This window comes from Anolis sagrei, chromosome X (genome assembly GCF_037176765.1).
Source record: "Anolis sagrei isolate rAnoSag1 chromosome X, rAnoSag1.mat, whole genome shotgun sequence".
Classification (NCBI taxonomy): Eukaryota; Metazoa; Chordata; class Lepidosauria; order Squamata; family Dactyloidae; genus Anolis; species Anolis sagrei.
Window position 1 is genome coordinate 15,925,954 of NC_090034.1, and position 68,525 is coordinate 15,994,478.

General features: G+C 41.8%; 1 protein-coding gene across 1 annotated transcript; it reads right to left on the bottom strand.

Annotated features, from left to right (window-relative positions):
• Nucleotides 1-1,793: 1,793 nt before the first annotated feature.
• LOC137097962 (otoancorin-like) lies at nucleotides 1,794-58,069 on the bottom strand. Its single transcript, XM_067473457.1, has 25 exons — nucleotides 58,013-58,069; nucleotides 57,782-57,913; nucleotides 55,885-56,120; nucleotides 53,751-53,854; nucleotides 53,415-53,515; nucleotides 51,822-51,961; nucleotides 48,677-48,800; nucleotides 46,948-47,163; nucleotides 41,969-42,136; nucleotides 40,166-40,306; nucleotides 38,680-38,735; nucleotides 37,725-37,842; nucleotides 35,781-35,854; nucleotides 35,236-35,371; nucleotides 34,327-34,514; nucleotides 32,205-32,298; nucleotides 31,647-31,779; nucleotides 25,372-25,559; nucleotides 22,118-22,273; nucleotides 17,621-17,763; nucleotides 16,504-16,640; nucleotides 12,136-12,233; nucleotides 7,106-7,298; nucleotides 2,192-2,278; nucleotides 1,794-1,945 (listed from the first exon to the last, which is right to left on the bottom strand). The coding sequence occupies exons 1-24, from the start codon at nucleotides 58,067-58,069 to the stop codon at nucleotides 2,193-2,195; spliced, it is 3,219 nt and encodes a 1,072-aa protein (XP_067329558.1). The 3' UTR covers nucleotides 1,794-1,945; nucleotide 2,192.
• Nucleotides 58,070-68,525: the final 10,456 nt, after the last annotated feature.

A 68,525-nucleotide genomic window follows, 5' to 3' on the forward strand; every position in this document is an offset into this window, starting at 1 on the left:
GGGCATCCAGCCTCTGTTTCAAAACCTCCAAAGAAGGAGCTTCCACTGTACTCCAAGACAGAGAGATCCACTGCTGAACATCTCTCACAGTTATGAAGTTCATCCTATTTATTTAATTTTAGTTTGTTAAGTTATAATTCGTATTTATATGTTGGGTTGTATAAATTTTGTTAGTATGGATGTATTGTTGTTGTATTGGGGCATTGAATGTTTGCCTTTTATGTTTGGAATCCGCCCCTGAGTCCCTTTGGGGAGATAGAGCGGAATATAAATAAAGTATTATTATTATTATTATTATTATTATTATTATTATTTGAAACACCACAAGATGAGTCCACAGCAGACACTCTGCTGGCTGTTGAATTGGATCACATGTCGGACACTTCCCAAGTGTCTAGGACTGTGTGATGTATCGGCAAATAATGCATGCAGATCCCAGTAAAGTGGCCTTCTGCATCTAGCAGATGGTAATTTTGTCAATGCCGATTGTGTTTAAGTGCAGGCCAAGGTCTTTAGGCACTGCACCCGGTGTGCCAATCACCACTGGGACCACCTTGACTGGTTTGTGCCAGAGTCTTTGCAGTTCGATCTTTAAATCCTCATATCGTGTCAGCTTTTCCAGTTGTTTCTCTGAAATCCTGCTGTCACCTGGGAATGCGACATCGATGATCCATATTTTGTTTATTAACACGATTGTGAGGTCAGGAGTGTTGTGCTCCAGAACTCTGTCTGTCTGAATTAGGAAGTCCTAATGTTCAAGTGGAATCTCCTTTCCTGTAGTTTGAACCCACTGCTGCACTGAGTCCTAGGGCCCGTCCAGACAGTAACTTTATCCCAGGAGATTCCACAGCAAACAGGAAGATGGCCAAATACTATTCCCTGTAAATGAGGAAGCAATTGCTGCAAAAGGCAAAAAACATGAGATTTCCAGGTGCGGGAACATTGTGGTTTTGAGCTGAATATGTGGATTTTCGCATGTCTGTATGTCCCGGCAAATGGAAATCATGGGATTTTTTTTTTATCTGGGTTTGTTCCCGGGTTTTAGATGTTTGTTCCTGATTGGTCGGTTCGTAAAAAGAAGGCAACACTTGAGTAGAAAACAAAAACTTTGTTTGTGTGCCAGAAACTTTATGAAACGGGTGGAGGGCAGTTTCTCTGGCCAGGACAAAGAACAAAACTTTTGCAGTGATTCACTGCAGTGATTTTCCGCATATCCGCACAACCACAGAAGTTACCAATGGAAATCCTGTGACAGCCACGTTGGGAGCCTCTAAATCTCGCAACAAAACATCATGTCTGGACAGCGGAGGCAGAAATCCCAGGACCAAGAGTTCTGTATGTGGACCTCTTCTGAAGCCCCGGGATTTTTTGCCCCTGTTTAAAACCCGTGATTTAGTGCTGTCTGGAAGTGCCCCATAGTCTCCAGGGCAGCAGAAAACAAGCTTGCTCCTTCCTCCTTATGACATCCTTTCACATATTTATACACGTCTATCATGTCTCCTGAACTCAGCAGAAGGTATTTGTGACTAAACAACATGCATAGGCTTGTACTGCACATTTAATCAAGGAATCTGGTTATCACTTATATATATATAGCCAATACTCTTTTTTTTGGGGGGGGGGGGTATATAGTAGCATTTATACAATATTGACAGAATCAAAAATGTTGCCAAACCAGCACTGCTAAAAAAAGAAACCCAAGTTAGCATATGCAGCATAGTGAATCATCAAAGGGCGTCCCTTGAATAAAAGATTTAAAAGCATGTTTAAAAGCACAAAGGCAATATCCGTGATAAGTTGAAAACATGACGTGAAGTGGCAGGTTTAAAGTACAACAGGCAAAAAAACGGTTTTCAAAAGGAACATCTGCAGAATTATCAACCTTCATTGGGCCAGATAGTGTTCTGGTAGAACGCTTCTTCTTCAATTGACCACGGAAGGTCTCCTACAAGAGAATATAGATTTTGTTCAAAATAAGGATGCTTTGGTCATGAAGCACTCCATCCTCCTTTCCCAGTGTTTACTGTTAATATTAATCTTTTCTTTTCTTTTGTTGACGTTTGTTCCCTTGTCATTTGCTGGACTGCTTGCATATGAATGTGATAAACATGCAATGCATTACTACTGCACAGAACCTAACAATTTTTTTTAAAAAAAGGATTAAAAATGTTTTCAAATGTTTTGTGCTTACCCTAAACTGTGACAGTAGGTATGGATGCAGGATACCAGACGAATACAGCAAGTACCCAGAGACTTAAACGACATGAAAACGAAGCACCTAGGAAGGAGAAAGCATCATGAATCAGCCACATTGGCAACTTGCTCATACGTCTGCTTCTGAATTGAGCCAAATGAGAAAGCTATGGCATAGACTCAAAAGATGCCATGACTCTCCCAGCAGCGCAAAGATGTGACTGATGTGTATAGAATATTTTCTTAGGCTTCCATACTTGTTGCAGTATTATATTTTATATTCCAACAGGGCATTTCTGCTATGGTCTATTGCTCTAATTTGTACTTATAAGGCTGCTCTATTTATTTTAGACCAATTATCTATTGATCAGCCCTGACTCCTTAGATACCCATTCACACAACAGAATTACAGTGTTGATATTCTACTTTAACCATAATATTTCCATCCCATAGAGTTATGGGACTTGTAGTTTGCTGGAGCCCTCTGGCTGAGAATTCTCAATGGCCCTCCCTAAATAATCTTGGTCTTATAAAGGGATTCCTGAAATTGAGGCAAAATTCACACTGGCTGTAATGCATGACTGACACGTTGTTTAAGTTATGAATCTTGGTTTTGTTCGTTTCCATAAATGTGAGAAAATTTCAATCTAAATTCACATCAGTTTATGAATATGGTCAAATTCAATTTTTCAAATTCCATATTGAAATGTATTTTTGTAAGGTATTCATTTTATTGGCAGCCCATCACATCTGCTGGGGTTAGGGGTCCAGGATCCCCGTGAAAGTTGAAAAAAACCATGAATAAAACCACATATTCCTTTTTGAAGCACTTCCCTTATTATAGGAACTGTGGTGGCATAATGGGTTAAACCCTTGTGCTGCTGAATTGCTGACCTGAAGGTTGGCTGAGTTCTAATATCCGTAAGTCCATGCAGCATTACTATAGTCCTTTCCAATTTCTGGTCGTCATTATCTTGTCAGTCTGCCAGATTACCCAAAGGCCTGGTCCCATATCCATGTTTTCAGCTTCCTTCTGAAGGAGAGGAGGGATGTTGATGACCTAATTTCTCCGGGGAGTTAATTCCACAGGCGAGGGGCCACCACCGAGAAGGCCCTGTCCCTCGTCCCCACCAGCCTCACTTGTGATAGAGGCGGGGCCGAGAGCAGGGCCTCCCCGAAGATCTTAAACTCCGAGGTGGGACATAGAAGGATATACGTTCGGACAGGTACACTGATACGTTCGGACAGGTACACTATATATATAGGGATAGAGAGAGAGAGAGAGCACATTTCTGAATTGCATACACATTTACCAAAATGTGCAATTTTTCCTTAATTTGTGCACAGTTTTGGCGCTATGAGTCACGCTGCAGAATTCTGAAAATTGTGCTCACATTAATTATTGATCTCTTTATCTAATTTATATGCTGCCCTCCTCCCAACATGGGACCCAAGGTGGCTCAGAACAAGGTTAAAGATAGTTAAAAAACTGAATTCAGGTTGACTTCTCCAGTCCATATTTGTAAATTAACACTAAGAAAAAACAGAGGTGGTTAATTTGCTTTACATCCAAACATCAGCAGTGTTTCCTGGAGAAGACGGTGCACACCAAAAGGAAGCAATGTAGGCTCAGCTGGGAAAGTATGGAAGAGATAATGAAGTTCCCCTGTCAGCTGGCAGCTGTTTTTGCTCAAGAGAAACCCAGAGGGAGAATTCGCTCCCAGGGAGAGAGCATCCCTGCAGAGTAAACGGGCCACTGAGTACTGTACAAGCAAATGTGATTAGCTTCTGTTTGTACCATCCCAGGGAATAGTTACCTGTGGCAATATAACATGTGTCAGATAGAGAGAATGCTACCCTAAATCCTGTTGTTCTTCTGTCAATACAAAATGTCTCCTTTATTTGCATTCAGAGATCTTTTGGCAGCCCACTAGCTCCTGCAAATAGGACTTGCTGTTCCAAGCTGTACCTTTATTTAATAATTGCTTTTAATTGTGTTTTTAATTTAATTCTGTTTGAGGAGTTCATCTTGTGTTGTGTTTTAACTGTATTCTTCTTTTATCTAATATTAATTGCCACCTGACTTGAGTCCCATGTTTGCGAGAAAGGCAAGATATAAATCCAATACATAAAAATACATAGGGACTTGAACAAAAGGGGGAAAATTCTTAATTTGAACATTTCCATTCCAGAGTACCTTGTACCCAACATTTTGCCTTTTGCCACTATCACAATGTATCAGTGCTTAACTGAATCAGTTCTTTTATGTGAGTTACATGGGCAGCTAAAGATTAATTCTGGGCTGGAAATAAGGCAGCAGCAGTCCAGATGTTGTCTGACTGACAGGTCCAGGATTCATTGACATTGGCTCTGCTGAAGAAGGTTGATGGCGGCTGCAACATCTGGAGGATCCATGTGATCCCAATGCCTGGATTAAACTGGAATATATTTAAGTACCAAAGAGCTTTTTAAAAAGTGCAAAAGGGCTAAAAGAATTTCATTGTAACATGATGCTACATGCAATTCAGTTACAGGCTTTTTCTGTTGGAAATAGCAAACTTCTACAAGCTCCTATACTAGTGATTTCTTATGCACACAATTCAGATTGTTTACTGTATTATATATGTGTGTATTGGTATGCAGTTTTCTGAACTCTGTGTTGTGGGAAGGGCTGCAGACCATGTGATTGGATCTGGGACTGTTCAGGACTCAGACTCCATTTGAGAAACTGTATGAGCCCCCGGTGGCGCAACAGGTTAAACTGCTGAGATGCTGAACGAAAGGTCAGCAGTTCAAATACGGGGAGTGAGGTGAGCTCCCACTGTTAGCTCCAGCTTTTGCCAGCCTAACAGTTCAAAAACATGCAAATGTGAGTAGATCAATAGGTACTGCCTCAGACAGGAAGGTAATGGCACTCCATGCAGTCATGTGGGCCACATGTCCTTGGAGGCGTCTACAGATAATACCAACTTTTCAGCTTAGAATTTGAGATGAGCACCACCCCCCAGAGTCGGACACGACTAGACAGAAGTCTGTCGGAACAGTATGCTTTTAGAAGTCAGTAGGAACAGACTCCTTTAGAGACTATTAAACTGTCAGAACAGAGAGATGCTTTAGGCCAGGGGTCCTCAAACTAAGGCCCGGGGGCTGGATACAGCCCTCCAAGGCCATTTACCCGGCCCTCGCTCAGAGTCAACCTAAGTCTGAAAATACTTGAAAGCACACAACAACAACAACAATCCTATTGCATCAGCCAAAAGCAGGCCCACACTTCCCACTGAAATACTAATAAGTTTATATTTGTTAAAAAAATTATTTTAATTATTGTATTTTTTTTTTGCACTACAAATAATATATGTGCAGTGTGCACTGGAATTCATTTTTTTTCCTTTTTTTCAAATTATACTCCGGCCCTCCAACATTTTGAGAGACTGTCACCTGACTCTCTGTTTAAAAAGTTTAGAAGGATGCCTTGTGTTATTTGCACACAGAAACCACTTTAAATCCTATATGTAACTGGACTGGAAGCAAAGTACCTGTATGCCGAATACATGAAGTTTGTGAGTAAACCAACTATGTTATTTTAATGAAGACTACTTTATTTAGTTATTTATCCCTTGAGAGCATGATATAAACCAAGATGTTTTAAGGGAGAGTAGTTTTTTTGGGGGGGGGGGGCACTGAAAGAAACACTTCTGAAACTCTGCTATATATATATTTTGTGCATTGGCATATCTTTGTTCCTAACAGTTCAAAGAGATATCTAGGTATATCAGTTTAACAGCTAAGAAACGTAATTGCCTTGCTTGAATATTAGTGGATATTTACCACTATTTATTTATTTATTTATTTGCTATATTTATAGCCTGCCTTTCTCAGTCATACGGTGACTCAAGGCGGGTTACAGATTGGCATAATTCAATGCCAGGCATTCATAAAAGTGTCATTAAAAACAATCAACATTACAATATAAAACATATATAAAACCCGTTAAAATATATAATCACCGGTGTCATCCTGTTAAAAACGTTATCCAGTAACATTGTCTGACCATTCCATGTTCATCATTCATAGTTCTGTGTTATCTATTCTGCTCCATTCTCAAAAGCTTGCTCAAAGAGCCAGGTCTTTACTTTTTTTCGGAAAGTCAGGAGGGAGGGGGCCGATCTAATATCCCTGGGGAGGGAGTTCCATAGCCGTGGGGCCACCACTGAGAAGGCCCTTTCCTTCGTCTCTGCCAATCGCACTTGCGAGGCAGGCGGGATCAAGAGCAGGGTCTCCCCAGATGATCTTAAGCTCCTAGATGGTTCATAGGAGAAGATACCACTAAGGAGAATGTTGACTCAAGCGGGTTTTTCATTCTTCTCAGGGAGATCATACTTCACAACAATTTTCCACTGCCCTATCTCCCAGTGTTTTTAAAATTTAATTTTTTTATTTTTGAATTGGCCCTGCCCAGTGAAATTCCTTTGTGTTTTAATGTTTGATTTTATATTGCTGTATTTATATTGTCTATTATATTGGTTTTTACATTTTATGTATTTTATTTTCTGGTTTTGTTATGTTTTTGTGTAATATTGTGTTTATTGTACTGATGGGTGTGGCCTCATGTAAGCTGCCCTGAGTCCTCCGGGGGAGATGGAGCGGGGTATAAATAAAGTTTTTTTAATGATTTCTGACAAGGTCATGCTTTTCCAAAAGATTCATGGTTTTCCAAAAAGGTTTTGAATATCCGTTTTCCAAAAGGTTATAGAGATTCCCATTTTCCAAAACTTTCCACCTCTGTGACTGTCCTTTCTAGTTAAAGTTCAATGAAATGTTACACAAGGAGCTTTATAATTTGATAAAACACATGTTTTATTGGTCGAAGACTGCAACCCATTTAAACTTTTGGGGAATCACTTTAACTCACCACTCGGAACGGAGGTATATGTTGGTTTGATTGTACTTTCCCCAAACGGAGACTTGTTGGCGTTTGTTCTGGCTCCGTCCAGTGCCTGCTGAAGACTCTGAAGCTGCAGCTCATTTAGGTGTCGGCGCTGTGATTCTGTCACCATGGCTGCATTTGTGGGGCCAAGACTGGCTAATTGCTCAGGAGACAGCTCCTAGACAAATAAGACAGGGTGCTTTAGTATTCGTTACTATCCAGAGGTAAAGAAAGGAAGAAGCAAGAGATACACATGCTTGCACGTCCGCTTGTTACTCTCCTATAAATGCACTCACTGGTGCTACTTTGTACAGGCTTCCCCAACCTTTTATTGCCTCACTTTCTCACAACTAGTTCTTTCAATGCTTGCAAATTGCAGACAAGATCTATTAACTTGACAAGGGGGGCATTGCTATTTAATCAGTTCTTCTTGCCCACAAAACTTGCTTGGGACTTCTAGTGCACACATTTGCAATCCCGTGTCTCATTTACAGAAATAATAGACCTCTGTTTAAAAAAAAAACCTTAAATGAATGGGAAACCTCTTTAAGTGTTATAATTTATCGAGAAATTGACCCCCTCCTCCTAGTTTGACATGAACAGACAGAGATTAATTAAAATTTTTAATTTATTTTTTATTTTATACCAGTTTTGCAACACCGAAAAACCGCTCCTCTACAACTCTGGAAAATGTATTGTCGAAGGCTTTCATGGCCAGAATCGCTGGGTTGTTATAGGTTTTTTCGGGCTATATGGCCATGTTCTAGAGGCATTTTCTCCTGACGTATCAAGGAACATGAAAGGTACTGCAGACTACTTCAACCAGAGAAGTCAGCCATGGCAGAGCACCTGAAGAACCAACCTGGACACAGAATATTATTTGAGAACACAGAAATGCTGGACCACTCTCACAACCACCATGTCAGACTACACAAAGAAGCCATTGAAATCCACAAGCATGTGGACAATTTCAACAAAAAGGAGGAAACCATGAAAATGAACAAAATCTGGCTACTAGTATTAAAATAACTCTAAAATAAAAACAGCAAAACAGCAGAGGGAAAACAATCAAGGACATCTAATTATTTCTCAACAAAAGATTGCTCCAGGCACTACTAGGCTATCAAATGCCATATCTCCCTTTGTTTATAAAATCCATCTTTATGAAATTGTATAAACTATATCAAATGAAATTAACCTTTAAAGTATTACTAAAAGTCCAGATCTGTATAATCTTATGCCTTGGGACAGGAAATGGGCTAAAGCTGGCTAATGTAGGCAAGCCTGAAGGTGCCCAGGTGAAGCAGAACTCCTTCCCATTGACAAATATCTTCCCCATTGATAAATCCTCTGATGTTTGTTGGGAAACTTCCTGGCTTCCATTCATGAGACTGGAGATATCAGTTGATACAGATCAGCAGACCTGCTGCAGGCAAAACCAGCCCATTATTCCATCAAGTGATCCCAATCACCCTTTGTGTTTTCCAAACTACCCCTTTATGTTTACCTAGGCTGAACAATGAGTCAATCATAAGCACATTTACATTTGACATCAACACTTTCCTGGTTTCACGCCCCTCAAAGGGACAGACCTTTAAACAGACTTGGATTTTAAACCACCCAACTGCAACTTTTCCTTTTTCCTGCCATGGGGGAAAATCCTACAGTCAGGAGGGATTCAGGAGGAATCCCCAGACAATAGGAGAATGGATCCTAGCTGTGCTGGCTTTCTAGCCAATCAGGGTATTTCAAATGACTGTCAAAGTGGATAAATGTCTTGTATTTCCCTGTATGCTTTATGCCAGTTCTTTTGAGAGCACAGACTCTGTACTGACATCCTTTCTGGCCGAAAAGAATAAACTTCTGTTCGTTCGCCTTCATATTTGGTTCGTGACTTCATCTGGCATGCGGAGCATCTGGCATGCTGGAGTACAGATTAGTGTTTTAGCAGTTAGCTGAAATTACTCAACAATCATACATTCAAAAGTATGAATATAATGTGTGTTATTTCATTTTTTTCAGCAGGCAAAATGTATTTGCAAGCTGAAATTACCTGGGTACCATTTTTCAACCTACTCCACTTTCTGACAGTGCTGCAGTCCCTAACTTGTCAGTTAAATGGGAGTTTATATAGAATTATACTTCTCGTGGTCAACCTTAGTATGTATCATCTCTCTCCCCCTTATATGGCTTGGCAACTTGCTGATCCTCAGCAGAATTCAATTGCAGAAAAAAATAAGTAATTCTAGTCCTCATGAAATTAGAAATAAAATTATAAATTCCAATATTTCTCAATTATTAGCAAAACAAAATATGACAACAGAAATCTGGGAGACCCACCAAGAACTCTAGTTTGTTCTGCTCACTCTGTGACATAGCTTTTAGGTTTTTGGTCTTGCAGTTGTCCTTATTTTTTTTAAAAAAAGAAGAAATGAAATGTGGACTCTAAAAAGTGGGTGTGAAAGAGTTATTCAAAGTAATGGTGTTGCCCATCTATATAAATAAAAATGTAATGTTGGTTTGTGCTACCATCAGAACTCAAAAACCACTGGGGGAATTGACACCAAATTTGGACACAAGATACCTAACAACCCAATGTATGTCCTTCACTCAAAAAAATGGATTTTGACTTTTGGGAGTTGTAGTTGCTGAGATTTATAGTTCACCTTCAATCAAATAGCATGATAGAATTGAACCAAACGTGGCACACTGGACTCCCATGACCAACAGAAAACACCAGAAAGGTTTGGTGAGCATTGACCTTGATTTTGGGAGTTGTAGTTCACCTATAGCCAGAGAGCACCATGCACTCAAACAATGATGGATCTGGACCAAACTTGGCATGAATATCCCATATGCCCAAATATGAACACAGATGGAGTTTGGGGGGAATAGACCTTGACATTTGGGAGTTGTAGTTACTGGGATTTATAGTTCACCTATAATCAAAGAGCGTTCTGAACCCCACCAACAACAGAATTGGGGCAAACATCCCATACAGAACTCCCATGACTAATAGAAAATACTTAAGGCCATCCAGTCCAACTCCCTTCACCAGGGCAAGAAAACGTAATCAAAGCCCTCCTGACAAAGAGCCATCCAGCCATAGATATAGATAGATATATATGATTCACACACACAGAGAGATATAATATCATAGATTTGAGAGGGACCCCTAAAGAAGAACAATAATATGTTACATGTCCCAGAGAAGTCAAACCAGACAATCTCCACATCAACACTGACAAAGAAACAAGAAGAAATACTGTTTACCCACAAGCATAAAAAAATTACAAATATTAGAAACCAACGCTTTCTCATTACTTTATTTTCCAGATCATCAGACTGGGCCATAGCAACGCGTGGCTGGGGACAGCTAGTTGCATAAATAAAACTACAAAAGGTACTAGTCCCCAGTGGGTGACAGCCACAGAAGCAGAATGGAGAAGTTTCAATTGCTGTTATTTTTCCTTAGATGTATTAATTAGAAAAGTAATCCAAAGATACAATGGAGTGCTCTGATACCACTTATCTACTAAAGTCCTATCAAGTGCTTGTGGAAGTAATGCAGAAACTAGTTTTTGCAGGGATGAGTAACTATGGCCTGAATTTTCTTGAGTCTAATGCTCCATCGAATCTAACGCGCACTCCAAATTCCAAAACCGTGAAACGAAAAAAAATTGCTGCCAAATGTAATGCACAGTGGCAAAAAGGATACTCTTTATAATTTGGCCCAAAAGGTGTGCATTACAGTTGCTGCCTGCTTAGAATTCCTTCTTTCAAAACAAAAGTGTTAGAATAACAAAGCTTCCAACAGTGGAAAAGAAAATCTATGTTGCAGAATGAATCCACTTTAACTGCCCTGGCATGTAGTTTTACAAGCTTTCTCTGCCAAAGATGCCATACCAAACTACAAATCCCAGGATTGCATAGCATTGAGCCACGGCCATTAAAGTAAAGGTGACATCCCTCAAATAGGAGCTTCAGGTGCTCCGGAAGCAGTTTCCCCTTTTGCTTTGGCTCCGCAATAAGATTATCATATCACGCAAAGCTAATGCACACCCTAATTTTGGCGAGGTAATTTAGCTCCAAAAAGTGAGCGTTAGATTCAAGGAACTATGCGAATTAACAAAGAGAGACTGTATTTTCATCTGTGAAATGTCAGAGGGCTTTAATGGATAGTATATGTGAGTGGCCCCTTGCTCCCCCCTACGACAAAACACACAGAGTGGTGAGGAAAAAACACCTGCAACGTTCAGCCTCCAGTATATGATATTTTCTCCTCTGAGCAGTTTCTGTCCTATCCTTTCACATCAGCAACTCTAGGATCTGTCATCTATTTTTATCCACGCTTGCCAAAAGCCCTTCATAAACAAGGGGATGCCATAGATTGTCTCACTGTCATATCTTTCCTGCAAAAAAATAAATCTGCAGCGTGGAGTGTGGACACATCTTTAAGCCTCCTTTTATAACCAAACACTTATTATAATTGTACAATAATTATCTTTCCATGGAGAACAATAAAGGCAATTTGTCCAGCTGACAGCTACTGCAGTACTTCTGAGTAACTCTGAAAGATAACTAGGATTTTAAATCATCATTTCCCGCATGGAGATAGGCTTTTTCTACCTTTTAAATATAGAACAGGGACTGGCAACACATCATCATCCCTGGATCACTCCTAAAGAAGGAATTTAAGCACATACACACTCTTGGGAGCCTCCAGAAACAGACATTGTTTCCTAAAACAAGGTGTAGGCCCTTCTATACTTTAACAATCAAGGCACTAAGGCTAAAGATCCGTTGAGCTGCTGAACTTGCTGACAGAAAGGTTGGTGGCTGCAGCAGGTTGCTTTGCCTGAATACATTGGAAAGTCAAGATTCTATTCTGACTTCCTTCCTTGTGTCTTTCGTTATATTCAGGGATGGTGCAAACATATCCACAACTGTCATTTATTTAAAACAAAGCAAATGTAATGGGGGGGGGGTTTAAACTGGATCGACCACATACTTACTTTGAACATTTCATCAGGGATACATTTTATTGCTGTCGGGTGGAAATAAGGCATCAATTCTTTATTGACAGCTTTTAATTCTGTGTCATTTAAACCCGCTGGAAAGGAAGAGAGAAAGAGAGAGAGAGATGAGAGATCAGAAGAGCATCGGCACGTTAATTGGGAGACATTTGGGGCTGATGCACATTTCCGAGCCGCCTCCAGCTCCAGCCGATCAATATTTGATTGTAAAATGTTTTCAGTCACCGCTGGGAAATCAGGTCTTTAAGACAACAAGGAGAAGCTCCACAATTAAATGGGTGTTTGATGTGAAGCAACTATGGTAAAAGTGCACTTTATTAATCCAATGCTTGCTTTCCTTTGATCCTGTTTCAAAGCTGTCGTTTCCTTTTGCTATTCCCATCCCTTCAATTTTGGTGGGTAATAATCGGCACCTTGTTTGCACAGGAACATCACCAGTTCTATGCAGAAATAAGTATCTTGATCCATCATGGCATCTCTTACATTGGTTGATGACAAACAATCCAGGACAACATTAAGAAGATGTAACTTTAGGTGCATCTACACTACAGACTTAATGAAGTTTGAGACCACCTGGGAGTTCTAATTTTAAAAACTTCTCTGCCAAAGAGTGCTGTGTCCTCACCAAATTATAACTCCCAGCATTCCATGGTGTGCTGGTACGGTTGTGCCAGGAGATTTGAATTTCCTTTTCTTGCACTGTTAGTTTGCATGAATCTATTTGGGCAATGCATTTTGCAATTGGGTAGCTTTCCCCAGGTTGCAGTCATAGGGCCAACAACCTATCAGTCATCATTAAAGCCTTTAGATCTGTCCCTTTCCCCAGGTTTGGAGGGGAAAGGGGACTTTTAGTTCAGTCTCACAGTTTGGAGCCTTACAGCAGGATGTGTGGGCTTTCTCTGTCCCACCTGCAAAAAGCTTCACTTCTTACAGCTTTGCTGGGGTTAAAGATCTAGCTCTACAGCCAGCTTTTGCTGGGAAAAAGGGAAAACCTCTACAGTTTTGCTGGTGAGTAAAGTTACAGTTCCACAGCTTTAGCTGGGGGAATACAGCCAGCTTTTGCTGGAAAATAAAGGAATGGTTCCACAGCCTTCGTGGGGCAAATCTACAGGACACCAGCTTGACAGATCTACAGCAACCATTGCCTGGTAAGGGACCACTCGGGCTATCCATAACGCAGCTTGGAGCCAGGAGTTGGGGCCTCATGCCAGCAGGGTAAAGAAAGATTGCCCAAGGAGGGGTCGGAAGGTTTCCCTAAAGAAGATAGGAACAGTTTATCAAGCAGTTGCCTGTCCCTTGTTGGCAGATCGAGAAAGCTACTAGTTTTTCAAGATTATAAAGCATTTAATTCATTTGTTCGAAGATTTAAGCCTTAATAAAGAACTTTGTTGAACCTAGTTTGAGCCTCTACAGAACTTTGTGTTGGGAAACCTATGGGACCCCTTAGCTGAGGCACCCCGGCGTCCCGTTGGGCATAAAGAAAGCACGTCCTGTAAACAGACATTGTCATAGGCCCAGCACGTGACAGCACACATAGCACTGAGCCAGGGTAGTGCTATGGAGCCTCCAGTGTCACAATGGGTTAAACCCTTGTGTCGGCTGAACTGGTCAACTGAGAGGTTGGCAGTTTGAATCCAGGGAGCGGGGTAAGCTCCCGTCTGTCGAGCTCTAGCTTCCCATGAGGGGACATGAGGGAAGCCTACCACAGGATGGTAAAACTTCAAACATCCGGGTGTCCCCTGGGCAATGTCCTTTCAGACAGCCAATTCTCTCACATCAGAAGCAACTTGTAGTTTAGCAAGTCACTCCTCACACACACACACACACACACGTACAAAAGCCAGGGCAGTTAAAGGGGTGTCAAACTCCATTAATTTTACAGTGTAGATCAGACATGAGCAAACTTTGGCCCTCCAGGTGTTTTGGACTTTCAACTCCAATAATTCGTCATAGTCTACCGGCTGTAAGGAATTTTGGGAGCTGAAGTCCAAAACAAATGCCTGGTGTAGATGTGTCCTTAATGGAACTATATTTGAGTAGATATTACTTTAGATTTCAGTCTTGGGGTAATGCAGATGTGTTATTAAGGCATCTAGATGCCCTAAAAGCCCCAAATCCTGTCTGATTCTGGAAGAAAAGCAGGCTTGGCCCTGGTTAGTATTTGGATGCGAGTTCACCAAGGAATCCCAGATATTGAGGGCTATATTTCAAAGGCTAAACCACATTGAGGGTTTCTTTGCCTTAAAAAAATCCTCTATGAAATGTATGAGATCGATATATGTCAACAAGGCAATACACACATATATGGCCCAAATGGCTGAGGAATTCATTTACTGGGAATTCAGATATGAACTGACCACATTTCCATCTCCTGATCAATAAAGATGAATCATAATGTAATTATTGTTTTGGTCTTGAATTTGTCTAGGTTTTGCTACACAGTTCCAAAATGGAAAATACTTAAAAACAGTTTTGGAAAATGTATGTATCAATTTTACACAAATGTAATTGAAATGTGATTAATATGTAAACAATGTAGGAATATTTGCCTATGGCATTAACATGGATCATTGACAAACCAATGTATCCATCTGTTTCTTCCCTCTCTAGATGACACAGTTGACCTCATGGATTTGAATGGATTTTAAAATGCTTAAATGCTGGATTAGGGCGTTGTTGATAGACACGAGGTGGTCATTGGAAAGGAATAAGGCTTGGTAGCTGTCATATACCTGTAGACTTTAGTATACTGCCAGTCTTCCAAAATTATTGGAGTTGTAGGTATTGGGATTTATAGTTCACCTGCACTCAATGAGAACTCTGAACTCCACCAAAGATGGAATTGGACCACACTTTGCACACATAGCCCCCATGACCAGCAAAAAATACTGGAGGTCTTTGGGGAAAATTGACCTTTATTTGGGGGAGTTGTAGTTCACCTATACCCAGAGAGCACTGTGAACCCAAACACCAAGGGATCTGGACCAAACTTGGCATACAGACTTGATGTGCAAAATTTAATTACTGGAGGGGTTTTGGGGGAACTGACCTTCCTTTCTGGGAGTTGTAGTTTATTCATTATTATTATTTCAAAATTATCAGGATTGGGTACACAGGACCCCCATTAAAAAGAAAAATCACAAATTAAAAAATATTTTTTTAAAAAAATCTGAGATAACACCTCTCTAGGAATTTCTAGGTCCTCTAGCACTATTCTATGGTCAACGTTCAGTACATTTGATTAAAATACAGTTCACCCACAACCAGAGAAATGGTGACCTCCACCAATGATGGACCTGGACCAAACTTAGCACACAGAACCCCCATGACTAACTCAACCTACTGGAAGGGTTTAAGGGGACTGACTCATCATATTGGGAGTTGTAGTTTACCCTACAGCCAGAGAGCACAGTGAACCCCACTGATGATTCATCTAGAGCAAACATGCCCAACATAACAAACTTTAAGTACTGATGGAGTTTTTTGGGGTTAACTTGGCATGGTGTGAATTGTAGTTAACCCACAACTTTGTACATTTTGTACAATTAAAATGGACTCAAATAACCCGGGCAATGCCAACTAGGACACTAAGATCATCTGGGGAGGCCCTGCTCTCTGTCCCGCCTGCATCACAGGCGTGCTTGGCGGGGGTGAGAGACAGGGCCTTCTCAATGGTGGCCCCTCGGCTGTGGAACGCCCTGCCTGCAGATATCAGATCAGCCCCCTCCCTGCTGGCGTTTCGGAGGAAAGTGAAGACCTGGCTGTTCGAACAAGCATTTGATTAAACAGTGTAATTGAACATAGGAATACGGAAAAATGGATGATGAGACTGGATTCTGATTTTACTGTTGAGGCGCTAATGATTGTTATACTGACGTTTAATGATTTATGTTACAATTGTTTTTAATTGCCCTATACTTGTCTCGTGATGTTTTGTATCTATGTTGTTCACCGCTTTGAGTCGCCTGAGGGCTGAGAAAAGCGGTATAGAAATAAAGTAAGTAAATAAATAAATAAAGTAAATAAATGCCAGGTACTCAAGCTAGTATGATAACAACAACAACAACAACAACAACAATTCATATAGAGAAGATTTTAATCAAATCCATGAATAGTCAAACCTGCAAATGCCAAACCCTCAAATGTGGAGGACAGACTGTAATTTGTACACTAAGTTTACTAATATCCTAGTTATTCTTGCAGTATTCTTATATCTAGAAGTCACATTGAAGGTTAGGCAATTAGGCAATTGAACAAAGGTTCAATAAATAGCATACTCCAGGGATAGAAGGGGGAATAGTGGTATTCTGACAAAGAGAAAAACAATTGTGATGGATGCTACCTTACCTGCGATGGTACCAATCTCCTGCAAGATAGATCTATCCCAGGTTGCAGCGATCCCAAACACAGACTCTGCTTTCTTTTTAAAACCTTCCAGGACAATTGGGCTACATGACAAAGAACCGATTCTTGCAACCACAGCACTATGAAAAGGGGGAAATATTCACATCCTGTAAAGTCTGGAAATGCATTGTATTGAAACCTTCTTACTGCTGTTGAGATTTGCCTTGATTGACACAATTTAAGGATGAAGATGAAAAAACTTCAGAACACAAATAGAGTACCTGTTTTCCAAAGCTTTTCTGAGTATTTATATGAGCCTCTGAGTCTTCTATCTTCTCTTGTGAGTATGGAGAGATATGTCTCTAGATAATGTATTGTTGAAGGCTTTCATGGCTGGAATCACTTGGTTGCTGTGAGTTTTTCGGGCTGTATGGCCATGTTCCAGAAGCATTCTCTCCTGACGTTTCACCCACATCTATGGCAGGCATCCTCAGAGGTTGTGAGGTCAGTTGGAAACTATGAAAGTGGGGTTTATATAACTGTGGAATAATGTCCAGGGTAGGAGAAAGAACTCTTGTCTGCTTGAGGGTTACGTGGCAGTGCGGACTCAGATAACCCAGTTCAAAGCAGATATTGTGGACTATCTGCCTTGATATACCGGGTTATATGGCTGTGTGGAAGGGCTCTGACACACCACAACTGCAAATACAGAACATTTTTATTTTATTGACAGCTATTCAAGAAGATTGCACTAGCTCCTGATTGGCTGAAAAACCTTTGGGCTAGAATCTGTGTCCTGAGTGGCTCAGGACTTCGTCGGACATCTTTGCTGGTTGGCTTTTCATGTGTTGGGAAATTCAATAAACTGTCATTGGAGCATTTGAAGTGTCAGTCAATTTACTGATCCATCTCTGAGAAGGTTGTGATCAGAAAGGAATACTGTGTGGCGTTGGGAAATTAGTCTATGATGTGCTTAATGGGTTGGCTCTGGTTAACACAACAGGGCTAGCCCAATAGATACTTGAGGATGATGATCATATCAATAGGTGAGGTTGGTTTGGGGAATGGGTCAAACTGCATTAATTCAAATGAGTAGGCTACCCCTATGAAAATCTCATACCTGAATTCAATCGCATTTATGGCTGCAATCTCTGTAGTATCCAAGGCACACAGGCTGGCACCCAGTCCTGCCAAATCAAAGCTTTTCAAAGTGGTCATCACTTGGCCAGAGTCTTCCAGAAAACCATGTAAAATGGCCCGGGCCTGGGGAAAGGAATCAGCCAACAACAATATAACTGTTTTCAATTAGATGAGAAAGAAACATGATTTTATATCAAACATGAAGTTATCTATGAACATGATTTTTCTGGAACTCCTAATCAGGAACATATCTTAGGATATATTTCACGTTATGAAAATGATGCATCAGATATAATGGAAAAAGTAATGCACTACAAGTAACAATTTAACCTATTAACTAATTGATTTGTGGTAATGCTCCTCCTTACTTAAGAAATGAGGATTGTTATTGTTGTTGTTGTTGTTGTTATTATTTGATACATAACAAGATTAATACACAGCAAACAAGATCACTATGTTGGCTTTTGTATTTCATCACACGTTGGACACTTTCCAAGTGTCTAGGATTGTGTGATGTATCGGTGAATAATGCGTCCAGATCAGAGTAGGGCAGTCTTTTGCAGCTGACAGATGGTAATTTTGTCAGCGTCGATTGTGTTTAATTGCAGGCTAAGGTCTTTAGGCACTGCACCCAGTGTGCCAATCACTACTGGGACCACCCTGACAGGCTCGTGCCACAGTCTTTGCAGTTTTATCTTTAAATCATCATAATATTTAAGCTTTTCCCGTTGCTTCTCGTCAATTCTGCTGTCACCTGGGACTGCAACATCAACGATCTATACTTTGTTTTTTTAGCACAATCGTGAGGTCAGGAGTATTGTGCTCCAAAACTCTGTCTGTCTGAATTTGGAAGTCCCAGAGAAGTTTGGTGTGTTCATTTTCTGTAACTTTTTCCGACTTGATCCCACCAGTTCTTTGTCACAAGCAGATGGTATTTGTGGCATAAGTTCCCATGAATCATCTCAGCAATGGTATTATGCCTCTGCTTGTAGTCTGTTGCCGCGATCTTCTTGCAGCAGTTGAGGATGTGATCGATTGTTTCGTCTGCTTCCTTGCAGAGTCTTCATTTGGGATCTGTCGTAGACTTTTCAATTCTGGCTTTGATGGCATTTGTTCTAATGGCTCTAATTTGTTCTAATAATAATAATAATCATCATCATCATCTAATTTGTTCTTGTTATTATTATTTCTAGGGTAATAACCACTGTTCACTGATCAAGTATTGCTTTGGAATGTGATATGGAAGGGTTTCCTCCTATTTTGCATTATTGAAAACCAATACTGAAAACCAATATTGAGGGAAGTGGACATCTGGATACTAAGAGTCTGAGGATTTTCTCTCTCTGTAATTTTGGCAGGCTGTACAGAACCAATAAACATAAAATTGGCCCTGGACCCTCAAAAATCACCCATTTCCTATTTATACAATTAGGCAAGTACAGTAGAAATGGAATGAGGTCCACCCAAAATATGCTGCTTTAATTTTTTTTAAAATCTAGTGCTCTCACAGAGAGCCGAACGGGCTTTAAAATCAATATATAATATAAAGAAACACCGCTCCCTGAGAACAAATTATCAGGCTAACATATGCCACTGCGAGCTCATTAGCCAAAAGGCAGCACAGAACACATTAACAATTGAAAGAAATAAATGAGTTCTTTCTCTCCAACACAAATGTGGTTTGGAATGGATTTTAGTCTAACACAATAAAAGGTTGACTAACTCCAGCATATATGGCAGGTTTCTTTTTCAGGGCTTTTCATTCTGTTAGTCTATTAACTTCAAAGAACTTTCTGCAGTCACTTAAAAGGAGAATAAACAACATGCTTTAAGACAACAATACAAGAGGTCTACTGTGTAATGGCTTATTGTGAGTCTGCATGTTTGCCTCCTGAGTGGGATAATATTACAGCTTCAGGATAGCCATTCTGTTGTTAAGGCTGGCTGATATTCGGCTGTGTCTCATGGTTAGGAGATAGTTGGAAGCTCTTTTGTGTTTTTAATAGTTTTATGGTCTATTTAGGAGCCGACCAAGGGCAAGATGGATGGATGGTATCCTTGAAGTGACTGGCTTGACCTTGAAGGAGCTGGGGGTGGTGACGGCCGACAGGGAGCTCTGGCGTGGCCTGGTTTATGAGGTCATGAAGAATCGGAAGAGACTGAATGAATGAACAACAACAATGGTCTATCAATATATTTTAACTATGTTGTATCCTGCCTCGAGCCTTGAATAGAGGCGGCTAAGAAATAAAATGATGGTGATGATGGTGACAAAGTGATGGTGACAATGCTGTTTCAATGAGTTCTGAACAAAATTCAGGAAAGTGATTTCTACACTGCAATATCGTTAAACCATCAGTCAACATGGTCAGTACAAGTTTTCACTGAGGATTGCAAGTTGTAGTCCACAGAAATGATTCCCTGTTCCCATGTGAAGGGAGAGCAAAGAGAGGCTTGTGTCTGTCTCTCTATTCCAGAGGTTCCCAACCTTTTTTTGACCAGGGACCACTTTGTCCAGGGATAACTCTCCAACATTAGTACCAAAAGAGTTACGAATTGGTTTTTGTCCAACTTGATTATTTGGGGTGCTGATTCAGAAAACAGCATTGGATAGACCGCATCAGCAGTTTCTCAAGTTGCTCCTGACACAAAAAATAATCAGCTCTAGTTTCTGAAACAGAACGTATGCCATCCAATAGTCACCATCTGCTCGCCCACAGAAAACCATATTTATTAAACCTCGGAACTTTAAGAGGGTTTTGTGAGACCGGTCGCTCTTGTTGCAACGGTGTAGTAATGGTGAAGTTGTTGTTTATTTGTTCAGTCACTTCCGACTCTTTGTGATCTCATGAACCAGCCCACGCCAGAGCTCCCTGTTGGCTGTGGCCACCCCCAGCTCCTTCAAGGACAAGCCAGGCACTTCAAGGATACCATCCACCCATCTTGCCCTTGGTCTGCCCCTCTTCCTTTTCCCTTCCATTTCCCCCAGCATTATTGTCTTCTCCAAGCTTTCCTGTCTTCTCATTATGTTCTTTATTTATCGTGTCAGGAGCAAGCAGACATTTGTATTATATTTTTAACAAAACAAACAAACAAACAAACAAACAAACAGACAGACAGACAAAACACAAAGTTTGCAAGCTTGGTAGTTGATTAAATGTCCTTTGACCAGTATCTGGCCACTTGGAGTGCCTCTGGTGTTGCCGCAAGGAGGTCCTCCATTGTGCATGTGGCAGGACTCAGGTTGCATTGCAGCAGGTGGTCAGTGGTTTGCTCTTCTCCACACTCGCATATCGAGGATTCCACTTTGTAGCCCCATTTCTTAAGGTTGGCTCTGCATCTCGTGGTGCCAGAGCACAATCTGTTCAGCGCCTTCCAAGTCGCCCAGTTTTCTGTGTGCCCAGGAGGGAGTCTCTCATTTGGTATCAGCCATTGATTGCGGTTCTGGGTTTGAGCCTGCCACTTTTGGACTCTTGCTTGCTGGGGTGTTCCAGCGAGTGTCTCTGTAGATCTTAGAAAACTATTTCTCATTATGTGAATAATGGTGAGGTTGCAGACCATATTATATATTTCCGCTACCTTGGCAGCCACTTCTTCACAAAAGTCAACATTGACACTGAAATACAACACTGCCTGAGCTCTGCGAGTGCAGCATTTTTCCAAAGGGATACCAAGGTGCTTGTTTATAAAGCTATTATCCTCCCAACCCTGCTATATGCTTGCGAAACGTGGACAGTCTACAGATGTCACATGCAACTCCTGGAACAATTCCATCAGCACTGCCTCCGGAAAATCCTGCAAATATCTTGGGAAGACAAGCGGACAAATGTCAGCGTGCTGGAAGAAGCAAAGACCACCAGCACTGAAGCCATGGTCCTCCGCCATCAACTCCGCTGGACCGGCCACGTTGTCTGGATGCCCGAGCACCGTCTCCCAAAGCAGTTGCTCTACTCCGAACTCAAGAACGGAAAACAGAATGTTGGAAGACAGGAAAAGAGATTTAAAGATGGGCTCAAAGCCAACCTTAAAAACTCTGGCATAGTCACTGAAAACTGGGAAGCCCTGGCCCTTGAACACTCCAGCTGGAGGTCAGCTGTGACCAGCAGTGCTGTGGAATTTGAAGAGGCACGAATGGAGGACCAAAGAAAAAACGTGCCAAGAGGAAGGTGCATCAAGCCAACCCCAACCGGGACTGCCTGTTGGGCAAACTTGGGCCCTCCAGGTGTTTTGGACTTCAACTCCCACAATTCCGGCTGTTAGGAATTGTGGGAGTTGAAGTCCAAAACACCTGGAGGTCCCAAGTTTGCCCATGCCTGCTGTAAAATATAAAATGCAATATTTTCTAGCAGACCAGTACTATTGACTAATCTGTGCCCATTGAGAACTGATATGTATAGTTTTGGATGGATAGGAAACCATTGTGAAAGATGGGAGGACCACCCCCAAGTTCCTTGCATCCAACCCCAGATCCACTTACCTGCGAAGGGTTCCATTCTGTCTGCTCACTAAGGGCAGCAATCGTATCAATTGAACTCAGATTCAGAGCTCCCATTTCAGTCTCGTTGAATGTGGTGGCAATGCGCCCGAGAGAAACTATGTGATAATTCTGCCAGCTTGTTAATGGGCCCCAGACCTTTAAAAACAATCATGAAATTAAGAATGAAATTAGTGTTAGCGTATACAGAAACACACATGTTACCATCTAGAAAGTATGACTGGGACTACATCCCATATTGCTTGTACCTAATGAAGTACTTGTATTTAAAGGGGCAATTAACACCCATTCCCTTCCCAAAAGATGTGCTCTGATGTAGTGGAAAGGTGCTAAAACCCATGATTCGAAGGCCCCTACTACACTGCTATATAACCCAAAATATCGAGGCAGAAAATCCCACAATCTGCTTTGAACTTGGTTACCTGAGTCCACACTGCCATATATTCCAGTTCAAACCAAAAAATGTGGGATTTTATTCAGCTGTGTGGAAAGGGTCACAGATTATCAAAATAGATAATGCATGTTCTGGCACAGCTGTACCAGGAGCTCCAGCTTTCTTTTCTTTTGTTGAGTGTTTGCATGTATTCTAAAGTTCTATGCATTTTACAATCAGGTGGCTTTCCTTAATTTGCAGTTATTGGGCCAATGACCCCTCAGTCATCATTAGGTTCTCTAGTTCCACCCCCTTTTTGGGTTTTGGGAGGGAAAAGGAGCCATTTTAGCTCAGTCCACACAGAGAAGTCTTCATACAGGACATAAATCAGGTCCTCCTGTAGAAAGCTTTGTCTTTTACAGCTTGGCTGGGGAATACAGTCTCAGCATAGCCTTTGCTGGGAATTTACAGCCTTATAGCTCCTTTACTGAAGGGATCCAGCCCCGCAGCGCTACAGCCAGCCATTGCTGGGAACTGAAAGTCTACAAAGGACTCTGTTTGGTAAGGGCCACTCGCAGCAGCCAGAAGCAGTTGGTACTGGGTGTAGGGGTCCCACGCCAGCAAGGCCTAAGACAGACTGCCTAGATAGAGGTTAAGGATTTCCCCGATAGCGAAGAGACAGTTTATGAAGATAGTTGCCTGTCCCCTGTGGACAAGATTGAGAAAGCCACCAATTGGTTAAGAAAGCCTTGAAATAGTTGTGATTTATTGAAGACCTTAGCAACAATAAAAAACTTTGTTCAACCTTTAAGCAATCTAAAGACTCTGTTTAAGGAAATCTTAAGGCTTCTAATCAGGAGGCAGCCCCGGCGTCCCGTTGGACACACAGTATATACATCCTGTCTCCAGTCTCTTGCACAGGCCCAGCGAGTGACAGCACAATGCACATTATCTGCTTTGAACTGGGTTGTATGAGTCTACACTGCCATATAATCCAGTTCAAAGCAGATAATCTGGATTTTATATGACAGTGTAGTAGGGGGCATAGAATCTCTTAAATACACTACTAAATAATAAATTAATAAATCTGAGAGCATATGGGATTAAGGCTGTATCCTAAAGCAATGCAAAGCAGAGCCTGGATGTCACCTTAAATTGCAGAGCCTGGATGTCACAGAAGGACATGTAAATAAACTTTTTTTTCTTATTGTACCTTTCACTTTCAGATAAGGGGAGACATGTTTGTGGGATTTCTCTGTCTCATGTGCCCAATTAATTTAGCTCAGGCATGGGCCAACTTCGGCCCTCCAGGTGTTTTGGATTTCAACTCCCATAATTCCTAACAGCTTACCAGCTATTAGGAATTGTGGGAGTTGAAGTCCAAAACAGCTGGAGAGCCCAAGTTTGCCCATGCCTGATTTAGCTGGTTTTAGATGCTGTGATTTGGGGAGGAGTTGGGGCCTTCCACACAGCCCCAAACCCAGAATATCAAGGCAGATAATCCATAATATATTCTTGGAAAACTGGATTATCTGAGTCCACACTGCCATATAATCCAGTTCAATGTGGATTTTATACATCTGTGGAAAGGGCCTAATTTGCAACTCGTTTGGGTATCAGATTGTCTTGGATTGTCCATTTGCTAGATTATGTGTTGAGTAGCTTTCTACCAACTCACCTACCTATGTCTTGGATTAGGGGTCAAGTCCAAAATGCCAAAAAAGGGTGCAAACTCCCACTTTTTGAAATGAAGCCCTGCTTCCAATTATTTCAGAGTCATGGCTGTGCCTTGTATTTTGAGCTTAGTCGTGTAGCTCTGCTAAAAATACCTGCTAGTCGAAGGATTACGCCTGGTTTAGCACATTACAGAAGTAAGTATGTATCTGCCAGATGAGCACAGTTGGCGGATGTTTAATCTTTATGGTAATTTCTCTGGGATGAAGAGTTCCCTCTCGGAGGAATGTTTAAAAAAGAAAATAGGAGTCGTTTCCAAGCTCATGACAGCAAAGCAACCGATCAATCTTGCTGTTAAGACCACAGCAGCTTAATTTTGTTCTAACATTGCAGTGTTTGATCCTTGAGAACAGCGGTAGCTGTTTTCAGAATTGGGGTTTTTTATTGGAATGGGAGAAGAGAGAAGAGCTGTTAGTCTAGTCGTGGGCGAACTTTGGTCCTCTCGTGGGCGAACTTTGGTCCAGCCTATATAAGTCCAAAACACCTGGAAAGCCAAAGTTTCCCAATGCCTGGTCTGTGGCACAGCTGGCCGGGAGTCAGCTGCATTAATATCACTACTGACCGAAAGGTCATGACTGCGAAGCCAGCCTGGGTCGGAGTGAGCTTCAGACCAAAATTGCGTAGCTTGTTGTCGACCTTTGCAGCCCAAGAGACAGTGGAATCTGTCAAGTAGGATATGTAGGTACCACTTATGTGGGGAGGCTAATTTAACTGATTTACGAGGCCATAAAAATCTCCAGGAAGTATGCAAAGAATGAGGAAATACTTCATCAGTATCACAAACGGACAGTGAAGCGACAGCTCCCCTGGTGGCCAGTAGCTGGAATGTTAAATAGCCTCTGTATGTCTCTCTATATATGTTGTGTGTCTATGGCATTGAATGTTTGCCATGTATATGTACATTGTAAACCGCCCTGAGTCCCCTGAGAAGGGTGGAATATAAATACTGTAAATAAATAAATAAATAGGTTCAAAAGGGAACTAATGCTCTGTTCACCCCATATGCTTTTTATTCTCACCTGTCTCGCTCCATTGTAAATAGGGTTCTCTCACATACACATTTAAATAAGTTCTTTGGAATCTAGATTTTACCTTTCTCTCCCGAAACCCAGCCTCTATAGTTAGATACCTGCTTAGCTTTCTCTTTTAGCACAGTAAGCTGAGATGCACTGAAACTGCCCACGGAGCCAAGGAGTTCCACAGTCTTGCTGAACGTCCCTGGGTCCATGCAAAACAATTCCTGAACTGACCAAAACCTATTTGCTTCTGAAAGTTTTATAATCTCATCTGGGGATGGTGCTGCAACTTCTTCACAACCTAGAATGGGAGAAAATAGGATTTATGTCTGAATTGTTTACACAAACAACATTAAAAAAATCACAATCATAGAATCAAAGAGTTGGAAGAGACCTCATGGGCCATCCAGTCCAACCCCCTGCCAAGAAGCAGGAATATTACATTCAGATCACCCCTGATCATCCAGCCTCTGATTAAAAGCTATCAGTTCCCACAGTCATTTTAAATAACAAAATCCAAAACCTGTAGCCAAGACATGTCCCACTGCAGGGCTGAGAACAACTCACAATGTTTTCTAGTAGACCAACTGGATATGCATAGGGGGAGATATTTATCCTCTAACTGATTTGTTGTGGCTCAGCAAGTAGCAGGGGATTTTTCTGATGGCCTTTCAGAGGATGAGGGCACAGAGTTGCAATGTGAAGAGTCTGCTAGTGATCAGAAGGATTTGCAGGCTGAGGAAGCTGTTGTTTGGGATTTCTCCGGTGGGTGCTTGTTTTCAGGCAACAGAAAGTGAAGATTCCAGTTCCCTTGTGAAATAGCCTATAGCTGAACGGGAGTTCTCCCATGAAGTCAGATTAGGTTTGAGAACAGAGGGAGTGAAGGACAGATTAATTAGACATTCTGAAAGAATCTGTGAGAAGTCCTTGAAGCCCAGATGTGTTCACCATGATCTCATGGCCTCTTGGTCTGTCTTAAATTAGGTAATGTTTACTCTGTCTCTCTCAGAGGAGACAAGTTGCCTTAAGAATGGTGTTCCTGTCTCGAATCTCAAGTTTATGATTCAAGTTTCCTGGTTTTGCCTAGAAGGGTTTGCCGTGGATAAAAGACTCCGACCCTGTTTACCTCTCCGAACGTATTCTCCCCTATGAACCACCAAGATTATTAAGATCGTCTGGAGAGGCCCTGCTCTCGATCCCACCAGCTTCACAAGTGCACCTGGTGGGGACGAGGGACAGGGCCTTCTCGATGGTAGCCCCGCGACTCTGGAACTCTCTCCCACCAGAGGTCAGAACTGCCCCGTCTATCCTGGCATTCAGGAAACAGGTGAAGACGTGGTTATGGAGACAGGCTTTCGATGAATGAGATAACGCCCTAAGTTTTGGATGGAAGATGATGTATAGTCGATTTTAGCATGACGACTGACCACTGTAGTTTTAAATATATTTGTTATTTTAATGTGCTACTATAATTGTGAATCATGATATTTTACTGATTGTTTGTGTTTTTATGGTTGGAAACCGGGCTGAGTCCCTCAACGAGGTGAGAAGCTCGGTATAGAAAACTTTGAAATAAATAAATAAATAAATAAAAAGTTCCTCTTTTCATGCTTACAGATTTATGCTTGGGATTTTGGCTCTCTTGTTTTCATGTACTTTGACATTTTTGGATTGCCGCTATTTCGTATTTTCAACTCTACTGCACTTTTGGGAAATGCCCTTTTCCCTTTGTACATGCTTTTCTTAATAAGCTTTAGTAGACAGCTCTACTGGACTCTGGTGTGGCTGGGTGAAAAGGTGTCTCAAGGCTAGAGTGCAACAAGGATAATCCTGCTTAATTCTGTGTCATAGCACTTTCTTAGATGCTTTAAAAATACCTCACTTTCTCCCTGTAGTCTTCCGCTCGTGCCAGTTGCTCCAAAGTGAGTTCAAACTCTGAACTCAATTAATTCAGGAGAGGAAAGAAAAAGGGGTTGAATCTGGTAAAAAACAAACTGCTGTAGCCTCTCCTAATGTATGTGTTCTTCCTCATTAATAACATTTGCTATCTTGGCCATTTTCCAGTACAGCTTGGCTACAAAGGTCACAGTTTTCATCTATGAAATGTTGGATGGTCAAGAGCCAGTATATTGCGATATACTGGTAAATTGGCCCAAGGTCCACATAACTCTTTGGGGATTTCATCCCAGATCTTCTCAGTAATCCTATAACATGCAAAAAGTCAGGCAGGTGGATGGTTATTCTTAGGGAGCAGGGGACTTGGCCACAATATTAGCAGAATGTGCCAGAATCAGTCCCTGACATCTCCATCTGCAAGGATCAGGAAACAGATAAATAATAATAATAATAATAATAATAATAATAATAATAATCAATGTTATTTATACCCCGCCAACATCTCCCCAAAGGGGACTCGGGGTGGATTACATTTCCACTTGAAATCCCAGAGTAAGAAACCCTGCAGGGAGGAATAAATTTGTGTGACATGGGAAAAGCCATCATGTTCAACTGTCCCTGAAAATGCAAAACCTTAGAGAAATGCTATTCTGCAGTTCTGCCTACAGGTCCCAGCAACCTTGGATTTGACCATCCTTTGAAATAAAATAGAATCACAGCTGCTGCTACAAAGCTGAGCTCTGTCAACAAAACAAATTACAGCAGGGATGTACCAAACAGATTTGTGCTCGGAACGGAAGCCAAAGGAAGGATTTATCTCAATCAAATCCACACAGAAACCAGCAAAACACCCTAACAAGATTGCATCCAGGAGCTCAACCGAAGGAGAGCTGAGAAACACACGCAAATGTCTTATCTTCTTCCCAAAAAATCCCATCAATACAAAATAGCTCCATTGTTTTACAAGCAAAAGAAGAGTTGGAGACTAATTCCCAATTTGTAGTTTTCAAATCTCAAGAAGTATTGGACTCCATGGCCCAAAGGCCCTAAATTAGCATGGCCAATACCAAAGAATTTTGCGATCCGGAGTCTCCCAAAAGTTAAGAATTTTTGGGAGTCTCCCAAAGTTAAGAATGACACTTATAATAGGGAATATTTAGCTAATACATGAATTTATTTATTTATTTATTTACTGTATTTGTATACCGCCTTTCTCAGCCAATCGGCGACTCAAGGTGGTTTCCAACAAATCAGTATACATAAAACATAATATAAATAAAAACAATTAAACTGTATAAAAATCACAAAAGCAGTAAAAACAACATCATCAGCATCTCATTATTCTCAAGCATTGTCCAGTTCCATTGTCAGGTCATTCGATTTCCTATTTTAGCTACTCAGTATTTGTAAACGCTTGCTCAAATAGCCACGTTTTAACTTGCCTCCGAAACATCAAGAGGGAGGGAGCAGATCTGATCTCCCTAGGGAGGGTGTTCCATAGCCGAGGGGCCACCACTTAGAAGGCCCTGTCTCTCGTCCCTGCCAAATGTGCTTGTGACAAAGGCGGGACTGAGAGAAGGGCCTCCCCAGATTATCTTAAAGTCCTCAGTGGTTCGTAAGGGGAGATACGTTTGGACAGGTAAGATAACTAAATGTTAAGGCAGGTTTTTTTGGTTTCTATAAATTCCAGAAAACATGAAATTAACTTCATAACTAACAGTGCAATTTAAACATCTTTGTGCTGAAAGAAGTCACGCATTTCCTTCCGACAGCACTAAATTATGCATTTTAGTCAGGGGCAAAAAACAAAACAAAACCCGGGACTTGAAAAGATGTCTGGATAGAGACCTGTTGGTCCAGGGATTTCTACCTCTGTTGTCCACACTTGCTGCTTTGTCGCGGGATTTTGCAGCCCCCAAGAAGGCTGCTGCAGGACTTTCGCTGGAAATTTTGTTGTTTTTTTTTGTCATGTCAGGAGCGACCTGAGAAATTGCAAGTCGCTTCTGGTGTGAGAGAATTGGCTGTCTGCAAGGACGTTGCCCAGGGGATGCCCAGATGATCTGATGTTTTTATCATCCTTGTGGGAGCCTTCTCTCATGTCCCCGCATGAGGAGCTGGAGCTGGAGCTGACAGAGGGAGCTCATCCACCTCTCCCCGGATTCAAACCTGCGACCTGTCAGTCTTTAGTTCTGCCGGCACAGGGGTTTAACCCACTGCGCCACCGGGGGCTCCTTAACTAAAGATGCAAACACGCAAACATGCGAATCATTATATAAGTTCCATTCCTGGGTTATATACACTGCAGGGCCATCTGTGCAGTCAGGGTGTTTTTCCTGGGTTATACATGTCTGTTCATCATTGCTCTTAATGTGAAAAGATATACAACGGGGCCACAACTTTGTCCTGGCCAGAGAAAATGTGCCCTTCACACGTTTCATGAAGTTTCTGGCACACAAACAAAGTTTTCACCTTCTACTCAACTGTCACCTTCTTTTTAGGAACTGACCAATCAGGAACAAACATCTAAAATCCAGGAACAAACCCAGATTTAAAAAAACAAAACAAAACTGTGATTTCATAGTGCAGGGACATACAGCTATTCAAAGATGTGGATTTTCAGCTCAGAACTGGGATAGTCCCACACCTGAAAATCTCATGTTTTGCCGTTCTTGGCTATTGCTTCCACGTTTACAAAGAACGGCGTTTGGTTACCCTCCTGTTTGTTGCAGGAGATCCTGGGGTAAAGGTAATGTCTGGACAGGCCCTGTGGCATCCTCCGAGGGCCAGTGGGTCCAGCATTATTGCAGTTTCAATCAAGTAGAGTAAAGCAAAGTTCCACGCATTTCTATTTCTTATGAAGCCAGCTCTTCTAGTTTAAGCCCACGAACGCAGGAGTTACAGAGAAAAATTACAGGAAAACACAGAGTACCAATATTTTATGTAGCAGCACAGATAGTTTATGTAGGGCACAATGTCACAATGCTAATGTGACAATAAATTAAGGAGAAATAATCTGTAGGCTCAAATTTACACAGACTTCCTCTTTTATTTATGCTGTAAGCAAAGAAAATAAACCAAAGTTAAATTAAATCAATCAAAAGAGTGATCAATAGGGTAGTCTTAATGTTATGCTTGGCAGGGACATCAATAATAAGTCTGTGCTCGTACCTTGGGAAGTCTGACTTGGCCACGGTAGTCCATGCTCTGGTTACATCCTGTATAGACTACTGCAATGCGCTCTACATGAGGTTGCCTTTGAAGACTGTCTGGAAGCTTCAAATGGTCCAATGAACGGCAGCCAGATTGCTAACAGGAGTGGCGCTCAGGGAGCGTACAACTCCTCTGTTGCGCCAGCTCCATTGGCTGGGCACAATTCAAAGTGCTGGCTTTAGCCTATAAAGCCCTAAATGGTTCTGGCCCAACTTACAAGTCCAAACGCATCTCCCCTTATGAACCATCTAGGACCTTAAGATCATCTGGGGAGGCCCTGCTCTCGTTACCGCCTTCGTCACAAGTACGTTTGGCGGAGACGAGAGACAGAGCCTTCTCGGTAGTGGCCCTTTGGCTGTGGAACGCCCTCCTTATACATATTAGATCAGCCACCTCCCTTTTAACATTCCAGAAAAAGTCAAGACGTTTCCAATTGCAGAGTTACTGACACAGGAAAATGGAACGACAACAATGAGACCGGACAACGTTCTTAACAACGTTTATATTTTATTGATATGTTTTGTTTTTATTATATGTTATGTTTTTAATTGTATTTATGATATTGTAAGCATTGAATTTTACCCTGTTAACAGCCTTGAGTCGCCTGAGAAAGGCGGTATAGTAAATGCAGTAAGTAAGTAAACAAACAATAAGCCAAACAATGTGGCCTGCAGCAGAGTGTTGTCGTATGGAGTGCTCTTGATCCGAATTTCAGTCCATTTGTGACCCTACACTTTGATATATCACCCTCTAAGCCAGTCAGCATTCTGGGGTTATTACAATACATTAACTGGTTGAATTTGGGTCCCCTGCTCCCGTAGGTGCTCCATTACAACTCCATAAACAGAGCGTCAACATCAGAAACAGAATGAGCAATTGCAAGGTAATACTTATAAACTGGAAGAAGCAGCACATACTGCTTTTGTGGCGGTTGTGTAGGAAACAGCTGAATCAACATACACTGATGTGTGACAAAGGATTAAGTGGAAAAATAATCTGTAGGCTCACATTTACATACTTTGTGTTTGGCTTGTTCTTTTAAGCAGGAAACACAACAAATTAAAATAAAATAATTGTTGCTACCCTTCGTGTTGTTCCTAGCATAGATTTCAGCGGATGTTCGGAAGGTTCACGATCCGATTTATTTCAGAAAGCAAAGACTTCCACGGATAGACCAAAACTACATTTTAGTTTTTCATTGTCTCAAAACACATTTAAGCTCAGCAAGATGAAGGAAGAAGTCAGATGGCTTACAGCACAAAGGCAGAAAAGAATTACTCACCAAGGGTTACGTTTGGCACACTCAATGGGGTGCTAGAGTTGCGAACACTTTCAAAATAAGCCAGCAAGAGCTCTTCAGAGGGAGGAACTGGTCCAGATTTCTTTGATGCTATATCTGATATGAAACCAGGAAACTTTGGTGGGGTGGAGGAGGGATAAAATGTTATTATTTAGAGATCACAATTGCTCTGATGAAAGGAGGTTCAGAAGTAATAAGATAAAAGGAGACAAACTGTGTTTTAGTTTTATTGGTAGAATAAAGATGAAGTAGTGCATTCCCTGTAAATAATTTATTTGTCATGATGTCCAAATTTTAGTGCCGTGTTAGAGATTCCCCCTTTCTACTTCCATCATACCATTTCATTTTAGTTTTAAAAGGAAGGGAAAACGAAGTGAAGAATACTGGAAAAGGTTGAATAATGCAACACTGTACCATTTGGTTGCAATTCCCACTTAGAATTAATAAAATACTTGGCATACCCATGTCTTGGGAGAAAGACAGGATATAAATCAATTCAATAGTATCAATTTAAAGCAGAAATACTAACTACAGAAATACCTTTTCCACAAGGATGCTCAAATCACTCTTTGGCAAAAGAGCTATAAATGGGCCAATGTCTTGCGTTGTCTCAGCCGTCCAGTTTCTTGGGGAACTGAAAGAAATGTTTTGGAATACTATTTAAGCGAAGTAGTCCTAGAACAATGTTCAGATATCATAAGGCTCAATTGTACATATTACATTCGCATGTTGGAACAACAAATACAAGTTCCAGTAACTATTATCGCAGAGCTTTCCAACCATTTCATGTTGGTGGCACACTTTTTACACATGCATCTTTTTGCAACACAGTAATTCGGTTTTACTGGCAAATGAAAACTTAAATCATAGAATCATAGAATCAAAGAGTTGGACCTCATGGGCCATCCAGTCCAACCCCATTCTGCCAAGAAGCAGGAATATTGCATTCAAATCCCCCCTGACAGATGGCCATCCAGCCTCTGTTTAAAAGCTTCCAAGAAGGAGCCTCCACCACACTCTGGGGCAGAGAGTTCCACTGCTGAACGGCTCTCACAGTCAGGAAGTTCTTCCTCAAGTTCAGATGGAATCTGCTCTCTTGTAGTTTGAAGCCATTGTTCTGCGTCCTAGTCTCCAGGGAAGCAGAAAACAAGCTTGCTCCCTCCTCCCTGTGACTTCCTCTCACATATTTATACATGGCTATCATATCTCCTCTCAGCCTTCTCTTCTTCAGGCTAAACATGCCCAGCTCCTTAAGCAGCTCCTCATAGGGCTTGTTCTCCAGACCCTTGATCATTTTAGTCGCCCTCCTCTGGACACATTCCAGCTTGTCAATATCTCTCTTGAATTGTGATGCCCAGAATTGGACACAATATTCCAGGTGTGGTCTAACCAAAGCAAAATAGGGGGGTAGCATGACTTCCCTAGATCTAGACACTATGCTCCTATTAATGCAGGCCAAAATCCCATTGGCTTTTTTTGCCGCCACATCACATTGTTGGCTCATGTTTAACTTGTTGTCCACGAGGACTCCAAGATCTTTTTCACACGTACTGCTCTCAAGCCAGGCATCCCCCATTCTGTTATAACCCAACCGGTTATAAGAGATATGGACAGATATGTGAACTATAATATCAAAACGTATGGGGCATAATATCTCTCGTGAAAGGCTTTATTTATATATTTTAAAATATGTGTTGTATTGCTTATTTCACATAATGAGAGGTTTCTCATTATGTGTTGTCAAAGGCTTTCATGGCTGGAATCACTGGGTTGCTGAGAGTTTTCCAGGCTGTATGGCCATGTTCCAGAAGCATTCTCTCCTGACGTTTCACTCACATATATGGCAGGCATCCTCAGAGGTTGTGAGGTCTGTTGGAAACTAGGCAAGTGAGGTTTATATATCTGTGGAATAATGTCCAGAGTGGGAGAAAGAACTCTTGTCTGCTTGAGGGAAGTGTGAATGTTGCAAATGGCCACCTTGATTAGCATTTAATGGCCTTGCAGCTTCAAAGCCTAGTTGACTGCTGCCTGGGGGAATCCTTTGTTGGGAGGTGCTAGCTGGCACTGATTGATTCTTGTCTGGAATTCCCCTGCTTTTTGAGTGTTGCTCTTTATTTACAGGTCTTGATTTTACTGTAAGGCCATTAAATGTGAACCAAGGTGGCTATTTGCAACATTCACACTTGCCTCCAACAGACAGGAGTTCCTTCTCCCACCCTGGACATTCCACCTCTCTTGCCTAGTTTCCAACAGACCTCACAACCTCTGAGGATGCCTGCCATAGATGTGAACAAAACGTCAGGAGAGAATGCTTCTGGAACATGGCCATACAGCCTGGAAAACTCATAGCAACCCAGTTTCTCATAATTTTTGCACAACACACCTACACACTATCACCATTTCATGTATGTGCTATGACACACTGTTTGGAAGGCTTATCTGAAATGCTTGGGAACAGAAGCGTGTTGGATTTCAGATTTATGTATTGTGGGAAAACTGTATTTGCATGCACAACTAAAGGCTGGTGTGACAAAAAAACATACACACAGACATATATTATCCTTGGTTATTATCAATTTAAGGCAGAATTTCTATGAAGACAGTAGTAAATTGGTTTTTCTCCCACTCCAATGAGTGTTGACCCCACAGATTATTCTCTTACCCATACAAATCAATGATCCAGTGTTTAATGTCCATCTCCTGTTCATGGCTGAGATGTTGGCATTGTTCATACTGTTGAAGGGCTGTGGCCACTGTCTCCAGTGACCCCACACAAATTAATGCTGGGGACAAATGGCAGATGAGGTTGCCAATCAAGTCAAGGTCATATTCATCAACGATAGAGCCATTCTGAAATAAAGAAGTCAAGAGTTAATATGTGAATGCCTAATGTGGGAGTTGTAGTTCACCTATGGCCAGAGAGCACTGTGGACTCAACCAACGATGGATCTGGATCAAACTTGGCACAAATATTCCATATGCCCAAATATAAACACAGATGGAGTTTGGGGGAAATAGACCTTGACATTTGGGAGTTGTAGTTGCTAGGATTTATAGTTCTCTTACAATCAATGAACATTCCGGACTCCACCAACGATAGAACTGGCCAAACTTCCCACAAAGAACCCCCATGACCAACAGAAAATACATACGACCATCCAGTCCAACTTCACCAGGGCAAGAAAACATAATTAAAGTGTCATCCAGCCATAGATATAGTTAGATATATATGATTCACACACACCCATAGTATCATAGATTTGAAGGGAACCCCTAAAGAAGGACAATGATATGTTGCATGTTCCAGGGTAGACAAACCAGACAATCTCCACACCAATACTGACAAAGAAACAAGAAAAAATACGGTTTACCCACAAGCATAAAGAAATTACATATATTAGAAACCAACATTTTCTCATTACTTTATTTTCCAGATCACCAGACTGGGCCACAGCAATGCCTGGCAGGGGACGGCTAGTGTGTATATCTATCTACCTATCTACCTATCTACCTATCTACCTATCTATCTATCTATCTATCTATCTTTTAACAAAATAAAAATATTTCTAACCAGGCAGTCATGGACTTTTTGCAGAACTGCATTTTTCTTCTGCTCATTTAAAACGAGACGATCGAGTTCAATCTTCCTTAGGCTGGTGATGAAAGGGACACAGAGCGATCCTGTAATGGCTTCCAGATACTCATCACTAAAGGAAAGATTTATGACAGCAGTTTTGTGAAGAAAAAGTGGGATTTCTGCAAAATACATCAGCCATAATGTATGGGAAAGGGGACAATTCTACACACAGTCCGTTCCTGCAATTTGGAGATAGTATTATTAATGTCTGTCCAGGGTTGTTGCAAAAATGATAACAAAATAATGTATGTAGAGCACTCTGAATGCTTCAGACAGTCTATACAGTTGTGTATTAATATTATTCCGTTCAAATGCATGCATTCTTGATTACTAAAGCAATATTTTTCTGACATTCACGGAACAAATGTAAGAAAATCGACTGGAAAAAATATTGGCATTTTGGGAGGTCTATCATATTTCATTTTCATATGTCTATTAAATAATTAAGTATAAAATAAAATTAAAAAGGAATTACTTACGGAAGCAGTGCTAACAAGTAGGGAGGCGTGGATGTATTAGAGATGGTCCAGTATTTCCAAGCCATACAACTGATCTGCAAATAAGATATTTAAAAATCATTGAATTCAGTCACCATGTCTTAAAAACCAGAAATAATAGAATATTTTAAAGGGAAAAGAAGGGGAAGGGGAAAAGAAGAAAAGGAAATGTGGCAGCATTTTTAAGACTAACTGGTTCTTATTTTTGCACAAGTTTTCATAGTTATAAACACATGTCTTTGGATGCTGTAAGTGGGTTTATGGCCCTCCCTCCAGGTGTTTTGGACTTCAACTCTCACAATTCCTAACAGCCTCAGGCCCTTTCCTGAGGAAGGAAAGGGCCTGAGGCTGTTAGGGCCTGAGGCTGTTATTGTGAGAGTTGAAGTCCAAAATACCTGGAGGGAGGGCCCAAGTTTGCCCATACCTGTTTTAGAACCAACCATAAATGAAGCTGTTTCCTGCAGTGAAAGGAGTGGCCACCTGGGGGAGCTGTGGTTTATATCCACGAAAGCTCATGTGAAAATAAAAACCAATTCGTCTTAAAGGCACTGACACACTTTCTTTTCTTTTTCCTCTCCCTTTCTTCCCTCCTTGTCATATAAGCTAACATGATAACACGACTACTTCTTTGAAAAGAGGTCCATTATTTTAAATAAATCATATTTCTGGAAAGGGAAATACTCTATTTAGGAGACCCAGGCAGTCTTCTAAAAGAAACTAGATTTGGTGCAGTGCAGTAGGGAGAATGACACATACTTGACTTTACTGACACATACTTGACTTTACACCAGTAGTTCTCAACCTGGGGTCCCCAGATTTTTTTTTTTGGCCTACAACTCCCAGAAATCCCAGCCAGTTTACCAGCTGTGGGAGTTGAAGGCCAAAAACATCTGGGGACCCCAGGCTGAGAACCACTGCTTTACACCAAATATTCTTGTACTGAATGTTTTTTTCATGTCAGGAGCAACTTGGGAAACTGCAAGTCGCTTCTGGTGTGGGATGTTGCCCAGGGGATGTCCGGATGTTTTACCTGTCAGTGTGTAATTCATGTATGATGTGATTTTAAATATAATTTTATGTGATAGGATTGTGATTGTAATAGAATTGTATTGCCAGGATGTAGTTTGACACAGAAGGGTTAAAACAGCGAAGTAACAAGCTGTGAGAATGTGACCCTGAGTTCTTGCTCTGTGAAAGATTAGGGAGTGCCAGAGATAAACTTCCTTCCAGCTGCAGTTTGTATTAGTTACTATCTCTTTCGGTTTGTGTTTCTTCACGTCTGTCCGCTGATGGTGTATGTTGTCTATTTTGAGCTGCTTAAGTAAAGCTGAAAACCAGCTTTTGCCAGAGACTCCAGAGTCCATTATTCTGAGCTTCTGAGATACTCTGCTACACGCTAACATTACCATCCTGTGGGAGGCTTTCCTCATGTCCCCGCACGAGAAGCTAGTGCTGACAGATGGGAGCTCACCCCACTCCATAATTTCAAACTGCTGACCTTTTGGTCAGCAGTCCTGTCGGCACAAGAGTTCAACCCATTGCGCCACCAGCACTGAATGATTATATCTCCACTAGAAATACGAGGAATCAGAACCCAGCGATCTATCGGCTATGGGGCTGAGGCTATTAGGGAATGTGGGAGCTGAAGTCCACAACACCTGGAGGGAGGGCCATAAACCCACTTACAGCATCCAAAGACATGTGGAGGACCATAAACCTACTTACAGCATCCAATGACAAAGATACTTACAGCATCCAAAGACTGGAATTGTGGAAGCTGACGTCTAAAACTATTGGAAGGCCCAAATTTATGCATGCCTGGTATAAAGGCATTTATCCATTGTTAAAATGTCAAGAGTCAACATCCCAGGCAGGACCTCTTGGCAACAAAATAGAAGAGAGACATGGTGCCCTTTTGTGTATTACCTGATATGGTGAAAGCAGGTGGAGATTCTTTTCAAAATATTTGAAAACATTGACAAAGGTGATGGCACTCATTCTGTCGATTTGCCAGCATGTTATTCCTTTCACCATTTGGTCAATGCTGAATGGAAGAAGAAGACGGAGGAGGAGGAAAGATATGCAGTAAATCTTTACAGGATTAACATCCAAGCATTCAAAATACCTTTTATTTCTCCAGATGTTTTTGACTTAAATTTATTTATTTATTTACAAGATTTCTACCCCGCCCTTCTCAACCCCCGAGGAGGGACTCAGAGAGGCTAACACTAGCAACAATTCGATGCTGCAATATCACAAAAACAACAATATAAAACCATAAAAACACAATAGATTAAAACAACAACATTAATTACACAAGCATAGCCGTTTCCATTATCATAACAAACATCCAATTCAATGTCCAAAGTGCTGTTGTGCCTGCTAGCCAAAAGCCTGGTGCCAAAACCACAATTTCAGTTTTTTTCCTAAAGGAAAGGAGGGGGACACCGATCTAATCTCGCTGGAGAGTGAATTCCCCAAGCAGGGGGCCACCACTGAGAAGGCCCTGTCCCTCTTCCCCACTAGGTGCGTTTTCAAGGCCGATGGGACCGAGAGCAGGCCCTCTCCAGTGGATCTTAAACTACGAGGTGGAATGTAGAGGGAGATACGTTCAGACAAGTAAGCTGGGCTGAAGTTGTATAGGGCTTTAGCTCCCATAAGCCCCAACCAGCTTGACCAATAATCAGGAATTTTAGGAGCTGAAGGCTGAAAACTCAGGGAGGAACAAAGTTCAGAAACCAATCAGGAGTCTGGCATTGCTTTATGTGGGTAAATTCTGAGAATCTGAACCACTATTAAAAGAACAAGGAATGGATGTGCTATTTGACCACCAAACAAAGATTTAAATATATAGCACTCGACATCAAATCATCACACGTACCTTAGGAGTTCAGAAAGAGTTGTCTTCTTTGATAATAATTCATATAGAAATAAGGCCTGAAATGAAATTAATATAGTAGTCTGCATGTGTAGGTATGCATATACCGCAAGGTAAAGGTAAAGGTTTCGCCTTGACATCAAGTCTAGTCGTGTCCACCTCTGGGGGGTGGTGCTCATCTCTATTTTCTAAGCCAAAAAAACTGGTGTTGTCCGTAGACACATCCAAGATCATGTGGCCGGCAGGACTGCATGGAGCCGTTACCATCCCGCTGAAGAGGTACCTATTGATCTACTCACATTTGTATGTTTTCGAACTGCTAGGTTGGCAGAAGCTGGGGCTAATAGCGGGAACTCACCCCGCTCCCCAGATTCGAACCGACAATCTTTTGGCCAGCAAGTTCAGCAGCTCAGCTGTTTAACCCGCTGCACCACCATGTCTGCATGGAGCACCGTTACCATCCCGCCGAAGCGGTACCTATTGATCTACTCACATTTGTATGTTTTCGAACTGCTAGGTTGGCAGAAGCTGGGGCTAATAGCAGGAGCTCACCCTGCTCCCCAGATTCGAACCGACAATCTTTTGGTCAGCAAGTTCAGCAGCACAGTTGTTTAACCCACTGCACCACCATGTCTGCATTGAGCGCCGTTACCATCCCACTGAAGCGGTACCTATTGATCTACTCACATTTGTATGTTTTCGAACTGCTAGGTTGGCAGAAGCTGGGGCTAATAGCGGGAGCTCACCCCGCTCCCCAGATTCGAACCGACAATCTTTTGGTCAGCAAGTTCAGCAGCTCAGCTGTTTAACCCGCTGCACCAGCATGTCTGCATGGAGTGCCGTTACCATCCCACTGAAGCGGTACCTATTGATCTACTCACATTTGCATGTTTTCGAACTGCTAGGTTGGCAGAAGCTGGGGCTAATAGCGGGAACTCACCTCGCTCCCCAGATTCGAACCGACAATCTTTTGGCCAGCAAGTTCAGTAGCTCAGCTGTTTAACCCACAGCACCACCATGTCTGCATTGAGCGCCGTTACCATCCCACTGAAGCGGTACCTATTGATCTACTCACATTTGTATGTTTTCGAACTGCTAGGTTGGCAGAAGCTGGGGCTAATAGCGGAAGCTCCCCCCGCTCCCCAGATTCGAACCGACAACCTTTTGGCCAGCAAGTTCAGCAGCTCAAATGTTTAACCCACTGCACCACCATGTCTGCATGGAGCACCGTTACCATCCCACTGAAGCGGTACCTATTGACCTACTCACATTTGTATGTTTTCGAACTGCTAGGTTGGCAGAAGCTGGAGTTAATAGTGGGAGCTCACCCCACTCCCCAGATTTGAACCAACAACTTTTTGGTCAGCAGGTTCAGCAGCTCAGCTGTTTAACCCGCTGCACCACCAGGGACTCCTTTATCTACCCAACTAATGATTCTGCGACTCTCTTATCCACTGTGTCAACAAAGATCCAGCCAGACCTTATTTACCTGACTCGGCCTCAGTTCCTTTTCTTTTACTAGGGAAGAGTTGAATCCCTCTTCCGTCCACAAATCAAAAAGTGACAGCTCCTTAAAAAAGGGTCCTTGCACATCTGCCAACACGGATGATAGTTCTGTGGATGCAATAATCTACAGGAGGGAAGAACACTATAGTGTTACATCTATCATCTATCCATCCATCCATTCATCCTTCACTGCATATCTGGATTTGTCTATAAACAATGAATTTGTGCAAAGGCCAAAGGCAGTGATGAATAATATATTTATTTAGAAATACACTTCAAATCATCGAATCCTAGAGTTGGAAGAGACCTCGTGGGCTATCCAGTCCAACCCCTTTCTGCCAAGAAGCAGGAATATTGCATTCAAAGCACCCCTGACAGATGGCCATCCAGCCTCTATTTCAAAACCTCCATAGAAGGAGTCTCCACCACACTCCGGGGCAGAGAGTTCCACTGCTGAACAGATTTCACAGTTAAGAAGTTCTTCCTAATGTTTAAGTGGAATCTCCTTTCCTGGAGTTTGGAGCCATTGTTCCGCGTCCTAGTCTCTAGGGCACCAGAAAGGAAGCCTGCTCCCTCCTCCCTGTGACTTCCCTTCACATATTTATCCATGGCTGGATGGCCATCTGTCAGGGGTGCTTTGAATGCAATATTTCTGCTTCTTGGCATGGGCTGCACTGGATGGCCCATGAGGTCTCTTCCAACTCTATGATCTATATAGATTCTATGATCTATATAAATAAAAATGTAATGTTCGTTTGAGGGATTAACATAACTCAAAAACCACTGGACGAATTGACACCAAATTTGGACACAAGACACCTCTCAGGCCAATGAGTGACCATCACTTATTTAAAAAACTGAAAAACACAGCAGAAGAGACTTAAAAAGCCAAAAAAGCAAAAAGACACTACAACACATGCACAAAACCATATATATATATATATATATATATATATATATAGAGAGAGAGAGAGAGAGAGAGAGAGAGAGAGAGAGAATCATAGAGTCATAGAATCATAGAATCTAAGAGTTGGCCTCATGGGCCATCCAGTCCAACCCCCTGCCAAGAAGCAGGAACATCGCATTCAAATAACCCCCAGCAGATGGTCATCCAGCCTCTGTTTAAAAGCTTCCAAAGAAGGAGCCTCCACCACACTCTGGGGCAGAGAGTTCCACTGCTGAACGGCTCTCACAGTCAGGAAGTTCTTCCTCATGTTCAGATGGAATATCCTCTCTTGTAGTTTGAAGCCATTGTTCCGCGTCCTAGTCTCCAGGGAAGCAGAAAACAAGCTTGCTCCCTCCTCCCTGTGGCTTCCTCTCACATATTTATACATGGCTATCATATTCCCTCTCAGCCTTCTCTTCTTCAGGCTAAGCATGCCCAGCTCCTTAAGCCATTCCTCATAGGGCTTGTTCTCCAGACCTTTTATCATTTTAGTCGCTCTCCTCTGGACACATTCCAGCTTGTCAATACACACACACACACACACACACACACACACACACATACATACATATATATACACACACACACGTATATACACATAGACACAAATATATACATACACACATATATACACACACAAAACACATATATACAAACTGGGCCACAGCAACATGTGGCAGGGGACAGCTAGTGATCAATGAATAAGCTTTGCAAGAGGCCTTTCAATCTTGAGGCTGTAGAAAAGGTGGGACGCTGTCAAACAATGGCATGATAGGTAAAGAGGTTTGGGCATTGAGAAACCTCCAGACAGCTGGATTGGGATTTCGGATGCTCACTTACCTTGCGGAGGATGCCTTGGCGTTGGGCTGGAGACAAATCGGAGGCGCGTTCAGCTAATGCTCCTCTGAGTAACTGAGACAGCTCTTTGGGGCTCATCCTGTGGAATGACTGAGTGCTTATCCCGGTCACCAAAGCACCCATCTGGCTGATATTATGGAGTGAGAGTATCTGCATGCGAGCAGATGACATATAAGATAGGAATGGCATTTGAGCAGCAAGTGGCTAACGTGTCAGACAATAACACTTTTGCCCAATGTCTTTAGCCTCCTCCCTGAACCCTTTAATTTTTCCCATCCAATCCCCAAAGTAGGCTTTACAAAGCTACAAGTAAACATCTGGCCATTTCTTTCTGTGTGATGAGTGCACTCCACTCATATCACTGAACCACCAGTTTTTTTCCAGTCTTTCCAATGTGAGGAAATGTTGTCCAAATCTCAGCCATAAACCTCTTTGGATGACTCTCTCTCAGCCCAACTTATCCATCAATATCAAAATAGTGAGAAGTATGACCTTGAGCTTGGGAGAGGAAAGGCAAGATAAAAATGTAATAGTAATATTCATAGTAATTATTTATCCATCAGAGTCTATCACCTCAGCAAGCGAGAGCCCAAAAGTGGCAGGCTCAAATCCAGAACCTTAATCAATGGCTGATACCAAATGAGAGACTCCCCCCTGGGCACACAGAAAATGGGTGACTTGGAAGGTGCTGAGCAGACTGTGCTCTGTCACCATGAGATGCAGAGCCAACCTTCAGAAATGGGGCTACAAAGTGGAATCCACGACATGCGAGTGTGGAGAAGAGCAAACCGCAGACCACCTGCTGCAATGCAACCTGAGCCCTGCCATATGCACAATGGAGGACCTTCTTGCAGCAACACCAGAGGCACTCCAAGTAGCCACACACTGGTCAAAGGACATTTAATAGAATACCAAGTCTGCAAACTTTGTGTTTTGTTGGTTTGTTTGTCTGTTTTTAATACAATACAACTGTTTTGGTTTGCTCCTGACACGATAAATCAATCAATCAATCAGAGTCTATGGATAGTTTCCATGCTGGATTTTCAAACATGCTCAAACTATTGTCGAAGGCTTTCATGACTGGAATCACTAGGTTGTTGTGAGATTTCTGGGCTGTATGGCCATGTTCCAGAAGCATTCTCTCCTGACATTTTGCCTGTATCTATGGCAGGCATCCTCAGAGATTGTGAGGTCTGCTGGAAATTAGTACTCTTGACTGTTTGAGGTAGAGTGAATGTTTCAAGGTGGCCAATTGAAACATTAACATCAGACTGGAAACAATCGGGGACAGCTAACACCTCCCAATAAAGGATTCCCCCTGGCAGGAAGCAGCCATGCCATTCAGTGCTAATCAAGGTGGCCAATTGCAGCATTCACACTTGCCTCAAGCAGACAAGAGTTTTTTCTCCCACCCTGGACATTATTCCACAGATATATAAACCCCATTTTCCTAGTTTCCAACAGACCCCAAAACCTCTGAGAATGCCTGCCATAGATGCAGGCAAAACATCAGGAGAGAATGCTTCTGGAACATGGTCATAGAGCCCAGAAAACTCACAACAACCCATGTTTTGCACAGCATGTGTTGTATCTGGAATAGTTTCTTCCCAATTCAAACTAAAACTGTCGGACGTGTTTCTGTGTATCATAAATAAAAGACTTCTGGGATACTTGTATTCCACATTTTCTTTGTTTGTTAATGCAAGACAGAAAGCTAAGGAAAGTAAATCTAAACATATAGTCAAGATGATATAGTTAATAATATGATTCCACTGCAAATGCAAGAAAATCACAGTATCTATCTGTGCAAATGTCCTGAATCCATCTCCTTGGAGCCTGCAACCTGTAATAGTAGCCTTGAGCAGTTATTCATGATTGCAGAGTTACGGTGAGGCTTTTTGTGAACCATGTTTTGGAGGAATTACTGTGTTCAAAGCTAGATTTGTAGCTCAAAACCCTGCTTTTATTTTAAACAGTTTTATTTGTGGTATTAATATCCAGCTTTTTCCTCAAAGGAGTTCTGCGCAGGAACCCTGCTGAGCTATCCCTTTATATCTTTATAATGAAATGAATGTGTTTAGGTTTATAGAGAATGAATGGCCCAAGCTTACCTGAAGCATACTGCCTAATCTCTCCTCGAAAAGTTACTTTTTTTTTTTACTAAAGCTTTTGAAATCCCCTAGCTAAAGCCAGAATGTGATTGGAATGCTAAATAAGTATCTCTTCCAATTATTCAGGTACAACCTGTTAACTTTCTTTTTTGTAAAAGCAATCTATATAAATAAAAATGTAATGTTCGTTTGTGGAACTGACAGAACTCAAAAACCACTGGACAAATTGACACCAAATTTGTACAGCCATATATGTCCTTCACTAAAAAAAAAAGATTTTGTCATTTGGGAGTTGTAGTTACTGTAGTTATTGGGATTTATAGTTCACCTACAATCAAAGAGCATTCTGAACTCCACCAACGATAGAATTGAACCAGATGGACTCCCATAAACAACAGAGAACACTAGAAGGGTTTGGTGGGGATTGACCTTGACTTTGGGAGTTGTAGTTCACCTACATCCAGAGAGCACTGTGGACTCAAACAATGCTGGATCTGGACCAAACTCAGCATGAATACTCCATATGCCCAAATGTGAACACTGATGGAGTTTAGGGAAAACAGACCTTGACATTTGGGAGTTGTAGTTGCTGGGATTTATAGTTCTCTTACAATCAATGAGCATTCCGGACTCCACCAACGATAGAACTGGCCAACCTTCCCACACAGAACCCCCATGACCAACAGAAAATACTTAAGGCCATCTAGTCCAACTTCACCAGGGCAAGAAAATGTAATTAAAGCCCTCCTGACAAAGAGTCACCCAGCCATAGATACAGTTAGATATATATGATTCACACGCACACACAGATATAGTATCATAGATTTGAAAGGGACCCCTAAAGAAGGACAATTATATGTTGCATGTTCCAGAGTAGGTAAACAGACCGTACAAAAAGAATCTGTGAACCCCACCTCCTTCAAGATGAGCTGAACCAGCTCAACTGGGCTCTACAGGCCAATGGAGACTCCACCTCAGACATCAGAAGAGCTGCAAGACCAAGAACAAGCTACGAGAGTAAAGATGAAGATCCACCTCGAGGAAAAGTGTTCTTGCCATACATCAAGGGAATCACTGACCGCATAGGGAAACTGATGAGGAAACACAACATACGAACCACCTACAGACCTACTAAGAAAATCCAGCAAATGCTACGTTCAGCAAAGGACAAGAGGGATCCTCTCACCTCTGCAGGAGTCTACCATATACCATGCAGCTGTGGACAAGTCTACATAGGGACCACCAAACGCAGCGCCCAAACAAGAATCCAGGAAAATGAAAGGCACTGCAGACTACTCCAACCAGAGAAGTCAGCCATAGCAGAGCACCTGATGAACCAACCTGGACACAGCATTTTATTTGAGAACACAAAAATGCTGGACCACTCTCACAACCACCATGTCAGACTACACAGAGAAGCCATTGAAATACACAAACATGTGGACAATTTCAACAGAAAGGAGGAAACCATGAAAATGAACAAGATCTGGCTACCAGTATTAAAAAATTCTAAAATTGCAACAGCAAAAACAGCAGAGAGGAAACAGGCAGGGACATCTAATTACCTTTCAAGAAGAGTTTGCTCCAGGCACAGTCAGCCCATTGTATGCTAATCAAAGTGGTCAGTTGAAATATTCACACCTAGCCCAACTGACAAAAGTCCTTTGTCTCACCCTGGTCATTCCACAGATATATAAACCCTTTTTCCCAGTTCCAACAGACTTCACCTCTGAGGATGCATGCCATAGATGCAGGCGAAATGTCAGGAGAAATGCCTCTAGAACATGGCCATATAGCCCGAAAAACCCCACAAAAACTTAAACTAGACAATCTCCACATCAACACTGACAAAGAAACAGCAAGAAATACCATTTACCCACAAGCATCAAGACATTACATATATTAGAAACCAACACTTTTTCTTTATTTTATTTTCTAGATCACCAGACTGAGCCACAGCAACACGTGGCAGGGGATGGCTAGTCTATATAAATACAAATCTAATGTTTGTTTGTTTGTGAGATTAACATAACTCTAAAACCACTGGACAAATAGACACGGAATTTGGACACAATGCACCTATCAGGCCAACGAGTGACCATCACTTATAAAAACACTGACAAACACAGTGGAAGGGATTTAAAAAGCCAAAAAAAGCAAAAAAAAAATATGCTACAATGCATGTGTAAAATGACTCCCCCTGGCAAACAAAACACACAATAGCATATCCACACTCTCTTTCAGACTACAGTTCCCAGCATCCCCTAAACCAGGGGAAGAGGATGATCCAAATGCACTGCTTCCAAGATGCAAACTTTCTCCTCCTTGGATTTCTTTGAGAGCATCCTAATCCTTGCATATTTCCAACTTCTTATTTCTAGACTGCAACTCCCAGCAATCCACCAGATAGAGAGATTACATAGAGATAGGTAAGTATGTAGATGTATGTAGATTTATCAGGTGGACTGCTGGGAGTTGCAGATAGGTAGAGAAGGAAGGAAGAAAGGGGAGAAAGAGGAAGGGAAAGAAAAGAGGGGAGGAAGGGAAGAGGAAGAGAAGGAAGGAAGGAGAGAAAGAAAGAAAAACAGAAAGAGAGAGAGAGAGAGAGAAAGAAAGAAAGAAAGAAAGAAAGAAAGAAGGAGAGCAAGAGGGAGGAAAAGTTGGCCACAGCAACGCATGGCGGGTACAGCTAGTCACATGTAAAAAGTTTAATATGGTTTACTTCAGATCCTATATGGAACCAACTGCTTCACATTTTGTAGATTTGGTTAAAATGGGTTTGTTGAACCCCATTGTATGAGCCCAATATTAAAGGTGTTTTACATTCCCTTTGCAAATGTACCAATTTACCTTTTCATACATCAGATATTTCCGGGATAAAATCATGATTTGGCTTCTCGCCCATCCCGAAACCTGGTTTAATGTTGGGATTGCGTTGTGCACAGCCTCCGGGGAGAGAGATTCCAGCTGGCTGAGACTCAGTCCGACCACCGCGTCCGAGAGGGAACCAAGGGACTCATTCAGCGTCTGGTTTTGCAGGGCAAGGTCAAGCAGCTGGGATTTGAGCTGAAACCAGTTGGAGAAAGGGCTTTGAAGAGCTGATGATTAAATGCTAAAAGGGGTTCAGGGACACAATTTGAAATGCAGGATGCTCTGGGGAGGGGGGGGGGTGGCATATTTGTGTGTGCATGCTTATATATGAATGGTCAAGACACTATAGCATAAGACAATAACAATGACGGATCTCCAACATCCTACTTACACCCCAGGATGCTACACACCCCAAGCTTGCCTTTTCATCCCCATCAGAACAGTTTTGATGTGCTGCATATCAGGATACTAGCAAATTATCATAGTCAGATGGAAAGACTCCCCACCCCTTGGGGTTCTATCATAACGGTGTGTCTTAATGTGCCCTGTAACTGGGAGAATGCTGCAGACACCTGTCTTCAGTGCTTCCATCTACAGTGGCTCACAACTTAGAGTTGGAAAGGACCTGTGGACCATCCAGCCCAACCCTCTTCCAAGAAGCAGGAAAATTGCATTCAAAACACCCTTGACAGACTGCCATTTGTTTAAAAGGCTCCAAAGAAGGTGCCTCCACCACACTCCGGGGCAGAGAGTTCCACTTCTGAACAGCTCTCACAGTTAGGAAGTTATTCCTAATGTTCAGGTGGAATCTCCTTTCCTGTAGCTGAAGCCATTGTTCTGCATCCTAGTCTCCAGGGCAGCAGAAGACAAGCCTGCTCCCATCTCCCTATGACTTCCCTTCACATCTTTATCCATGGCCCTCATCATGTCTCCTCTCAGCCTTCTCTTCTGCAGGCTAAACATGCTCAACTCTTTAAGCCGCTCCTCATAGGGCTTATTCTCCAGCCCCATGATCATTTTAGTCAGCCTCCTCTGGATACATCCCAACTTGTCAACACCTCCCTTCAATTGCGGAGCCCAGAATTGGACCCCGCAATTCTGGGGTCCAATTCCAGGTGTGTTCTGACGAAGACAAAATAGAGGGGTAACATGACTTCCCTGGATCTAGACACTAGACTCCTATTTATGCAGGCCAATATACCATTGGCTTTTTAAGCTGCTGCATGACATTGTTGGCTCATGTTTAGCTTGTTGTCCACGAGGACTCCTTTTTCACACGTACTGCTGTCAAATCAGGCATCGTCCCCCATTCTGTATATTTGCATTTCATTTCTTTTGCCTAAGTGGATTATCTTGCATTTGTCCCTGTTGAACTTCATTTGTTAGTTTTGGCCAATTATCTCTCTAATTTGTTAAGATTGTTTTGAATGCTACTCCTGTTTTCTGGAGTATTGGCTATCCCAATTTGGTGTCCTCAGCTAACTTTATGATCATCTAAGTCATTAATAAAGATGTTGAGCAGAACGGGTCCAGGACAGAACCCTGCTTATGGCACTCCAGTTGTCACTTCTTTCCAGGATGAAGAGGAAGTATTGTTCCCCCCAAATGAGCTGATGAGATGAGGTTGGGGGGCTCCAGTACCTCCATTATCTTGCTAGCAGACAAACATGACATGCCCTGTGCTAGTTAGAGTGAGCTCTACACCAACCTTCTGAATGTCAGCCTGGGACCCTCTTAGATGGTTGCATTTAATCATCTGATGAAGTAAAACCCGAGCCACACTAGCATCCATCTGTTCCAGGTCATTGTAAAAGCAAACCAACAAGCCCAATCTGTGTGAGAGAATGAAGAAATCTGTTGTTTTTATTCAGCAGCAACAACAACAATAATGCATTTTGTTCTTTACCCACCTTTTTTAACAGCTCAAGGTGGGGTACAACAATATCAAAACTTAATTGGAGTTTCTGAACTTGATACAGGGATAGACCAATGTACAGTGCATTACACAAGTTCAACTTTTAGCATCTTTATTTATGCCATGCCGGTTTCCCAAGGTAGGAGATAAAAATGATTTACAAATAAAAATGTCTAGAATTCCAAAGATTATACATCACTTACTTAGTTACATACATAATGTGTCCTAGTCCTAACCTCCCACTCTCCAAACTTACCTTAAGAGCCAGCAGGTACACTAAACAATGTAATTGTGTTGTTGAAGGCTTTCATGGCCGGAATCACTGGGTTGGTATGAGCTTTCCAGGCTATATGGCCATGTTCCAGAAGCATTTCACCCACATCTATGACAGGCAACCTCAGAGGTTGTGAGGTCTGTTGGAAACTGGGCAAGTGAGGTTTATATATCTGTGGATTAATGTTCAGGGTGGGAGAAAGAACTCTTGTCTGCTGGAGGCAAGTGTGAATGTTGCAACTGGCTGGTTTGATTAGCACTGAATGGCCTTGCAGTTTCAAAGCCTCACTGATTCCTCCCAACAAAGGATTCCCCCAGGTAGAAAGTAGCCAGGCTTTGAAGCTGCAGGGACATTTACCGCTAATTGCAACATTCACACTTGCCTCAAACAGACAAGAGTTCTTTCTCTCACCCTGGATATCATTCCTGTTGTGGCTCAGCCTGAGCATGGGCTTTCTGAGCCCGAGTTTCCTCTTTCTGAGCCTGAGTTTCTTCAGGACAAGGAGGATAATGGGTTACAGATTTCTGCATATGCCCCTGTTGTAGAGGCAGACAGTGTTGATTTTGAAGCACCTCGGTTTCCCAGGGAAAGGAATGTTGTTTTAGATGTCAGTCATGATTTGGATTCATAGCTGCAGGTGGAGGAGTCGACTGGTCCTTCTGTGAACTCAGGGCCTATTGATTCCCAGGCACAAGATAATGAGGGATCCGGCCTTGAAAGTAATGAGGATCTGTGTAGGGAGGATCGCTTGCGATTAAGGTTATGCTGAGGCACCCGGCTTGCAAACAAGCGGGAACTTTGGGGGCAACGTAATGCTTTCATGCTAGCAAAACATATTTATTGATCTGTTTGAAGACAACTCTTTGTCAGAGTATCTTCGCTCACACCCAGTGAACTTCCTTGAAGTCTCAGCTTTCAGGGGAAAGCTGTTAGCTCTTTGGGACTTTGCTTTTGGATCTTTTTTCTTGGGACTTTGTCATGATGCCATGGATCCTGGTTTGACCAAAGCTTGTGGATTATATTAATGTTATTTGCTTTTGGACCTTGGAAGCTTTGCTTTGCATTTAAGTTCCTGTTTGGACTTTTGAACTTCAGCAACCTTATTTCCATGTTTTGATTTTACCTTTCTTCAATAAACTACAAAACCTACAGCCCTGGTCTGTGGTGTTGTTCTGAGCAAGGTCAATCTATCCTGAGTTGCGACAATTCCACTGATATATAAACCTCACTTGCCTAGTTTCCAACAGACCTCACAACCTCTGAGAATGTCTGCCACAGATGTGGGCAAAACGTCAGGAGACAATGCTTCTGGAACATGGCCATACAGCTTAGAAAACTCACAGCAACCCAATGTAATTGTGTTCAGACAGCAACTGGGCTACAGGATGATGGCATTTCAATTGTTGCAGACTTACTCACTGACAGGATGGGCTGGAAACATATTGTCCTGTACCTTCTGAACAAGATCTGTATTGCTCAGTGCTACTCCTGCTTATTTTGGGAAGTTTAGGGAGATATTCCTACCAACTACAGCTGTGAAGATGTTTGGGCTGAAAGAAGGCCCTCTTCTGACGATATCAAGGGCTGACAGGCCCATAGCTAAAAATATTCCCTCATTAATACAATTGTAGGAGCCCCTGGGGGCGCAGTAGGTTAAACCCCTGTGCCAGCGGGACTGAAGACCGACAGGTCGCAGGTTCGAATCCGGGGAGAGGCGGATGAGCTCCCTCTATCAGCTCCAGCTCCTCATGCGGGGACATGAGAGAAGCCTCCCACAAGGATGATAAAAACATCAAAAATCATCTGGGCGTCCCCTGGGCAACGTCCTTGCAGACGGCCAATTCTCTCATACCAGGAGCGACTTGCAGTTTCTGAAGTCTCTCCTGACACGACCAAAAAAAATACAATTGTATTTATTGCACAAGTGGTATAGTGTACAACAGATTAGGAGACTAATGGTGCAATTATGTACACTGCTGTTTGGGAACAACGTCCACTGAATATCAACAGAACTAATTTGTAAGTAGATGTGCATTGAATCAGAGTAACATTGGAAAACTTCCCCAGTTTGACTTTCTTCTTTGCCATGAAGTCATTCATTAGTTCCAGCACCTCCTCCAGGAATTAAGTAAGAATAATAATGCTTTCCTTCCTTTCCAGAATTGTTTTGAGGACCGGGATAATAAAATGCTTGAAATACACTTAGCATTATGCATGCTAAGTGTTATACAAGATTATAGCAAATTATTCTGAGCCATATTACACACCCAGAAATAACACAATCCTTTTGGGAGTGTGCATTATCAGAATGGAAGGTGGAATGGGCTTGCTTGAGCACTCTCCAAAAATAAAGGCATGACTTCATTAGCAGTGTTTAAAGGTAGTAAAGGTAAAGGTTTTCCCCTGACATTAAGTCCAGTCGTGTCCGACTCTGGTGTGGTGCTCATCTCCATTTCTAAACCAAAGAGCTGGTGTTGTCCGTAGACACCTCCAAGGTCATGAGGCCAGCATGACTGCATGGAGTTCCGTTACCTTCCCGCCGGAGCGGTTCCTATTGATCTACTCACATTTGCATGTTTTCAAACTGTTTAAAACCTCTATTTTTTCTGATTTCCCAAACTCAACCTAAAAGGATCCCCCAAAATCTTGAATAATTGGACTTGCCTATAAAGAGTCGATGTGTTTTTCATATCAAATCCTGATGCGTTTATTCTCTCCAAGAAAGCCTGTGCGAGGTCCGGGGTGATATCATATACGGTATCGAGTTGCTTTGTTGCATTGTCATAACTGATGAACAATCTCATCTAATTGGCAAATAAAAGAGTGTGTTATTGGACAGGATCAGGATCAATTCAATTTAACTTACAAAATATGAATAGTAATGTAATATAGGAATTCAAATTAAATGATTATTCAAGTCACGAAACAGGTTGTTTGTCATATGAGTTGTCAGTCGAAAGCACAACGAAACATCCATGTCTTTAATTCCTTGAGGAATATGGTTAGGGAGGGTGTCAGCCTAATTTCCCTAGGGAGGGAGTTCCAGAGACAGGGGGGGGGGCACCCCCGAGAATGCCCTTTCCCTCATCCCCACCAGCTGCACCTGAGACGGGGGGTGGAGTGAGAAAAGAGTATCCCCAGAAGATCTTAAGGAACATGTATGCTCGTAAGGGAGGAGGGGGTCGGTCATGCAGATAGGCAGGTCCTGAACCGTTAGAACTTTATAGGTAACCACCTGCACCTTGAATTGGGAATGGAAACTTATTGGCAGCCAGTGGAGCTGTTTAAACAGGAGGGTTGACCATTCCCTGTAATTTGCTTTGGTTAACAATCTTTGCACCAGCTTTCACCTAGCTAGGGATTTTCTCCAAACTTGCTGATAGTTGCTCTATAGCAGGGGTCCACAAACTTTTTAAACAGAGGGCCAGGTCACAATCCCTCAGACTGTTGGCGGGCCGGATTATAATTCGAAAAAATCATGCACACTGCAAATATCTTATTTGTAGTGCAAAAAACAATTTAAAACAATACAATTTTAACAAATATAAACTTATTAGTATTTCAATGGAAAGTGTGGCCCTGCTTTTGGCTGATGAGATAGGATTGTTGTTGTTGTTATTGTGTGCTTTCAAGTAATTTCATACTTAGGTTGACCCAGAGCGAGGGCCGGGTAAATGACCTTGGAGGGCCACATCTGGCCCCCGGGCCTTAGTTTGAGGACCCCTGCTCTATAGTGTTGGTCAGTCTGTTTTGGCTACCTAACTATTGAAGCTGGAAACTTGAGAGCTATATTCGCACTTCACAGGGATGTAGAATCAGTGGATATTCAGGTGTTGGGCTTCAGCCCATGTTTAGTCAGAGGTTTAAAACATGTGTAGAAAACAAGAAAATATGGCTATTTTATATATTATAATTATATATTTACATTACATGTAATATTACTAAAAATATTGCGATATAATGGCATAGTGCAATGTGGTAATGTATAATACTGATATTGTGCTATGCTAATAATATAATATCTTGTATGAAAATATATCTTGTAAGCCGCTCTGAGTCCCCTTCAGGGTGAGAAGGGAGGCATATAAATACCGTAAACAAACAAATCAATAAATAATTTCCTTTTTTGAGCAGTAACTCTTCCATTCTGGGAGTGGTCCTTTATGAAAGTAAATTCCCTGACTTCTGAGCATCATTTTCTACAGAGAATTATAGTTTCCACAAACAATATCCTATTGTATACTTCAATTTACTTACTTCATAAGGGTAAATTTTCCAAATTTCTTCTAGTGGGAGATGAACCATATATCTTCCCAGAATCCACAGGTTTTCTGCACTCACCCATGAAGTGACATTTTCTGAATTGGGAGGAAAGTCACGAAATGAAAACATTCATAAACAAGTATGGCAATACAATCTGAATTATGAACAAATATTAGTGAAATCTGCAAATTCTGCAGTATGAAGCTTGACTAGAGGGTTGTATAGCCAGATAGTCATACCCATTTCTTCTTTCCTCCCTTCCACGGCCTTAGAAAATAAATATGATATGCTTTCTAAAAACTTCTGTTTGTTTACTAATTCTTAACTTACCACTGATATTGTGGGATTTTTGTAGGATTAGCCTCATCCAGTCATATAGAGCCCTCTGTGAATTTGCCGTTATCCTGTCATATAGATCTCTGAATACTGATGATCTGAAATACAACAGAAGAGGGAAGCTATGGACTAATGGATGGATTAGCCACATTTGGTTCTCTAGTCAGGATTCTTAAAAATCTACCAAAACAATTAATCCATATAAATAAAAATGTAGTGTTTGTTTGTGGGATTAACATAACTCAAAAACCACTGGACGAATTGCCACCAAATTTGGCCACAAGACACCTACTAACCCAAGGAGTGACTATCACTCAAAGAAAATTGATCTTATCATTTGAGATTTGTAGTTGCTGGGATTTACAGTTCACCTACAATCAAAGAGGATTCTGAACCCCATCAACGATGGAATTGAAGCAAACTTGTAACATCCGACAACCAACAGAAAATTCTGGAAAGGTTTGGTGGGCATAGACCTTGAGTTTAGGAGTTGTAGTTCACCTGCATCCAGAGAGCACTGTGGACTCAAACAATGAAGGATCTAGACCAAACTTGGCACAATTACTCCATATGCCCAAATGTGAACACTGGTGGAGTTTGGGGAAAATAGACCTTGACATTTGGGAGTTGTAGTTGGTGGGATGTATAGTTTACCAACAATCAAAGAGCATTCAGAACCCCACCAATGATAGAATTGGGCCAAACTTCCCACACAGAACCCCCACAAACAACAGAAAATACTGTATTTTCTTGTGGTCTTTGGCAACCCTTCTGACACCCCCTCGTGACCTCCCTCAGGTTTCCCGACGCCCGGGTTGAAAAATGCTGCCTAAAGGCCATCCAGTCCACCTCCCTTCACCAGGGCAAGAAAACATAATCAAAGCCCTCCTGATAAAGAGCCATCTAGACACAGATATAGATAGATAGATATGATTCACACACATATATACATATGTATATGATAGATATGTTGTTGTTCATTCGTTCAGTCGTCTCCGACTCTTCGTGACCTCATGGACCAGCCCACGCCAGAGCTCCCTGTCAGCCGTCACCACCCCCAGCTCCTTCAAGGTCAGTCCAGTCACTTCAAGGATGCCATCTATCCATCTTGCCCTTGGTCGGCCCCTCTTCCTTTTGCCTTCCACTTTCCCCAGCATAATTGTCTTCTCTAGGCTCTGCTGTCTCCTCATGATGTGGCCAAAGTACTTCAACTTTGTCTCTAGTATCCTTCTCTCCAGTGAACAGCCGGGCTTTATTTCCTGGAGGATGGACTGGTTGGATCTTCTAGTAGTCCAAGGCACTCTCAGAACTTTCCTCCAACACCACAGCTCAAAAGCATCGATCTTCCTTCGCTCAGCCTTCCCTAAGGTCCAGCTTTCACATTCGTAGGTTACTACAGGGAATACCATGGCTTTGACTAGGCGGATCTTTGTTGCCAGTCTGATGTCTCTGCTCTTTACTATTTTATCGAGACTGGACATTGCTCTCCTCCCAAGAAGTAAGTGTCTTCTGATTTCCTGGCCACAGTCTGCATCTGCAGTAATCTTTGCACCTAGAAATACCAAAGTCTGTCACGGCCTCCACATTTTCTCCCTCTATTTCCCAGTTGTCAATCATTCTTGTTGCCATAATCTTGGTTTTTTTGATGTTTAGCTGCAACCCAGCTTTGCGCTTTCTTCTTTCACCTTGATGAGAAGGCTCCTCAGCTCCTCCTCCCTTTCGGCCATCAGGGTGGTGTCATCTGCATATCTGAGGTTGCTAATGTTTCTTCCAGCAATTTTTACCCCAGCTTTGCATTCATCAAGCCCCGCAGATATGGCAGATATAGTATCCTAGATTTGAAAGGGACTCCTAAAAAAGGACAATGATATGTTGCATGTTCCAGAGTAGGCAAACCAGGCAATCTCTACATCAACACTGACAAAGAGACAACAAGAAGCACTGCTTGCCCACAAGCATCAATAAATTACATATATTAGAAACCAACACTTTCTCGTTACTTTATTTTCCAGTTCACCAGACTGGGCCACAGCAACGCATGGCAGGGGACAGCTAGTGCTAAATAAAACTGAATATGCTTTCAAAATTGTCACCACCTTCAGTCATCAACAGTAAGAAATTAGCTTACAGGTTTCGAAAAGCATCTTCCTGAAGGTCTTTGGGGAGGTTTGGGATGGTGTGGACTTGGAGGTACATAACGGAAGATGCCCGGAGGATTTGGCTCAGGATGTCCACACATTCTGCAGAGCTCAAACTCAGAAAGCACCTCTCCAAAGTAGTAAGGAATAAGGTTCGGTTTCCTCCTGGACTTTGGAAAATTCTCTCTCTTATCCCAGCCAGGTCGATAACAATATTTCCCAACTCCTGCTGACACAAGTTATATATGAATTAGCAATTGTATCATTTCTACAAGTTCCTTTTTATAACTACTAGATTCTATTTTCCATTGGACGCTTGGGTTTTAGAAGATTTTGGTTGACATCCTGCATTGTCAGATGTAACGACAATAACAGAGTTCTGTCGTTATTGTTGCTTTTGATTATGTCATCATCACCCCTCCAAAAACTCTTATGATTTAGGATGGCAGTGGCTTGGAAACCCTTCAAAACAGTGTATTATGGGGGTAACTTTTAGTAGTTAATACCATAAATGTGAATCGCCATCAGTTACAGAGTTGAAAATTTATTATTTATTTATTAGATGCACTTATTGACCGCCATTCTCAGCCCTTACGGGCGACTCATGGCGGTGTACAGTACACATAAAAAGACAGTTACAGAGGCCAGTATCAACAACATATGACTATACAACAAATACAAACTACATAAAAATCCGCTTCGTCTCTTAGTAGAATCATAGCCAGTCTCATTTTCCTTATACCATTCCAGTTCTCATTACCGTAATGTTGTTGCTTAGCACTTAATTAAATGCCCTCTCGAACAGCCAGGTCTTAAGGCTTTTTCGAAAGGACATGAGGGAGGGCGCCTGTCTGATGTGTGCCGGGAGAGTGTTCCACAGCCGGTAATTTAACTCACAAACAACATCTTTAAACTTACTCACCCAACGACGCACAGTACTCACATCAACACAATCACCATAAACAGCTTGCATTCTCTGATGTCATCTTTGGGGTGACACCTTCTGCTGGCAAGAATTCAATGGCTGCACGTTGCTTAAATCACATTGACCGACCATTTGTGCAGGGTTCCATACTTCACACTTTAACAACACAACTGTTCAATGCTAAGGCTTCCCACCAAATTTGAACTGTAGAGGAGAGTCTACTGAACAAGCCAGTACCTGCCACAAACTAGTACTGCCATCTGTTGAGGAGTTATGAAGGTGGAGGCATTACTTTTCATTCAACCCTCGTAAATGTGTTACCGACTGGAATTTTAGATTATCTGTGATTCTGATTCTATTCAAGAATCTAGAAATCAGCAAAGTATAAATGATTTTCAAGAAGGACATTTTATTTATAACTGTGCTTTGATTATTCTTTCGATAGAGATTTAAATCAATTAGTCCATTTGAAACTGCTTTCACTATTGGATCCTTTGTAGTTTGCAGCACTGTTGTAATACTCTCTATGAATAATACAGTATACTGCATGGGATTATCTTCTCTTTCTTTTCCTTTTCAGAACAACCCTGTGAAACAGATTATACTGAGAGATGAAGGCTGATCTAATGTTTCTAGAACGTTCCAAGGCAAAATGGGAATCTTGCTAGTACATGTTACATAGTAGGGGCGCATAACTTTTGGCCCTCCAGATCCTTAGGATTACAACTCCCACCATGTTTTCCCATTGGGCTTGTTGGTTTTGATCTCCAAAAAAAGAGAATTTAAAAAACCCATTGCTTCTATTATAGCGCATGCATTCAAAATAAATTAATTATGCAGCGAGTCACTTTGTGTCTCAATTAAGAGATAAAACTAGAAAATAATAATAATAACATCAACAATAATAATTTGGAGCTAATGATATTACTATTTGGTATATACTGCAACCAAAAACAAGTTACCAAATACTTCTGCTTGTTGCCAAAGAGATATTTCATTGCAGTCTGGAAACGTTGAAGATTCATTTGTTGAAACTCAGACAGTAGCACTTTGGGGTTGTATAAGAGGTGATCCAGATAATTTTTAACAGAACTCTAAAAAAAAATAGGGTGGGAATGGGAAAACACAAGAGAAATCGCCATATTTATTTTCCTTCAATACAGGACAAGAAAACTTCCAAAATCACCAACTACCTTAGAGAACATCCACACTGCAGAATTATAGCAGTTTGACACCACTTTACCTGCCATGGCTCCATCCCATGGAATTCTGGAATCTGTAGTTTGTTGTGGCAACAGAGCTCTCTGACAGAGAAGAATAAATAACATGCAAGATGTTGTAGATCAGCCAGAGACTGATAGTTTAACTGATGATTTGGGGAGGATTGTGGGCTTTTCTGTGGCACAAAGTGATGGGTTCTCAAGTCTGGGAAATGATGGTTTTCTCTGTGAGAAAACTGGCTTGGAAAATGCAAGGCTTCAGTTAGAGGAGCCAGAAGGAGCAACAACAGATAAAGAATCAAGTGAAGAACTGAGTGCTAAGGAGGGTTCCCAGGAGAAACCATCTACAGCTACGGAGATCAACAAAAGTCTTCGGGCTGGAGGTTTAGCACAACTGGTAAATCACCGGCAATTATAAGATTTATCATCTGAAAGGTTGCAAGTTTGAAGCCCCTGGTCAGCGTGAGCTGCCGACTGTCAGCCTAACTCATTGTTTACCTAAGAAATTCAAAAACAGCCGTAATTAGAGAAATTAGGTACTGCTAAAAGCGGGGAAGGTGTTTTACGACGCCATAAAGAAAGAAGATCAGAAAATGCTGGGTGACCAAAAGGAAGGAGGAAGTCCTGACGGCTCTTTGTCATAGAGGATAGAGCAACAGCACCCTCTGGACTCAAGCCCAATCTTCCATGGCACCAAAAACAGCTGGACATTGAGTCGGAACAAACCGCCCCCTTCTGTTCTGTCTATGTATTGTCTATACAAAGTGGCATTGAATGTTTGAATGTATACATACTGTGATCCACCCTGAGTCCCCTTTGGGGCGAGAAGGGCAGAATATAAATAAAGTGTTATTATTATTATTATTATTATTATTATTATTTACAAATCAAAGCTGAAAATAGACCACATTGGTCTGAGAAATTATGTGGGAAAGGTGTGGAGAAAATTCACAGGAGACATAATGCTTTCATTGGTGTCTATTAAACAACGAGTCGTTTACTTTATGGGCAGTTTAGGCAATGCTGTGTTAGAGTGAGAAGCTAAGCCTAAATTCTTTAGGTCCTGATTCAAGTCAAGCCTTGGTTTTGGATTTAAATATCCTGGAAGTTTTGTATATTCCTGTACATATACTCCTGTTCAAGTTTTTTTTTTACTAGTTATACCTTCTTGCTTGTGGACTTATGCTGTACTTGGGATTTCTGGCTGTTCCTGGACTTTATCCTCTGGAACTTTATGAGATATTAGGATTGTTGTTTTGTTATCACCTGTTGCAAAACCTTTTTGGATTATATATCTTCCTTTCTGATTCTTGCTGTTTTATATGCTTTTTATATGTTTTACAATAAACTGTTGGCTTATATTCCTGGATTCTTGTATGGTGCAGTGGTAGGAAATGGCCTGCGTGCAACGCAAGGCTACACATCTCATAATTACATAGTATTGAGCATGGCAGTTAATATGGCATCAAACTGCTATAATTCTGCATCCAGATCAGCCAAAAATTGATGAATCATCTTTTAACACTGGACTTTCCAGAATCATAAAACTCCTTTTGTACTGGTACGGCTGTACCAGGAGCTCCAACTTCATTTTCTTTCTATTAAATGTCTGCATGCATTCCAAGGTTTCAGGCATTCTGCAAAGGCGACTTCCCTTGGTTTGCAATTATAGGGCCAATGACCTGTCAATCATTCTTAAGTTTTGGTTCTGCCCCTTTCCCCAGAGCCTGGGAGGAGAGGGAACCATTTTTAGTTCAGTCTTACAGAAGGAAATTAAGCTACAGGACGTGGACCAGCTCCACCTGCAGAAAAGTTTCATTTCCTACAGCTTCAGGGGAAATAGCTTCAGGGAGAAATAGTCCCAAAGTTCTGGCTGGGAACTTAGAGCCTCTCAGCCTTACAGCATTCGGGGGGGGGGGGGGGGGAGTTTTGCAGACCCAAAGAACTCCAGCTGGAGAATCTACAAAGCCTTGACTGGTAGGTCTACTCGGGACCCAAGAAGTAATTTGGAACCGGTAGTAGGACCCACATCAGCAAAGCCTAGATAGTAGATTGCCTGGGAGAGGTTAAAAAAGGGTTTTCCTTTTAAAAGAAAAGAAATCGTTCTCCAAGCCAGTTGCCTGTCCCTTGTGGACAAGACTAAGAAAGCCACCAGTCATTTATATGATTGTCGTCGAAGATTTAAGAAGTATTTGTTTAATTTGTTCAATAATACAGGACTTTGTTAAACTTTTCAAGCCCCTAAAGACTCTTCCAGAGGAAAATCCTTAGGGCCTCTCTATCAAGGCACCCTGGCTTCCTGCTGGGCACAAAGTGCACGTCCTGTTCAAAAGACAATTATTACAGCCCCAGCGTGTGACAGCACACCTTTGCTTGGGATGGATGCCTGGTTTTACGACAAACTTCAGGGAGATTTGCAGTCATGATGCCATAGTCATAAATGTGAATACAAAATAGTTATGGGGTTGAAAACCTAGCTCACTGCATAACTGGATGACAGGCAATTTTTTAAAAAAAATGTACTTAAAAGAACTACCACTATTGATTGAAAGGACTTATGCATTATACTGCTTAGAATACCTTCTTCCTCTGCACACCCAACGCAAAACACTGTGGCACCAATAACAATTAGCATTCCATATATAAAAAATATTACACTGATTGTCTACGCAATGGGACCGCCCCTCACACTGCCTGCCAATTACAATGACTCCAAATAACAAAAACAATTAATTAAAAAAAACCCAAAACCAGCCAATTATTTTAACACTATTCAACTCCTAATTGCTTCCCAACTGTATTGGAAAGTGGGTTGTTGTGAGTTTTCCAAGCTGCATGGCCATGTTCCAGAAATATTGGAAGATTTTAGGATCTATACAAACCTGCATGTTGCTATAAGTTATTATGATATTCTGAGCATCAAAGTATGCCAAGACTTTGTTAAGGAGTTCTGTTGTCCACATGTGAGTGCTGTAAAAGAAAGAAGAAAAGGAGGGTAAGTATCTCCCGTGATTTATATTGTATGGATAATGTTTCTACAATTACACAATTGCTGGGCATTACTAGGTGCTTCTCCTTTTATGTTCCTAAATCTTAGAGAAAGAAACAAATGCCACCAGGTGGTGTAAGTCGATAGTGCACACTGTATTTATAAAAACAGCATGGAACTGCTATTGGCGCTCTACGCAAATGCGTAACTTGCCTATTGCTTCGGCCGCCTCTGTTTGCATGTTAAGCTTGCTGTAGCAACTGGAACAAGCTCAGCCAGGTATGGGCAAACTTGGACCCTCCAGGTGTTTTGGACTTCAACTCCCACAATTACTTACAGCCTCAGGCCCCTTCCTATTCCCCCTCAGCCGCTTAAGCCAATAGTAAAATGTTGTTGTTGTAACATTATTTTACCAAACCTGATCTTGATTCCCTACTGTCTCCTATAGCTCTATTGCTCTCTAACTCCCATGCAAATTAAAAGATCATAAATTACCTTTGGTAATGAAGCATATCAAGGAAAGCTAAGGAAGAAAGACACACAAAGTGTTAATGTACACAGTCATACAACAGGACGGCGAGTTATAAGTAGGAAATTTGAACATCTTTACCATTGAGATAATTTCCAGCTGTAACTTCTTCCTAAAGAGGGAGAGAGAAGCAATGAATGCAATAATTCAAATATACTGAGAACATGAAATATTGCTAAAAAGATATAGTACTATAAAAAAAATACTGACCACAATGCTTTGTAGTTGTGGTGACAGGTCTGAAAATAAATGTTTAAGATGGTGAATTCAAATAGTAAACATAGACACAGTTCATTCCTAGATAAGAATATGCTTTACAACAGGCATGGGCAAACTTGGGCCCTCCAGGTGTTTTGGACTCCAACTCCCACTGTTCTGGTACGGCTGTACCAGGAGCTCCCTTTTCCTTTCTTTGAGTGTTAGCATGTATTCCAAGGTTCCGTGCATTTTGCAATAAGGTAGCTTCCCTTGGTTTGCAATTATGGGGCCAATGACCCATCAATCATCATTAGGTTCTTTAGTTCCGCCCCTTTTTCTGGGTTTAGGAGGGGGAAAGGGGACCTCTAGTTCAGTTCACACAGAGAAGCCTTTCGTACAGGACGTGAATCAGTTCCACCTGTAGAAAGCTTCATCTTTTACAGCTTTTGCTGGGGGGATCCAGTCCTACAACTCCATAGCTTTTGCTGGGGGGATCCAGTCCCACAGCTTTACAGCTTTTTGCTGGGGGGAATTCAGTCCCACAGCTCTACAGAGAAGCATAGCTTTTGCTGGGGGATCCAGTCCCACAGCTTTACAGCCAGCCTTCGCTGGGAATTGAAGACCTTCTTTCCTCTTGGAAATCTACAAAAGGACTCTGTTTGGTAAGGACCACTCTTGGCAGCCATAACGCAATTTGGACCGGGTGTAGGGGCCCACGCTAACAGAGCCTAATACAGATTGCCCACGTAGAGGTCAAGGACTTCCCTGATAGTAAAGAAACAGTTCATGAAGACAGTTGCCTGTCCCTTGTGGACAAGATTAAGAAAGCCACCAGTTGATTCAAATCCTTGTAGTACTTGTTTGATTTATTGAAGACCTAAGCAATAATAAAGAACTTTGTTAAACTTTCCAAGTTTCTAAAGGCTTTGTTTAGGGAAATCTATAGGGCTTCTAATCCGAGGCACCCCAGGCATCCCGTTGGGCATACAGAACAGGTCCTGTCTACAGACCTTTTCACAGGCCCAACACGTGACAGCACACCCACCATTCCTAACAGCCTCAGCCTTAAGCGGCTGAGGGGGGAAAGGAAAGGGCCTGAGGCTGTTAGGAATAGTGGGAGTTGAAGTCCAAAACACCTGGAAGGCCAATGTTTGCCCATGCCTACTTTTCAATTGTCTTGGTTTTATTCTGCATTAAATATTCTCCTGCCAAAAAAATTTGATAATCAACATTATAGTGAATCTGGTACTTATTTTTCCCAAATAATACCCCATTTGTTTTGCTTGTATAGATTTCTTAATGCAGACATTTTGATGGCACTGAAAAAAAATTATCCTTACCTTGACCAATGTCCTGCTGTTTTGTAGCCTCAGCCTGACTCATTAAAACCAGCAAGAAACATATCCTTAAGTGTGGTGGCATTTCTCCTATTGTTTGCTGTAGCTGAGAGAGAGTTAGATGATAAAAGAAAGGGAACAAGCAAAAACTTTCACCAAACTTTCAAATTTAAATAAATAATACTTGCACACTTTGCTTGGTTTAATGATATCACATAGTTTTTCTTGTCTGATTGCTTTAATCATGCATTTTAGATACTTCTAAGTTTAATTAACTTTTAATGTTTCTAGTCTGTAGGTTTTGTATTGTTTTTAGCACTGTTCACTGCTTTGAGTTTCCTTAAGAGGAAAAAACCGTATAGAATATATGTATTTTTTTGTACTTTACTGCTGTATTCCTATGTTGTATATTTGTTTTGCTGTATTGTTGGACTTGGCCTCATGGAAGCCGCCCTGAGTCCCCTTGGGGAGATGGTGGCTGGGTATAAATAAAGTATTATTATTATTATTATTATTATTATTATTATTATAGAAGGAGACAAAGAAGAAGAGGAAGAAGAGGAGGATAAAGGAGGAGGGAGGAGGAGGGAGGGAGGGAGGAAGGAAGGAAGGAAGGAAGGAAGGAAGAGAGAGAGAGAGAGAGAGAGAGAGAGAGAGAAAGAGGTAGAATATTTGGGGTTTTTATTTAAACTTGTAGCACATTTAATGCCCTAGAAATATCCAATTCTTTTGCTTCCTGTAGTTAGAATATGTTACTGATGCTTCTTATTGATTCATTCTCTCAATTATCACATTTTGGACTTCATCCCTGTTTCTATGCACTTTAAAATCAGAATTCTGCATAGGCAATCAGACGACACAAAGCTATTTCTGGGTGGGTTGCCCATGGGACCCCATTTTTAAAGTGCATGGAAACGGGGAGAGTTTGGAGTCCGGTATCTATCAACTCCAGTCATCTCTATGCACTTAGAAGTAGGAAAACACGAGAACTTTCAGGTGTGATGGCAACTGTTGGAGTTCTCCATGTAATATGATGTTTGCTTGTGGGCGGTAAGTGGGCCATCCTCCAAATCCTGCCAATCGAAAGGTTGGCAGTTCAAGCCCGGTTCGGGGTGAGTGCCCACAGTCAGCCCTAGATTCTGTTCACCTAGCAGATTGAAAACAGAAATGTGAGTAGATAAATAGGTATTGCTTTAAGTTGGGAGGTAATAAGATGCATCCATAGGGACATTCGATAGGGAAGACGTCTACGGACGACAAAGTTCCTTGGCATGGAAGATGGAGCAATAGCCTCCAGATGCCAGACATGGAAAGAGAGGGGGAAAACCTTTACCTCTGTTAATGTATTGTCTCTCCTTGTTAATTGTATAATGTCATTGAACATTTACTTGTGGGTGGTAAGTGGGCCATCCTTAAAGTCCTGCCAATCGAAAGGTTGGCAATTCAAGCCCGGTTCGGGGTGAGCGCCCACTGTCAGCCCTAGATTCTGTTCACCTAGCAGATCGAAAACAGAAATGTGAGTAGATAAATAGGTACTGCTTTAAGTTGGGAGACAATAAGATGCATCCATAAGGACATTCGATTGGGAGAACATCTATGGATAACCAAGCTCCTTGACATGGAAGATGAAGCGATAGCATCCAGATGCTGGTAATGGAAAAAGAGGGGGAAAGGCTTAACCTTTGTTTATGTATTGTCTGTCCTTGTTAACTGTATAATGTCATTGAATGTTTACCATATGTGTTCTGTAATCTGCCCTGAGTCCTCAGGAAGATAGAGCAGACTATAAATAAAGTATGTTATTATTAACTAAGGGTGCATCTACATTGTAGAATGAATGCAGTTTGACATCATTTTAATAGGTCATGGCTTTGGAATCCTTTCACTTGGCATCACATTAACTGTCATGACTTAATGCTATAGGATCATGGGAGTTGTGGTTTTACAAGGTCTATAGCCTTCTCTGTCAAAGGGGGTTGGCCCCTCACCAAATTACAACTCCAAGGATTCCGTAGCCTTGAGCCATGGCAGTTAAAATGGTGCCAAACTACATTAATTCTACCCAGAGTTTCCTATCGTTTCTACTGCTTAGCTAAGTGTGCTGTTGCGCGCTGGGTTCCTATAAAAGACTATAAACAGCACTTAATTTCTGTGAGCCCAACGGGATGCCGGGGTTGCCTCAGAGAGAGGTTTTTTGGGATTTTCCTGAAAAGATGGGCTTCAAAGTCTTTAAAGATGCAACAAAATCTTTATTATTGAACAAATAACAAGGCTTCAACGATTGGATTCAAAGTTTTCTTAATAAACTGTTGGCTTTCTCAATCTTGACCCAAGGGCAGGCAACTGTTCCTTCACTGTTGGGAAAATCCCCGACCTCTACCTGGGCAATCTGTCTTCTCTGCTGTTGGCGTGGGGCCCCTACACCCGGTCCAATCTGCTTTATGGTTGCCGCGAAGGGCCCTTACCGAACAGAGACCTTTGCAGAACTTCCAGGAGGAGGAAGATGTTCAATTTCCAGTGATGGCTGGCTGAAGCGCTGTGGGACTGGATCCCTAGCAAGTAGGCTTGGGTAACCACGGAAAAATTTGGTTCTAAACTCGTTTTGTTTTTAGGGGGCCCTTGCGTTTCGTTTTTTTTTAATAATTCCGAAATTTTCCTTTTAAAAATTTCAAAATATACGAAATTTCGTATAATTACGAATCGAATCGTTAATGGCGGACGCAATTGCGCAATATGCTAAAAAAACCTCCAAATGGGACAGGGGGAACTTCTGAAGCTTCCCTCTCCCCCTGTTGTTGACTGTTGGTGTGATAACAACAACTATAAAACTTGCACCAGACATGCCAAAATAATTACGAAATAATTACGAAATAATTAGAAAATAAAGTGAAAAAAAATTCGAATCTAATTTACTCCTCACACTATTCCTGCATGGTTCAATATTGGATCGTAAGCTAATTTAAATACGAATTAATAACGAATTACGAAATTAACGAACGAAACTGCCCAAGCCTACTAGCAAGAGAGCTGAGAGGCTGTATATCGCTGGCCAAGCTATGGGGCTATTTCTCCCCGGCCAAGCTGTAAATGATGAAGCCTTTTACAGGAGGTCCTGGTTTAAGTCCTGTAAGAAAGACTTGTCTGTGTGGACTGACCTAAAATGGCTCCTATTCCCTCCAAAACCCAAAAAAGGGGGCGGAACTAGGGAACCTAATGATAATTGACAGGACATTGACCCAATAACTGCAAAGTAAGGAAAGCCATCTAACTGCAAATGCATAGAACCTTAAAATACATACAACACTCAACAAATAGCAATACAAGCTGGAGCTCCTGGTACGGCCGTACCACAACACTAAGTATATGACAAATTACATGATATACATATGGTGATATAGGATTATATTTAGTGCAAATAAATAATTAAGATGCCCAAAACAGTTTTGCCATTTTTAAAAAAAATTATAAACAGGCAAGCATTTGGTTTGAATGGTAAATGGGGAATAAAGTAACACCAACAATAGTGTGATTGAAGATTCAAAGCATTTGATCTTGGGAACAAGCTTGACTTTATGAGGCCCATCTCTCCTCACTGCGTGAAAAGTGACCTGTACTCCTCATTCAGCTCCTTCACAGAGAGTTCTCCAGTCATTTATAAGGATCCAGTTTCTCAAACAATGAACTTGGTTGTTTTTGTCTCTGCCTTTGCCCTATTCAGTTTACAAGGTGGTTTGCGGTTACACAGCAGGGCTCAACAAATCCAGACCTCCGCTGATTGTCATCCCAGATTTCAATGGCAATTCTGTGCAGGTTTACTTAGAAGCAAATCTCCCTGAGTTCAATGGGGCTTACAGTCAAGAAAATAGGCACTGATTTGCCATCTCCATTCCCTACTGATGATGGTATTTAATACTTGCTTTCCTTTTTTAAAAACAAGAAACTCTGCTCTTTTGGGAAATTATTTTGATCATCAATCTGGATATCACATCATTACAGCAATTTACAACTAAGGCTAGATCTACACTGCCAGTTTGGAACCACATTTTATGACCAGTGTAGACCCATATTGCATTAGATGGTCAATGTAGAGCAGACATGGGCAAACTTCGGCGCCCTGGGTGTTTTGGACTTGGGAAAAACTGGGAGGCTATTAGGAATTGTGGGAGTTGAAGTCCAAAACACCTGGAGGGCCAAAGTTTGCCCATGGCTGATGTAGACTCATATAATGCAGCTCAATGCAGATAAACTGGATTCTAGGAGTCTACAGTCACTGACAATGTATGCATTATTTGGCAGTGCAGACAGGGCCCTAGAGGGGAATATTTCTGGATCATGGCTAAATTAAACCATAGATATTGAATCCAGGGATTGTACTGCATAGTGCATAAATTTCCTTGGTATACACTGTAGGACTGTAATTATGTGATGCCTAAAGGAAATCTCTTAAAGTTGGGTTGTTGTAGGTTTTTCCGGGCTATATGGCCATGTTCTAGAGGCATTTTCTCCTGACATTTCACCTGCATCTATGGCAAGCATCCTCAGAGGTAGTGAGGTCTGTTGGAAGTAGGAAAATGGGTTTATATATCTGTGGAATGACCAGGGTGGGACAAAGGACCTTTGTCTGCTGGAGCTAGGTGTGAATGTTTCAACTGAAACTTCGCTTAAAGTTTCTTGTCATATGTTCCTAAAGACGGTGTTCCACTGGAAGAATGCAATCATCATCATCATCAACAACAACATCAATATCATCACCACACAGTAAAAACTCAGCAAATTAGGCAGGCACCTGAAAATAACCTTGACCATTTGATCTTGACTGTGTTGTTGTTCATTCGTTCAGTCGTCTCCGACTCTTCGTGACCTCATGGACCAGCCCACGCCAGAGCTCCCTGTCGGCCGTTACCACCCTCAGCTCCCTCAAGGTCAGTCCAGTCACTTCAAGGATGCCATCCATCCATCTTGTTCTTGGTCGGCCCCTCTTCCTTTTGCCTTCCACTTTCCCCAGCATAATTGGATCTTGACTGTATTTGTTGTTTATTTGTTCAATCGTTTTTGACTCTTAGTGGCTTCATGGACCAGTCCACGCCAGACCTCCCCGTCAGCCGTCACCACCCCCAGCTCCTTCAAGGTCAAGCCAGTCACTTCAAGGATACCATCCATCCACCTTGTCCTCGGTCAGCCCTCTTCCTTTTTCCTTCCATTTCCCCCAGCATCATTATCTTTTCCAAGCTTTCCTGTCTTCTCATGATGTGGTCAAAGTACTTCATCTTTGCCTTTAATATCCTTCCCTCCAGTGAGCAGTTCAGCATTATTTCCTGGAGTATGAACTGATTTGATTTTCTTACCTGACCTTTAATGGAAATTGAAGCAATTGCTGACATCTGGTTTTCTAGAAAGCCCTCCATTTTTATGCCAACTTCCTACATCTAATTT

Coding starts and splice junctions, on each gene's coding strand:
- LOC137097962 (XM_067473457.1), bottom strand. CDS start 58,069: ATGGCAGGTAAAGTGGTGTCAAACTGCTATAATTCTGCAGTGTGGATG. Junction 32,299..34,326: donor TGGATCATTGATTTGTATGG/GTAAGAGAATAA, acceptor CATTTCTTTCAG/TTCCCCAAGAAACTGGACGG. Junction 31,780..32,204: donor TGAGCATCCTTGTGGAAAAG/GTATTTCTGTAG, acceptor ACCCCACCAAAG/TTTCCTGGTTTCATATCAGA.